Consider the following 72,089-nt stretch of genomic DNA (forward strand, 5'->3'; position numbering starts at 1 on the left):
TGGCAGCAAAATCGACTTCTCAGTATGTTTGGGTACATGTCCCTGGTGGTCTTTTTCCTCTTCCTCCTGTTTCTCCTCTTCCTCCTTCTTTTCACAAATTCCAGAGTTGCAGGATGAGTGAAAACTTCTGTAAGCAGTTTGAGTACAGTCTGTTGATGTCTCGAGAGGACGGTGAACTTTAATTCTTATTCATTGCTTGTCCATTTATCTATTCTCTCCTATAATCCCCCTTCTTCTTTTGTCATCTCTCTACAACTGTGTCTCCTTTGTGGTACTGTATCTTTGTATTGGATGTCCTTGTCTGAATTGTGAGTCCTTCTAACAGAAGACAATTGAACGATGACCTTCACAGATCACTATCAGCCATAAGATGCCATGACACACTGTCAGAAACTATGTGAGGTGAGTAACTGTCAAGGAAAAAGAAGAGTATCTTTTTTTAAATTGTGTTTTGAAAATATGTGTATCTGCCTATAAGATCTCTTTATTTGGTATTTATTGTTACTAAAGCCTAATACTGTTCTATCTCAAAATCATCTATAAGATCATAATGATTTATGTATACTAAGGAAAGATAAAGTATTTAGAAAAATGATGCTAATTTTTGTAAGTTTGGATTTTGTGGAGATTGTTGGATATGAAATACCTTCTCTCTAATCACCATTTGTATATTATCCACTTATAACCATTATTTACACATGTCGAGCTCATGGCATATGTCAGTTTGTTTAGTTCCCATGAATGGCTTAGATCTATCATTTTTTAAAATAACACTTAAAAAGCAGCATGCATGTATTTTTGCCCTGTCAGAGGTCAATTATGCTAGAATCAAAAGAGGGAAAAGAAGAAAGAGTAACAGAATGAGCCAGTAAGCATAAAATAGCAATTTAAATATTGCATGCTATTTTTCATTTTGCTCCCTGAGTATGTTTCCTCATGAACATGATATGGTATTAATAAAAGTAAATCTGCTATTTCTTCCGCCAGTTTCAGTACCCAATTTCCACTCTCAATGCTGATTTGGGTAGTGTTCAACGATAAAATGTATGGTCTTCCTGGTTCTTGGCCCTCCTGGCTTTGACTAACAAGTTTATTTAGTATTCAACTGGGAAACAGTGATAAATCAGTGGCTGTGTTATAATAATATAGTTAAGAAATGGTATTGCAGTGCCCAACATGATGCTTTGCTAACAGATTTCTAAAAACAATTTTACCTCATGAGATATTTCTATCTATAGATGTTATCTATAGATAGAAAATTCTAGCAAAACACAACTCCATTTCTCCCCGGATATACCTGAATTGCTTTTTAGGAATTTTCATTTTGTTTCATTTAGACTGCAAGCCACATGGAATTGAGACTATGTTTTCTGTACTTTTGTTAATTCTACAGCACATAACATATTCATGAACGTGGTTTGTGACCCAATAAATATGTGTGAATTAACTTTTGAATGAGTGAATAAGAGTTATTGATGGATTCAAATACTTATCTTGCAAATTGTTGTGAGGATATATCATATTTTATTTTATTTTTATTTTATTTTTTATTTCAGCTTATTATGGGGATACAAAAGTTCAGGTTACATACGTTGTCCATGTACCGCCTATCCCCCCAAGTCAGAGCTCCAGGCGTGTCCGTTCCCCAGATGATGCGCAATGCACTCATCATGTAGGTATATACCCATCCCCTTCCCCCACCCCCCACCTCAGTCTGATATCCGACTGGTATCATTCCCAAATGTGCATTTAGGTGATGATCAGGGAAACCAATTTTCTGGTGAGTACATATTTTATTTTTTAAATACAAAGAAATCAGGAATAGTAATGAAAAATTCAAAGTGAATTTAATGGATATCGCCATAGCCTATATTTCAATTACTTTTAGAAGTGCTACAATTAACTTCTTATTAATAAATGGGGAATATATGAAATATGTATTTTCTGAAGCTAAAATAGTGCAAGTACATATTAAGGGTGGATATTTATAACATATAAATCACAATATTTCCCTGACATCATAACCTGGATTGTAAAAACAGCAACTTCATTGTCTGAGTGAAATAAGAAGTGACCATTCCTCAGTGTCTCTCAACTTCTACCCTCATCTCCTCACTCAGCACCTTGACTTTCATTTTGGCAATGACCTTCTTGTATAGAGAACAACGATAAAATACCCGCTAGGAGTCCAAAACTACTAAACACATTTCTATATTGCTGCTACTCCGCAGGATGAAGGATGGAGTTCTGGAAACTGAGGACCCTAAAGCCCCTGTGCAAAATCTTGTCTGAGGTAGTGAGAGGGTACCGGAACCGGAAGTATCACTTCTTCAGTTGTGCACCAGCTGTCACCACGCAACCTCTTCAGCAGTGACACTATCGCCATCGCTGCTACCACAGTGTTCTTTGAATAATGATGCTTCTCTTACGCTACTATAAGGATTTAACAATGTACTTGGAATAAATGAATAAATATTATTATTCATGTTTATATGCATGCATGTCTGTACATAATATGAGCTGTGTGATCTGTCTACAATACTTAGAAAATAACTTTACAATTTTATAGATAGAAATATCTCACTTACTATATTTTCTAATATTATTTTAAAGCCAAATTTGATCATTGATAACCTATCTACTGGACTAAAGCTAATATAATAAATATTGTTTCAATGACCTAGGGCACAGTACAAACATACCATATCCTTGTATAAAGTAAACCTCATCTTACTGCACAATATTACATTATTAATATTGCACACAGTGTGAGACGATCTTAAAATAAATATACCATCTGCACTCATCCTTCTCTTCTTTGCTCCCTTCTCACTGATAAATTGCTTTTCCTCTTCTCCTCAACTCACTCCTCCATATGGGTTTGTATTCCACCTGTCTCTTCAGAAACTTTACTTGGCATAAAAAGGTAACCACAGGCCTATAATCCATTCCATCTTTCTCCTGTGGATGCTAGAGAGAAAGAATGACCACAGTGAAAGTTCCCTTGTGAACAAGACTTTCTTTTCCACAAGTGAATGATAGTTATTCTCAGAGGAAAACAAAGAGCTTGTAATTTTGAAATACTTTTAACAGGATATATCTGGTGTCTCTACATTGCTTTTTATAAATGGACATATCTAGTATTTTTTCCTGAAAATTCACCTCGTTACATGGTGGTTTCTTAGTATATGAAAATATATACCTTTAACTGAGAAAAAAGAAAAAAAAACTTCTATGCTTTCCCTAAGTTATTTTCCTGCGTTTTCTCTATTTTCTTCTTTTGGAGCTGCTAGTAAGTAATGTTGGACCTTCTTCATTCCTTTCACACTGCTTAACTCATATTTTATTTAGCTCATATTTAATTACCTTTTAGAATATTGCTTCTGCACCATTATCCTCTATTATTATTCTGGGAATCAAAGCATGTATGTTAGAAATGTTTATATTGTCCCACATTTAGTTTCTCTGTTGTTTTCTCTTTCTTTTTACTCATATTTTTCTTTTTGTTTAGTTTGAATGATTTATATTGACCAACCTGGAAATTTAATGATTCTTTCCTCTGCTTTATCCAGTTAGCTCACAAAACTGTTGAAGAAAATTATCCTCATCTTTCCTCAGAAGGTTGCTACTACATTGGATTCATTTTAACTTTCTTCCTTTGTAATTTTGGCCCTTTAACATGCTAAAAATATTATTTTGCAGATTTTCCAGATTTTTCTTGTTGATTTGCTTGGGAGAGATAATTTTGCAACTTTTGCAACCTAGTCATAAGTGGGGTTCTTAATGTTCTTTACTCATACTAAGCTCTTTCCAATATCCATGACTTTGGCAGTTGCTGATTGCTTTTTCAGGTGGGAGACGCCCGAGTAGCTCTTCTGAGTAGTTACAAAGTTAACACTCTCAGAACAAAGATCAAGTCCTCTGAGCAAGCATCCACTTTTCCCATTCCTCCCCATACAAGCATTCTGCTTTATCTTAATAGTACAGCGGCCGGGCGCGGTGGCTCACGCCTGTAATCCTAGCACTCTGGGAGGCCGAGGTGGGCGGATCGTTTGAGCTCAGGAGTTCGAGACCAGCCTGAGCAAGAGCGAGACCCCATCTCTACTAAAAATAGAAAGAAATTATATGGACAGCTAAAAATATATATAGAAAAAAATTAGCCGGGCATGGTGGTGCATGCCTGTAGTCCCAGCTACTCGGGAGGCTGAGACAGGAGGATTGCTTGAGCCCAGGAGTTTGAGGTTGCTGTGAGCTAGGCTGACGCCACGGCACTCACTCTAGCCTGGGCAACAGAGTGAGACTCTGTCTCAAAAAAAAAAAAAAAAAAAAAAAAAAAAAAAAAAAAAAATAGTACAGCTTACTATTTCTAGAAAACATCTTATTCTTTTACTTGGTTACAATTTGTTGAACTACAGGCGATTATTAGCTCCACGAGGACAGAAACTTTGTATATAATTTTTTTTTTTTTACCAGTTTATCCTTAGTGATTAAAACACACGGCCAGTAGTGGGTATTCGACATGCATTTATTACTGATGAACAGCTTACCTGCAGTATGTGAGGGATATGGGTGAAAGGCATATTTTAAAGTATCAATGTCCACAAAACTAGACAAAAATATTTCAGTAAAACTGCAGACCAATATCCCTCATGAAAATAGTTACAAAAATCCTGAACAAAATGTGACCATCATAAATTCACCAAAATTTAAAAAGATTAAATTAAACCCATCATGACTCAGTGGATTTTATAATGGGAAAACTAGGCTAGGTCAGCAATCAAATAAATCAATTAATATCATTCACAATATTCACAAAATAAAAGGAAAAAAATAACATGGCCATCTTAATAGAAAAAAAAAATACATGGCAAAATTCAACCTTCATTTAGGATAAATCTCTCAGAAAACTAGTACTAGGAAAGAAATTTCTTAATATGATAAAAGGCATCTTCAAAAACTCTATAAATAACATTATGCTTAATGTTGGAAGGTTAAATGCAGAATTTTTGTAGAAATTTATACTTTGATTCTAAAATTTATACTGAAGGCAACAGAATCTAATTTTTCTGAATCTAATTTTGAAAAAAAATAACAAAGGTTAAGGACTCATACCACCTACTTTCAATACTTATTATATAACTACAATAAAAGAGTTGTAGTATTGAAAAAATGTAGACAAAAGGTTAATGGAACATATTAGAGTGTCAAGAAATAGATGCACACATATACAGTCATTTAATTTTAATAGAAGCACAAAGACAATTCAGTATAGAAAAAAAATAGTGGTGGAAAATTGGTGATGGAACAAATGATATTGAAACAATCAGATATCTATATACAGAGAAAAAAAGAATCTTGACCTATACCTCACACCATAATAAACAATTAACTTAAAATGGATCATGAACCCAAATGTAAAATGAAAAAATATAAAACTTTTAAGGAAAAAAGTAGACAAAAATATCTATGACTTTGGTTTAGGAAAAGATATTTTAGCCTTTTGGGAGGTGATCGAACTGTACTATATATTCCATATCCAAATAACTATTTATATGTCTTATGTAATTAAAAACTACACTCTTTTGAAAAATTTGAATTTTATAATATAGACATTATACCTCAATTTAAAAAATACTGTTATCCAGCTGTACTCATAAGATTTTTTTTCGAAACTATAAACCATCCAAGTTTCCATAAACAGGCAAATGAATAAGCAAATTATGATATATTCATGAAAGGGAAAACAATAAAAGTGAATGAACTACATATATGGAGTGTACAAAATCTGGCCCTATTGTCAACTTACTCAAATCCATAAAAACAGACATGTTTATATAATATAAAGATTTATTACTTCCCTTGGCTGAGGGTCTGATGAATTTATAAGTTCCTTGCAGAAATATCATCACAGGGTTTCTACTGAAGGAAGTGTTAGGATGTACCATCATCCGGAATTATCAATTGGCCCCAGGAAATAAGTCAGATATAGTTACACTTAGCTTTTGTTACAATATGTATTCAAATTTTATGTTAAGAAGTTGGAAATTCCTCTTCATCATTATTCCAAGGCTCAAACTCAGATCTGGCTGATGAGAGAGCTAATTAGGTTGTAGAAAGAATCCAAACAAAAGAAAAAAATAACAACCTTCAAGAATTATTGCAAGTAGTTTTTTCCTGTCTCTCTTTTGCAGTCATTAATAGTGACATCGCTAACATCAAGTACATAAGTTGTAGTGTGTTTAACATGTGGCATACGCATTAGATGGCCCCTCTGCCATGTTTACAATGGTATTTACTTCTTGCCATAAGTTGCTGCACAATCGCATACGATAGATTGATAACCGTCTTTTCTTTCTCCACGTTATGAATATATAAAGGACCTTTTATTGGCCCACGAAGAGACAGGCACAGATCTGATGAGACAAAGTTAAAACACATAAAAATAAAATAGAAATTAAAATTTAACCAGCACATTAACACTTCTCAATAAATATTAACCACTATTTTTTGGTAGCTTCTGTTTATTCCAGGCCTTTTAGATAATGCAGAAGCCGCTGGATTTCTAACTGGGCACAACAGGCAGCTCTGCTGCTGGTCCTGCTTCCCAGCATCCACAGCTTTGCCATATGGTCTGAAGTACACCAGGACGTTGTTGAAGGGCACCTTCCAGCTATCCTGCCTGTGGTGGGCTCACCATGGCCCTCGGTCGGCAGATGACTAAGAGGCCTGCTGTTCTCACATCTTCATATGCCCCCGGTATCACAGATTTTTAATGCAAGAAGCATTGCTGCAAACCTAGAGAACTGGCTGCTTTCCAGATCTTTGAACTTACTCCTCTGGCTATATCATTTATGGAAATTGATTCTCTTATCCATGTCTGGGAGGCGCTAGGATCTCCGTGGAATGTAGACGTAGGAATAGCATAGGAGAGGTAATGGAAGAGGAGTTGTATGTGTGTGGGGAAGTATAGGAAAAGGTACAATTTTATGCAAATGTTAAGCAATCCCTTCATTTCATTCAATAACTCATAACTAGTCAATATCAGACCAAGGTTTATTGATTATCAATATAGCGCTCTTTCCAATAAAGCACAATCTTGTTATCTAAAGGCATTTCTGTTGACTGTCATCGTTACTTTTAAGTCAAACCCTCTCCAAATATGAGTTTTCAAAATGATTATTTTTTAAGATAATTTGACTTGAAATATTCACATGAGTACTTAAAAGCATACCTTTTCATTTCCTGTACACACACGTACAGACTTGTCCTGGAATAAGGGAGAACATTAGACAAGGTGAGTTTTAGGAAAACACAGAAAGTCAAAGGTCACCTAGAGTTTCCAAAAATGTCTTTCTACCTCCCAAATTGTTAGCATTTATTTAACAAAAAATAGTTTAGGCACTATATTTGATGCTGAAAATATAGAGATAAGAAAAGCATACAGTTTTACTCTCAATAGCTTATTGTCTTAGGAGAAGAAAGATAAATGAATAATAACAATGATATTTAATCAATTCTAAGACTGAGATAAACTCAGAATGCATGTCAATGAGCACTAATCTAGACGAGAGGGCTCCAGTAAACACTCTGAAGAAAATGTTTTATTTCTTCTCTTTTATCTCCATTATTGAATAAATTATAAAGTTCTATTAAAACTCCTCAATCAGTTCCTTCTTTCCATCTCCGCTTCCAACATCCTAGTCGAACTCATCCTCACTTCCACCTGACGTATGTGATAGTCTCCTGATCAGCCTCCCCGTGTTCAGTCTGGCATCTCTGCAGTCTGTCTGGTCTCTAAGCAACACCTCAAATTTGTTTTAAACATTTTCATCTGGCCATAGCACATTTTTGCTTAAAAACATAGAAATATTTCCCTGATCTTAAAGAACAACTTAATTTTATTTTTTATCATGGCCTACAAGCTCCTGCATAATTATGTCCTGGTTTGTATCTCTCATCTAAGCTTACGGTATTCTTTCTCCCTACTAATTTTCTTTCCAACTACTTTTGAATTTCTGTCTATTTCTCTAATGCTCAAAATTCCAGTTTGATCATTGACATGTATAGGCTCTTCTTTTATAAAGCTTTTCTTAAATTGTTCCTACTTTGATTTTGCTCCTCAGTTCTCAAGTCTCATATTAAATATCATTTATTCCTAGATGCCTTTTCAACCATTCTGAAAGGGTTAAGATATTTTTCTATACACTTTCATGATATTTTATAATTTTCCACCATTAAAATAATGCTTGTCATATTTACCTATTTATTTTATATTTATTGATTATAATATAAATGTCTTCATTAGAATATTAGTAATATGAAGGCTATCTCTATCTATCCCTATCTTTTTCTTCATTCTGTCGACAATACATTTATGGTGCTTCATATACTCACAACAAATGCTTGTTGAATAAATAAATGTCTTGACTTCTACAGAATGGACTAATCTGGTAACGAGAGGAAGAAAACTTTCAGGAAACATAAAGAGCTTAGATCAAGATCTCTGAAGACTATGCATACAAAGATATGCAAATAGATTCCAGGAGGCTCACCTGAAAGCACAAGTGATAAAAATGTGAATCTGAAGTGTTAGTAAAGGGCTTACTAAAGAAGGATTTTTTATTCCATGCTAAGAAATTTAAATTTTATTCCAAAGTCAATGAAGACTGAAGGACAGATTTTACATCTTGGTAAATTATGTGGTGTTTTAGGTACTAAATACATCAGAAAGTAGCAGATTTGAGCCTTTCATTAGTTTTTGAAATCAAAAGACAATGGATAAAAAAAGAGAAATCTAAGATCATCTGTGTCGTGTCCTTCTGAACTGGCATTTCTTCTGTTAAGGATTTAAGCATTACAAATGAATTGCAATCATAAAACAAATAAATACAAAAATCAAAATATAAGTGTGCCCATGCCCCGGATAGTGTGCATTGTACACATTAGAACTTTGACTCAAATGGTAGAAATCAATTTATGTAACCAAAAGTTTTGTATCCCCATAATATTCTGAAATAAATATATATATATGTACATATAAAAATAAAAAAAATATTTTTTGACTCTGAATACTCATTGTCCTGAGGAAATAGAAGCCAGGGAGTAGTTATAGACTAAATCTATTCAATAAGAGGAGGAACTTGCTTCCACTGAACTTTAAGTGAGGAAGCATAGTTATAGGCATCTATAGCATTTTGAGGTGCAAATGATGTCAAATATCTCAATATGTTAATTTCCAAGAAAAATAGAACATTGATAGAAGCTCTGAGAGATGTATGGGGTTTAGCTGAAAGGATAAGAATGAAAGTTAGAAACTGTTGTAGGGAAAGGGAACTTGTTACGAAAATATGAATTTTTTTTGTAATATGGTGATCTCATTGCAGTTCAAAGTGTATCTCTGTGTGTTTTTTAATAGCAATAATCAACCTTTGTGTGCAAAAGCAAAGTCATATAGTAGTGTTGAGCTCAGGTTTATTATTTTTTTTTCCTGCAGAGAAATAATGATGAAGAAAGTATTGCTTAAATGATGAATAAATGGATGGGAGGATAAGGAAGGAGGGAAATAAAGAATGTAATTTTTCAAAGAAAAAATTAAGAAAAATCAATTTTAATTTGGTCTGAAATTAAGGATTATAGGGAATTAATGGGCTACAGAAGAGATAATATAGGAATCTATGATCAAGAGTTGCATACTAATGGATATAATTTCTAAATTTAAGCAATTTCTAGATATGATAACGTATAAGGCAGTAGATTATAGTTAATATATCTAGGAAATATGTGTCAGAAATTGAATTAAATCATGTTATATTTTATAGAATTATCCAGCTATTTCTGCTGCATTTATAAAATGTTATAAATATACAAATTTACATTACATTAGATGGTGCTTGAAAGTTTATAATAAAAGCTTTTAGTAGTAATTATCTCAACATAATAAAATGCATATTTAATGGAAAAGTTAGAATTGAATTTCTATTTCCAACAAAGTTGGTAATAAGCATAACAGTTAAACAAGTATTTGTCAACATTTATCATACTCTGTGGAAGTTTCAGTATATTGCTGGCAACATAAAAACAGGAAGATGAAGACATATCGGTTAAAGAAACATCAGTAATATTTCAAAAGTCAGTAGTTTTAAAACAAAGATGATGAAACATCCAGCTGCAAAAATTGTGTTTCTATATGACAATGTTATGCATGCCTTTTTATTCTGATCAAATGACTCTTCTTCTAAATTAATTTTGTTCATTTTCAATTCCAAGTTTTCTGGTACATATAGGAAAAGTGGACTATGAGGTATTAATATTTGAGATATATTAACAGAAGAACAACATCAAAATAGTTACATAATGCCACAGGGCATTATCACTAACTTTATATAGTAATCCACTTAATTTAAATGATGATTCAAAATTTTTATCAAATTCATGAATTAAAATAAATTTAATAAATATTCATTCTGTCAAAGATAAGACATTTGAAATTGTGGAAGTTGTTAAAATTCAGTTTCATAGATCAATATTCAAGATAAAATAATTTGTTTATAAATTACTATAAATAAAAATTTGAGTGATGCATGGAATCACAGTTAAAATAATATTCTTTTTAAATTAAGCATCCATAGAGCAGGAATGTAGATGGAGTTTATGTCATTAAAATATAATTCACAATTGGAATCCATACTTGTCATATTTTCAAACACAAAATAAGAGAAGTGTCTATTCATTTATTTATAGATCATACACACCCCGCACATAAACCTGATGTTGAATACAAAAAAAAAAAAAAAAACTACTTCAGCATGGCAATATACAATTTCCCTTTTCATAGTTTATCAATTAAAACTGTTTTTGTCTTTGAGGAATTACTTGAGTAGAAATAACAATCATTTTTGAAGCCTTCAGAAAATGGAATTATTTAAGTCTTATGAAAAAAGAAGGACATAGAAATCTATTCTATCAAATAAGGAGGTTCTAAACAAATTAGGTAATAAGAAGGATCAAATGATATACAATATTTAATTTTTAAATTTTATAAGAGTTTTTTGAACTGCATTAGCTTGCAGAAACACTTTTTTTTCATGAGTTTCTTGTTTTAAATTTGATAAATTTATACTCTGGACCACACTGAAAAATATATTCCTCAGAAAAATATTAGTGCTTTGGTATTAGAAATAGATAAAATTAAGAAACTGGTCATGCTTGTAGCCCTGGCTTGGGGAGACAAAGTCGTTATATATAACCAAAATGTTTGTACCCCCATAATATTCTGAAATAAGAAAAAAAAAAGAAACTGGTCAAAGTATACAAATATATATATATAAATACTTTTTCTTCTTATATGTTGAGAAATAAATATAAATAAGATTTTTATTTAATGTAGGTGTTATTTTTACTTTAAAAATACTTTGAAATTTATTTTAGTATAGAATTATTTTTAGGTCTTCCAGTGTAATTTGCCATTCAGGAAGTGAATATTCAAAGATTATATATTTGTATTTTTACTGTCCTTTGTTCTAGTCAGAAGTATCCATATTGGGATAATAAATCATATTATTACATAAGTATTAGTGATCCTAATAATATTGGATCAAAAAATAAGATTTTGACATGATGGAACATTCTGGAACAAGACAGATGGAGTCTGATACCAGTTTAGAGCACAAGGAAAGAGCATATGCTCCCTTAGTTGACATGTGAACAGAGACTTGCTGTTCTACTATTACAGACTAATTGCTCTATCAGCGAGTCCAATGTAAATCAGGTCTCTATCACCTATTCTGTGAGGGCTCACACCCTCCATAAAGGAAAGAAATTATATCTTACTGATGTTTTCCAAATTTTTCCAGTCATTTTTACATGTCATATTTTAGTAGGATCAATACATTTCTGATTAAACTAAGGAATAAATACATAAATTAGAGAATCAACTCAGCTTGATACTTGACAGGAGTTCATTTAAGCTGAGAAGATTGGGAGAATTGTGAAAAAATTAACAGAAAGAAGTAATAACAAGTTAAAGGCTTGAGGGTAGGGGAAATTTTAAATTAGGCTATTAATAGTATCTTGAGTATGGGTCTTAAGGTCCTAAAATGAAAGGCCGTGGGAAACACATGAAAAGTTTTATGTAGATAACAGAAGAACAGGAAATAAAAATTTGAATGAAATTTAGATCAAGAAAACTTACGCCATAAAAGTAAGTGAGATATGCTGAGGGAGAATGAAAAATGTGTAAAAGAAGGGCAACTGAAATCAGCTTAGGCCAGTACGTGATATACATAATAAATTGCATACGTTGATTCACATATATGTAGATAGTGTCTCCCCTTGGGTTTAAGAACTTGCAAATCAGTCCTAGTTCACATCACTGTTACACTTGTTAATCATTTAATTTTTATTTTATTTTTTCTTTTACAGTGGCATGCATTATTTAGCTAAGTTAAACTGAAGTTCAGCAAAGAAAAATTTCCCAATATTTACACTTCGTTAATCTATATAAACATTTTCCATAACAATTATGATTTTGCAAAATGTGGGAAACAGACAAGGCTATAATTAATTACCATGTAGTTGGAAAAGAATTAAATGACCAGTATTTGGTAACTGATTACAGATTCTTAATTTGGATATTTTTAAGAAAGCAGAAATTTCTTCATGCTAATAAAAAGCTTTTTAGTACTCTTTCTCAGAAAATACATGTTTGGATGATTTCAGAGATTATGAATTGAAAGAAAAGTCATCCCCTATGGATATGTGGAGGATAATTAAATTGCTACAAACCAATTTTAGAAATAAGGAAAAAATACATTAGCATATGATTTTCAAGGTAAATATTATGTGTATTAATAGAAGAATTCTATTATGTAATATAAAATTATTGTGGACAGTTCAGCATTGAAGGCACTATAAACTAACTTACATTTTATTTGATCCATATTTTGTTTTCATTTTTCCTTATCAATGTGTGGTGTTTGGTACTTATTTCCATGACTTATTTTTAGAGCTCATTATTTTCAGTTTCAATGATATTACCTAAAGGCAAATGATAAAAAGTTATGAGTTTTCTACACCAAGTTGTCATTGAATGTCTGAAAAATGTACCATAAATATATTATAAGTATTATATTACTGATTTATATGAAATCAACAAATAATTTTAAATACCTGTCATGCACAATAAACCTAATTGTTGATTTTTAGAGAGAGATGGATATAAAAGTTGTTTTTATGGGGTTTAAAATTTAAGAAGACGATGAGTGAAGAAAATAAAGTAAACTTAAACAATAGAAATTCAATAGAATTTTCAAGCAATAAGAAAGTTCTTTTTTTAAAAAAATGATTTTTTAAGTGTTTATGAGTGTAGGTTTGAGAGAGATTGTTTCAGTCACTGTTGATGTAAAAGTACTTATAGGATTTACATATTTATTAATATTCAGTTCTAATTTGTAGTGAAGATAGAAGATACACAGTTAAAGAAAATCACAAAAATCTGTTGTATATTTTATCTAATATTTACAATAATAAAAGCAAATTAGGAAAGAGAAAAGTAGAATATATATTTACCTAGGGCATTGTTCATAAGAAACTAAATTTTGAATAAAGCCCAAATTTCTCAGATATCCAAACTCATGTTCTTTCTCCTAAATTATGAGTTCTGTTTAGAACTTTCTTTTTTTCTCCGTTTTTTGGTGACAGTATATACAAGATTACAATATATCCTTATTAATTATAGTCACCCTGCTGTACAATTGATCTCCTAAAACTTATTCATTCTATCTAACTGCAGTTATGTCTTCTCTGACCAAAAATTCCCCATCCACTCTCCTCTATAACCACCCCAGTCCCTGATAATCACCATTGTAATATACTTCTATGAGATCAACTTTTTAGATTCCACATATGAGCAAGATCATGCAGGATTTTTCTGTGCTGGGTTTATTTCACTTAACATAATATTCTCTAGGTTCATCCGTGTTGTCAAAAATGAGAGAATTTTATTTTTTATGGCTGAGTAGTCTTCCATTATGCATGTATACCACATCTTCTTTAACTATTCATCTGTTGATGGACACATAGAGTGATTCCATACCTTGGCTATTGTGAACAGTGCTACAATAAACATGAAAGTACAGATATCATTCTGATATATTGTTTTCATTTCTTTTGGATATATTCCCAGTAGTGAAATTGCTGAATCATATAGTAATTCTATTCTATTTGAAATTTTATTGTGAATCCTCCATATCTATTTTCCATAATAGACGTGCATTCCCACTAGCAGTATGTAAGGGTTCCCTTTTCCTCACATCCTTGCCCATGCTTGTTAGTTTTTAAGACCTGAAGTTATGAAAGAATTAGAAGAAAACATTGAAAAAATGCTTCATGACATTGGTATGAGCAAAGATTTTTTGGATAAGACTTCAAAATCACAGTCAGCAAAAGAAAAATTGGAAAAATGGGATTATATCAAACTAAAAAGCTTCTGCATAGCAAAGGAAATAATCAAAAGAGTGAAGAGATGATATACAGAATGGGAAAAAATATTTGTAATTTATATATCTTACAATGAGTTAATATCCAAAATATATAAGAAACTCAAACACTCAATAGTATAAAACCAAATGAAATAACCTGATTTTTAAAATTTGGGCAAAAGTCCTGAATAGACGTTTCTCTGAAGAAGACATACAAATGGCTATCAAGGTATATGAAAAAATGCTCAATATCACTAAACATCAGGGAAATGCAAATTGAAACCACAATGAGTTACCACCTCACCCCAGTGAGAATGGCTACTATGAATAAAAACAAAAGAGATTTCTTTCTTAATGAAAATGAACATTTTACTCTGACTCTTATTTATTAAGAAAGGAACTAGAAGGGTTTGAAAATTAAGGAATCTGAAAATATGTTTATAAAATTATGTAGAGTTGTATAAATATAGTTTTTGAAAATGTTGATAAAGTTAGGGTTTTATAAATACATTCTTTTTAAAATTTTATTTTATTTGTAACTGACAAATAATAACTGTGTATGTTTATGAGATACAATGTGACATTCTGATGCCTGTATTCATTGTGGAATGATTAAATCAAGCTAATTAACGTATCTATCACCTCACATACTTATCATTTCCTTGAGGTGAGAACATTAAATATCTGCTTTTTAAGCAATTTTGAAATATACCTTATTATTAACTATAGTCACCACACTGTATGATAGATCACTAAAATTTATTTCTCCTATCTAGGTGAAACTTTGTACCCTTTGACTAACATCTCCCCTTTACTCTCACCTTCCACCCTTCTGTCCGTTGGTAAGCAACATTCTATTTACTACTACTGCTTATTTTTTTAAATTCCACATATGTTAGATAATGTAGTACTTGTCTTTCTGTGCTTGACTTTTTCACTTAGCATAACGTCCTCTAAATTCATTTATGTTGTCAAAAAGGACAGAATTTTCTCTTTTTTTAAGGCTAAATAGTGCTCCATCATGCATATATACCACATTTTCTTTATTCATTTATCCACAGTTGGGCACTTAAGGTGTTTCCATATTTTTTCTATTGTGAATAATGCTGGAATAAGCATGGGAATATTTTCAACATACTGATCTCAATTTGGATATAATATACCCAGGAATGGGATTGCCAGATCAAATGGTGATTCTCTTTTTAGTTCTGAGGAATCTCCATACTGTTTTCCAAAATGGCTACACTAATTTACATTCCCAGTAACATCGTGAAAGGGTTCCCTTTTCTCCGTATCCTTGCCAGCAATTGTTATCTTTCATGTGTTTGACACTGACCACTTTAACACGTGTGAGGCAATAAACTCATTGTGGTTTTAATATGTATTTCCCTGATGACTAAATATGTTGAACATTTTTTTCATAGATCTGCTGGTCATTTGTATGTCTTCTTTTGAAAAATTCTATTAATATCCTTTGCCCATTTTTAATAGTGTTATTTTTTTCTTCTTATTGAGTAGTTTTAGTTTCTTATATATTTTCATTATTAGTCTATTATATGATATATGATTTTCAAATATTTTCTCCCAATTTGTAGATTGTCTCTTTTTCTGTTAATTTTTTCCTTTGCTGTACAGAAGTTTTTTAGGCTGATACAATCCCATTTGTCTATGTTTGTTTTGGTGCTTGTGCTTTGGGGATCATATCCAAGAAATTAATTGCCCAGACCACTTTTATGGAAATTTTCCCCTATGTTTTCTTTTAGTAGATTAATATTTCAGGTTTTACATCTAAGTCTTTAATCCATTTTCAGTTAATTCTTGTGTAAGGGGTGAGACAAGGTCAAATTTCATTATTCTGCATGTGGATAGCCAGTTTTCCCAACACCATTTGTTGAAAAAACTAATCTTTCTCTCTTGTGTGTTCTTGGCACCTTTGTTGAAATTCAGTTGACAGTAAATATCTGAGTTTATTTCTGGACCTATTTCATTGTTCAATATGACTATTTTTATGCCAGTACAATCATGTTTTGATTACTATAGCCTTTCAATATATTTTGAAACAAGTAGTGAGTGAGATGCTTCCAGCTTTGTTCTTTTGCTAAAGATTGCTGTGATTATGGAGGTCATTTGTGGGTGGTTCCATATAAACTTATGGATTGTTTTTCCTGTTTCTGTGAATAATGACATTGTAATAGAGATTATGCTCAATCTTTAGATTGCTTTGGGTACTATGGACATTTTGACAATATTACTTCTTCCAATTCATGAACAGAGTATATACATTTATTTATTTGTGTCCTACACAATTTTCTTGTCTTTCACCCCCTTGGTTAAATTTATTCTTAAGTATTTTTATGCTATTTTAAATGGGATTGTTTTCTTAATTTCTTTTTCAAACATTTTATTTTTCATTTATAAAACTGCTACTGAATTTTGAATATTAATTTTGTATCTTGCAACTTTACTGAAATTATTTTTCAGTTTTTATTATTTTGGTGGAGTCTTCAGAGTTTCCTGTTTATAAGATCATGGCATCAGCAAGCAGAGACAATTTCATTTATTTCTTTCCCTCTGTGGGTGCATTTTCTCTATTTTTCTTGCCTATTGCTCCGGCTATGATTTCTAGTACTATGTTGAATTGAAGAGGCGAGAATGGAAATCCTTATCTGACTTCCAATCTTAAGGAAAATGCCTTCAATTATGAAGGTAACTATGATGTTAGCTGTGGACTTGTAATATATGGCCTATATTGTGTTGAGAAACATACCTAATTTGTTTTTATCATGAAAGGATGTTGAATTTTTTCAAATGATTTTTCTCCATCCATTGAAATGATTGTACATTTTTGTCCTACATTCTATTAGTGTGGTGAACCACATTGATTGATTTGCATGTGTTGAACCATACTTGTATCCCAGGGATACATCTCACTTGATCGTGGTGAATTATCCATCTAATGTACTGGTAAATTCAGTTTACTAGTATTGTGCTGAGGATTTTTACATCTATGCCTTTTCAGACCACAATGGTATGGAAATTAAAAATCAGTAACAGGGGAAATTATGTAAAATTCACAAATATGTGGAAATTACAAAATATGCTCTTGAATGATTGAATCAAAGAAGAAATTAAAAAGGAAATAAAGAAAATATATTGAGACAAACTGAAATAGAAACACAACATACCAAAGCTTATAGAAAACAGCAAAAGCCGTTCTAAAAAGGAAGTTTATAGCATTAAATGTTTGCATAAAAAAAGAAGAAAGATCTCATATGAACAACCTAACAATACACTTTAGGGAACTAGGAGAAGAAAAACAAACTGAACCAAAAATTACCAGAAGGAAAGAAATAACAAAGATCAGAGTAGCAATATATAAAATAGAGTTTAGAAAAACAATATTAAAGAAAAGATCAACAAAACAAAGTGCCATTTTTTGTAAAGCTAAACAAAGTTGACAAACCCCTTAGCTATACTAAGAAAAAAAAGAGACGACTCAAATATTAATACATAAAATCATGAATGAGAGCATCATTACAACTGGTAACACAGATGTACAAAGGAACATAAGTACATGTCACACAATTTGATAACCTAGAAAAATGCATAAATTCCTAGAAATATATAACCTACCAAAACTGAATCATGAAGAAATAAAAATATAACAGACAAATAATGAGTAGGGAAATTTAATCAGTACCAAAATGTCTCCCATCAAAGAAAAGCCCACGACCAGTTGGATTCATGGCTGAATGCTACAAAACATGTAAAGAAAAACTAGTATCAATCTTTTTCAAACTCTTCCAAAAAATAGAAGAGGAGGAAATACTTCTACATTCATTTTACAAAGCCAGTATTCCTTGATACCAAAGCCAGACAAAACATACTATAAGAAAAGGAAACTGAAGGTCAATATCCCTATAAATAAATCTTTTTAATTATTTTTTCATGACTACTATAATTGATGTTACTATTTGTGTTCCTTATATGATCTATTGCAATATTCACTGTTTCATAACGAAACTTTTTCAGCATGCAGGTAATGTTTTTGACAATTTGTCTTAAATTTTTCAATTTTAACTCATTGGCAGGAAGAAAAACCATTTTTTTGTTTAATCATTTTGTTAGATCTTCCTGTCTAAGGAACTAGTGCAGACCAAGTTCAAGCAGTAAGATTTAATTCAAAATGTCTGCAACTGTTCTAATCCAAACTCTCTCTTACCCAATTCAATCCAAAAGTAATATATTCAACTTGATGATTACCACATGCTGAAGTTACTTTCTGCCTACCCCCGGGCTAGGTTCTGGGTGAATAAAGAATAAGCAAAACTATTAATAACTTAGTTTCACTATTCCTAGAAAGAGATTAATGAAATAGAGAATTTGAAAACTACATGAAGAAAGTATTATGACAGGGTTTCTATGCAATATTATTAAGAAATTGGGTGGCAGTTACAAAAACTTGATCAAAATTATTTGGGTCTGGTAGGAGACAAGAGAATGAAAAGTACTAGAATATCATAACATTGCACATTTTTAAATATGGTCTTAATTGGAATACATGGACTTAATTTGGGCTAAGATGTTTACATTATTTGCTACTTTATTTTTTTAATTTTTTTTATTTCAGCATATTACGGGGGTACAAATGTTTAGGTTATGTATATTGCCCTTGCTGCACCCGAGTCAGAGCTTCAAGTGTGTCCATCCCCCAGATGACGCACACCACACCCATTAGGTGTATATATACCCATCCCTTCCTCCCCCCTCCCATCTGCTTGACACCTGAGAATATTACTACCATATGTGCACTTTAGTGTTGATCAGTTAATACCAATTTGATGGTAAGCACAGGTGGTGCTTGTTTTTCTATTCTTGTGATACTTTACTTAGTAGAATGGGTTCCAGCTCTATCCAGGATCATACCAGAGGTGGTAGATCACCATTATTTTTTGTGGCTGAATAGAACTCCCTGGTATACATATACCATATTTTATTAATCCACTCATGTATTGATGGGCACTTGGGCTGTTTCCACATCTTTGCAATTGTGAATTGGGCTACTATAAATATTCTAGTGCAGATGTCTTTTTTATAGAATGTCTTTGGTTCCTGTGGGTAGATGCCCAGTAATGGCATTGCTGGATCAAATGGGAGTTCTACCTGTAGCTCTTTGAGGTATCTCCACATTGCTTTCCACAGAGGTTGTACTAGTTTGCAGTCCCACCAGCAGTGTATGAGTGTTTCTATCTCTTCACATCCATGGCAACATTTATTGTTTTTGGACTTTTTGATAAAGGCCATTCTCACTGGAGTTAAGTGGTATCTCATTGTGGTTTTGATTTGCATTTCCCTGATGATCAGACACGTTGAGCATTTTTCATATGTTTGTTTGGCTATTACTCTATCTTCTTTTGAAAAGTTTCTATTCATGTCCTTTGCCCATTTTTTGATAGGGTTGTTTAATTTTTTCTTGCTCATTTTCCTGAGTACTTTGTATTGAAGATATATCAGAAATATATATGTTATATTTTTCTTTTCTAATATACATCAAATTTGCCAAATTTGCCAAAGAAATGTATTCCATGTTTGATAAATGTATTTTTGTATTTTTAAATCATTTTAGTGACTACAGTAATGAATGTACATTTTTATTAGAAGTATCTTATTGTTCTATTCAGTATAGAATGTAAAACCAGATAAGCAGACTTCATTTCCCACAAAAATGTGTTGATTCTATTAAAGTTCACAGGGTATGGTTATTTTTAATATTTTAATTAAAGGAACATGTCTTAGGGTTCTGTTAGCTAAAAGTTGGAGAGTGGCAATCTAATGATGCTTTGTATTATGGCCATTTTCATATAATTTTATGTATAACATAAAGCAGTGTGAAATCATATCAGCAGAGTATTTTAATTTTAAAAGTATGCAATTTTCAAGAATAAAGTACATATCAGCAATTCCCAACACCACCATTAAAATACTCTGAAACTATAGTGTTATATTTATATGCCCAGATTACCAAGAAAATTTTCTATTTGGTAACTCCATTTATTATTTTCACCAATTGCATAGTATTTCAATAGATATATGATGTTCAATGTAGTAGAATCATATTTTTAATATCTGGGTTTTTTTCTCCCTGAACACTTTTTGGAAATAAGTATAATGATAATGGCTATTTTAATAGTGTCCACATTTGATCTAAAATACAGGTGAAAAGCATCAAATATACCAACCAAAGAAAACAAAAACACTGCACTTGCAATAATCCCTCAGCTGGCAATTAAAGTGGAATATTGACTTAAACGTTTTCTCTACATACATTCTCAGGTGGGAGTCCTTTGCCCAATGTTGTGCTAATAGCATTACGCTCTTCATGAATGCTAATGGGATGCACTCACTGCCAGATGCAAAGCCAGACAATCTCCCAAATAGGCCTCTGGTTTAAATCTGTTATTCAGAATCAGACAAAATAGAGTCAAGTAATATGACTGAAAAATAGTAAGTCTCTTGTTTTCCATATCCATTTGTCTTTGTAGTGTTCCTAAGGTTTGCTATTTAAAAGCTTGGTAGCCTAAATAAACCAATTCCAGAGTCCTCAGTAGTGAATTATAATTTCACAAAGAGACCCATAGCATCCAGCTACTACATTATATCCCCAAAAGTAAGAATTCCCTTCTTTCATCAATAAATTTCTACCTGTATAACTGCTTCTGACATAGAGATGGCACTTCTTCCTATGGGGCTATGCCTACAAAAAATAGACCCTAAAATATTACAACATCATACATACATACGTTAAAATTTCAATAATGTTATATTGAACTATTATTATAAACCATTCAGCTTAGAACTGTGTTGCTAGCAATGGTACTAATAAACAAGGTAGATATCAATGTTATCTTATTTCCAAATTCCTAATTTCTGAAAATAGGATCATATTTTCTGTCCCTAGTCTGATATAATTATTAAATGCAAGCAGTTAATGCATTTTAGCCTTTAGCTGTATCAAGAAAGCCCATGAGATTGTTACTACTATTTAAATTATTTTCTTTACCTGACTATAACCTAAGTGTCAAGTTAAAACTCCTAGGTTTTGAAATCTAGTGAACTCATAATTGGTTCACTTGTTCACATTTCTCATGGTTTTATAGCATGAATATTACTCCTCTTAGGCTTTTTATTTCATGTCCAAGATTTCTTATTTTATCCTGATTTCTTTAAGATTATTTCCTAATAGTGTTTTTAACCATGTAGTTATCTTTTATTGAGTCATGTCCACTTTTGTTGTTATACTTTAAAAATTTAAAATTTAAAATTTTTTAAATTAAAGAAGTTGGCTAATATGATGGAGCGAAAGTTCAAGTTATGAAAAGACGAAAAAAAAGAAAAATATACTTTCCTACTCTGTGAATGTATAAGTTTAGGAAAAATTGGCAATCCCTAACAAAGTTCAAGGTGGCCAGAATTTATGCTTAACAATTTACCCTAAAAAAAATTATTGTACAAGTGCAGAAACAGAGCCAATAGTGAACAATGGCCACTAGCGTTTATAGCAGCACTGTGTGTAAATATTATAACACTAAAACATCCTTAAAATTCAGTTTGCTAGCAAAAGAAAAATAAATATGGCTAATTCATACTAGAGAATATTACACTGTAATGGATTGATGAGCTAGAGCTACAAGGCTTAGTAATTCTCAAAAACATCCTGTTAAAGGAGAAAAGATGAATGCTTCACAAAGATCAAGCAATGTCATTATTTAACTTTTGTAAATATGCAAAACAAATCCCCTGTGTTGTTTATGTAGGCACATGTGAGCAGTTACTTATAAATACAAAATTTGGGATACAAAATATTTGAATATTCACACTAACTTGAGGCTAAGATGTAAGCTATGGGACTTGACTGTTAGCTATGCTTCCACAATTTAAAAAAAACTAAGCTAAGAAATCAAATTATTCATATCTTACAAAGCTGGGTGGTCAAAACATTAACTGTGTTTTGTATTATTTTGTGTAGTTGTGTGTTTCTTAATAATTTTATCAAAAATTAATACAAAACAAAATTAGCTTTTAGAACAAATTTGATAAGTAAGTGATTCAGAGTGTCACAGCAAAAATAATGATATACAAAATGAAAACTCCAAATAATCAGTTAAGAGGTTTTCTCCCTAAATACTTCCACTGTCATCCCACCAGTGTAGTTCACTGTTCATTTACAGATCAGTTACTGTTTGACAGAACCCAAGGATGTAACAAAAATCATTTTGTATCTCTGTTCGAGAGTCCATTATTTAGCAGCTAGGGATTTGAAAACTTTAATCAAAATATAAAGTGGCATCAGAATTTAAAGAATAATCATAAAATAAACCATTTTTGAAACTAGGAAAATATAAAAATTATATTACTTTTAAAAATCTAATTTACATGTAGTTTTTTACCCCTTTGGAAAGCAACTATAAACCTCACAAGAACCCTAATAGTTATTTTAGTATATTTAAACTAGCTCTCTTGAAGTCACCTCACCTTCCAGGGATGGGGCATGAAATACATACTTTGTAACTGTATATGCGTATATACTCCCATGGATACATATATATTTGTGCATAGACATATATGTACATATATATACATAGCTGCACATGTGCATGTGTATACTAATTTTACTCTGGAACAATATTTTTAGTAAGTAATTAAATTTCAAACCTAAAACTTTTGAAAAACTTATGTATTATTTTTTATTTAAAAAAAGCCTTCTTTACTTTTTTGTCCTGCCAATCCTTTGTGCTTAACCTAAGATATTTTGTATATACTACAACTGCTTTTGTTAAATATATCATTTTGTTGTGCTATTGGAACTGCATTTTTTATTTAGTGTTGTTGAATTATTTTGAAGAATACAAAGGTAAAATTCTCTTGGTCCACTTTAAATGTATCTGCTTTATTATCTGTCAACTCAATCTCAATAACTGCATTAAACAATAAAATGGCTGTGTTAAGGCACTATATTTTGAGGTAGATTGTTGCACAGCAATAAGTAACCAGAACAGTGTGATGATATTCCCTTTCTTTTGGTTTGGAGGTTTGGATGTCTCCAAGCTCTGGCTCTACACTGGCTCTTAGAGTTCCAGTAAGTGGTCACTTGATTGATAACAAACTATTTTGCACATTTTGAAAAGAATCAGTTAGGCTGAGATTTTACCAGAGCAGTTAGGCTCTGATAAAATAGATTCCCTTAAAGAGAGGTTATGCTAAGAAGAGCAGCAAACAAGAGACCCCCACCATTTTCTCCCCCTCCCCCACCATGCTGGAAGCCTAAGAGGATTTTTCTCTGATTTTCACTGGGAGGAACTGGTAGGACTCCTGGGGTAAAACTCTAGAATGTATGGGGCACTCCTTAAGACTGGGGCTCCTTAGCACTTTTAACACTCACATTAGTCCATATTGAGACTCCAGCAATTCATCAGTTACAGTTTAAATTGTTCCTACCAATACTAGATCTACTTAATGAACTTCTGCTCTTGAGTTGCTGCTCTTAGTAACTCTTAATTCTCTGTGACTGTCTGTCTCTCCAGTTTTCAGGGCAGGAAGAAGCTTTCCCTGATTCTCAATTATTTGATGAATATAGCAAGAGTTATTGATTTTTGGTTTGTTCATCTTTTTACTTGTTGTAAGAACAGGAGTGACAACTTCCAAGCTTTTTACATGTCAGAACAGAAACCAGAAGTCTATTGTATTTTGCAAAATACTACATCATCTAAAGCAGAATGCACAATCTTTTGACACTCACATAGAAACTTCACTAAAATAACCACATTCTGAGCCATAAAATATAACTAAACAAATTTAAAATACTAGAAATCATACAAAGTTAATTTTCAGATCATAATGGAAATAAAATAGAAATTAATAACATAATCATAGCTAGATCCCCCCCAAAATACATAGAAATTTAATAATGCATTTTAAAATAATTTCTGGCAAAAAATTTTCAAGAAACATTAGAAAAATATTTTGAACCATATGAAAATAAAAACATAATTGATCAACATTTGTGAGATGCAATTAAAACATTGCTTAAAGAAAAATTTATAGCATTACATGAATATATTAAAAATGATGAAATATATAAAATAATTAAATGTACACGTTAGGAAACCAGAGGAAAAAGAGAAAATTAACCCTAAACCAAGTAAGATAAAAGTAATAAAAATTAGAGCACAGATCAGTGGAATTGAAAAAAGGAAAACAATAGAGAAAATCAACTAAACAAAAAAAAAACTTTTTCCCTGAAAGAAAGATCAGTAAAATTGATAAACACCCAGTGAGACTAACCTAAGAAAAAAAGAGAGAAGACACAGCCAAAAGCAGAAATAAAAAAGATATCATGACTACAGATCACATGAACATTAATAGCATAAAAAGAAAAAAGCTACAAAGAAACCTATGTTCACAAATTTGATAACTTAGGTGAAGTGGAATAGTTGTTTGAATGTTACAAAATACTAAAAGTCACTTGGTGAGAAACACATAACCTATTACATTTTGAATAAAATCCCAAATATTCATAGTCAAGAAGGCTTCATTTGTCTTGGTGTTCCCTTGCTCACACATCCACTGTCGGTGTTCTCAAATAATCTCAAGAAAGCTTTCAAACTTTACTTGTCCTCCCTCTGACTGAAATGATTTCACCAAAATATTCTCTGCAGAAATAATATCTTATTCCCTGTTTTATCTAAGATAGCATGATACCCATTTCATTACTTTATTCTTTTGCTCTGCTTAATTTCTCTCAATGCAGTTATTGTGCCGCTGTATTTTCATTTCTGTATCTGCTGTCGGCTGTCTGTAAGGGAGGTACAGTTTCTCTGTATGCTGCTACTGTGGGCTGTCTCAGGACGAGTTTTCATTCAGGCTCCCGGAAGACTCAGACATGAAGGTTTATTTGTCCCTCCCCAGTAGATTATTGTTCAACTATTCTACCAAGTGACTTTCCAAAATAGCTATCTTCTCTGCAACTGACCACATTACAGGTATTAAAGGTGTTGCATGTTTTATTGCCCTCAGTGGTAACTGAGCCATTTAATTTATACATGCCTCTTAACTTCTGTAAACATTTTTGCCTTATCTCAAGAAGCCTCTGAAATATTTCTTCTAAAACAAAGCCTTTTTAATGCCTGGAAGTTCAGATTAGAGCAAAACAAGATCATTTCAAGAAGTAGTAGTTTTGAAAAAAATAATTTAGCAAATGCGATGAAAGAAATCTGAAAGAGTACTTAAATTAAAAAAAAAATTGCTAATTGCTCAGCATATTAAAAAGGAGAATGATTTGGAATGAGATGGAAAAATATTAAGTGGAGGCTCAGAAACTTTAAAAACTGGCCATTGCTAGCATTAATGGTCATTGGGAGAATTTTGGTACTACCAGCATAAGAAAGAGGGATATTGGAGGGCAAAAATGACATTTTTTGATTGAAACACTGTTCTCTGTAAAATAAGAATTGTCCACGATAGCAAATGAGGGTATATCGATTTTGGAGGTATATGGGGTAATTTCCTGACTTCCCCTAAAATATATTCAACCCTGAAAATATTTTGTGATAAAGTCATACACCACATAATTTTGTTTCAGTCAATGGCAGACCACCATATGACTGTGGTCCTATAAGAGTATAATGGAGCTGAGAAATTCCTATCACCTAGTGATGTCATAGCCATCGTGATGTCATAGTGCAATGAATTATTCGTATTCGTGGTGATGCTGGTGTAAACAAGCTTACTGCTCTAACAGTCATGTAAAATTATAGCATGTACAATATGTACAGTGCAATATACTTGATGCTGATAACAAATGATCTTGTTATTTACTTATTTATGTATATATTATACATTTTATCTTTATTTTAGAATATACTTTTACTTATGAAAAAAAGTTAACTGTAAAACAGCCTCAGGTAATTATTTAAAGAAGTATTCCAGAAGAAGTCATCATAGGAAATGATGGCTTCACGTGTGTTACTGACTCTGAAGACTTTTCAGTGGGGCAACATGTAGAGACGAAAGGCAATGATATTGAGGATCCTGATCCTGTGTAGTTTTATGATACATATGTGTGCATAGCTGTCTTAATTTCTAACAAAAGGTTTAAAAAATAAAAATATACGTAAATAAAAATTAAAAAATATAAAAGTAACAGAATAAAGATCTAAAGAAAGAAAATATTTTTGCAGCTGTACAATATGTTTGTATTTAAGCTGTTGTTACGAGTCAAAAAGTTTTTAAAAGGTAAAAATATTATGAAGTAAAAAAGTTACAGGAAGCTAAAGTTAATTCATTAGTGAGCTAAGAAATTTTTTTATAAAGTCAGTATAGCCTACGTGGACAATGTTCATAAAGCCCATAGTATTGTACAATAATGTCCTAGGCATTCACAGTCACTCACCACGCACTCACAGGCTCACCCAGAGCAACTTCCAGTCCTGCAAGCTCCATTATGATAAGTGCCGTATATCATTTCTTATATTTTATACTATATTTTTACTGTACCTTTTCTATGTTTAGATACACAAATACTTCTCATTGTTTCACAATTGCCTATAGTATTCAGTGCAGTAACATGCTATGTAGGTTTGTAGCCTGGGAATGATGGGCCTAGGGGAGTAGTAGGCTATCCCATCTAGATTTATGTAAGTACATGCTATGATGTTCACACAATGACAAAATTGCCTAATGATGCATTTCTCAGAATGTATCCCTGACATATAACTATAGTTAAACTTCCTTGAGGAATTTGATAGACTAGCTGAGAATATATACTGGAAGTGCATGAAACATTCTAAAGACACCTTAACAGATCATGCAAAGACGGTGAATTAAAATATCACAAATGAGTGCATAATGACAGAGGGTAAGTATAGCCAAGAAATTATCAGAGTGTGATTTAATGAACAAAAGCTTCTTAAGAGGACAGGTTTTGATTGGCAAATAGGATAGGTTCAAGCCAACACAAGTTGACAAAGGTATTGGATATTGGTGATAAAATATTGGGAGCTAACAAAATGAAGACTTGGAAATCTTTACTTTTGTAAGTATTTCTTTCTGAAAAATATGTCTGCCGGGGTTAATATTTTTGGCGTGTGTCTAGCGGTAGAATTCTTAAGCATTGGCAGTCAAGTGAACAGACGGGGCACAACTTTAATCAGGTTATGCAGAAGAAATGTTTTAAAGATGCATTGAAGCACAAATTCAAATGACACAGCACAACTGTGTGCTATAGGAGAGCAGCAGCTGCAGTCAGGCCTCCTGGCAGTTACTTAGGGCTGCTGTCAAGCAGTTCTATCAGACAAATTTGATTTGTTGCAGTTAAATGATGGTGTCAAAAAGAAAGCAAAGGTGGCTCTTGAGCTAACAAGGCTAAAGACAAAGTTCATTCAGAAGCAAAGCTGATTATTTTTACCTTCTTCCTAGTCACTCTCTTTTATACAACCTTTTGAGAATTTTAGCCTTTGTCATATCTCTTCTCTTTTTAGATTTTTTCCATAAATAAAAAATTAGTTATTTTCTTAGCAGGCATTAACCATTGCTGACTCACTTTTTCAATTGGTCTACTTTGAACATGGTTTTTGAAATAGCCCATCTCGTGTTTGAATTCACCTGCAGTCTGATTAGTCCAAACAGCAGTTCGCAAAGCACTTTTATAAGAGTGTGAATTATTCTCTCTAGTAGTGAAATAAAACATTTCAGGTTTTATATTTTATGTGACCTGTAACAATTATTGATGTTTTTCTAAGTAAATATTTGAAAATACAGCATTTTAAGGACTCTGTAAGTGACATGGCAAACTTTAAAAAGTTGGCAATATCTGCATATTTATGTAGCATACTTTATATAAACTATATCTCTTACAATAAAGCAGATGTTTTCTGCTTACAGTATCCTAGCGGTCCACCTTCTTATAGAAACCAGAAGTTTATTTCTTATCTTGGCCAGTGCTTTGTCCATGCGAACTCTGGGAATATAACTGTTTGCTTTATGTAGCTCTGCCTCCAAAAGGGTCTTCATCAATTGTCAACAAAGCAGCCAGAGTAGTATTGTCAAAATTTAAGTGAGAAGATTTTATTGCTCTACTTAGAACTTAAAAATGGCTTCCTATCTCATTCACTTTACAAGGCTCAACCTGGTCTTGCCCCCAATACCTCTCTGAATTCAACTCACTCCCTTCACGCAAATATACAGATAGTTCCCAACTTACAGTGGTTCAACTTATGATTTTTTGACTTTATGATGGTGAGAAAGCTACACATTCAATAGAAATTGTACTTCAAATTTTCACTTTTGATCCTTTCCTGGGTTAGCACTGTGCAGTGTAATACCCTCTCGTGATGCTGGGCGGGCAGTGAGCCACCGCTGTTGGTCTGGCACACATTTTTTCTGCATTACGTCTGCTAAACCGTCAAGGGTCAGTGTCCCAGTGCCTCCTACCAGCTCTCCTCAAGCCCCATCACAGGAGAGAGACATTGACGGCATTGTTGCTATAGCGTAGTCATCATTTAGCCAAGAATTTTCGTTCAGTGCTTCAAATATCCTTCAGGCCCAGTGTGCATTCAGCTGCGCATGCTAATGGTGAGCCACCCATACAGCCATCCTGCTTTTCACCTTCATACAGTATTCAATAAATTACATGAGATATTCAACACTTTATGATAAAATAGGCTTTTTTTTTTTAGATGATTTTGCCCAACTGTAGGCGAATGTAAGTGTTCTGAGCATGTTAAGGGAGATTAAGCTAAGCTATGATGTTGGCTATGTTAGGTGTATTCAACTTGTCATGCATTTATCAGGATATAAGCTCATCGTAAGCGAAGGAGCATCGGTACTGATTTCCTCAGCGTTCCTGCAGCACACTGGACACACTCCTGCCTGAGATGTTTGAGGTTTTCTTCTATCTGGCATGACTTTCTTTCAAACATTTTCTAGGGCGGGCTTCCTCATATTCTTCAAATTTATGCTCAGTTAGCACCTTCACAGTTCAGTCTTCCCTGACCATGGTATTTAAAATTGTAACCCTCATCTCCATCCCACACATCGTCATGCTTTCTTTATCTTATTTTCCTCCAATAAATTTAACAACTTCCATCATATGCTGTAATAAACTTATTTACATGTTTTCTCTCCCCAGTAGAATGGTATGCTGACTCAATATACATTAACAGCATTAACCATGAATTTTCACTCTGGCTACATGAATGTCTAGAACATACTGAGATTTTGGTAGCATACTTAGCCATACCCATGGCTAAGCATGAATCTTAGGAGAGAAAGAAGGCTGGCAAAGTGTCTAGTCGAACCCCCTATTTGACATCTGAGGAAACTGAGGCCTGATATGCCATAGGACTTGTCCTGGATAACTACAAACAAATTCAGCAGAGATAATGCCAAAATTTGGGCCTCCTGATTCCAGAACTGAGGATCAGCAAAGCACCTTAATATCAAGGGTAAGAACCTAGCTCTGATGAGAAAACACCACATTTCAGCCCTCCCTCCACCACCTAGTAACCCTCACTGCAGGGCCAGGTGCTTAACCTTCCCGAGTCTCAGTCATCTTCTCTTCAAAACTGGAAAATAGTAATATTCATTTCATAGATTTGGGGTGAAGATTAATTAAGCAAATTCAGATAAAAAATTTAGGACCTATCACACTGTAAAAATTTCAATAAATACTAATTGTTGCTATTTTTTAGATAATCACTTAATTTATCAAATTGCTAAAAGACTTGTGTTGCTATGAGGTATATATAGGTAGATATAGACCATATTGTATGTAGTAGTATGTGCCTACAAATTAATAATGCCCATTTTCAACACATGCACTAATATCATTCTTGCAAAGGTCGGTACAAACTATATATGTACTGGTTTAGTGACATTAGCAAATGAAACATTTACTGCCAAAGAAACTGTAATTGATTTAATTATGCCCATGGTGGTATCTCCTCTAAGGAAGTGCTGTCAAGAGACTCACACTCAGAGTTAATAACAATTAATTATGTAAGTTATATCTAAAAGGTAACGATAATACAGTCATATGTTTTATCTTCTCTAAAAATAAGAAAAGTAAAGCTTTCAACACCACAATTTTATTCTGAAGACAATGATACATATGCTATTTTCTTAGGTTACTTGGCTAAATAGGACATGATTTCAAAACATATTTTTTTACTAGTAGGGCATATGTAAAAAGTTTTTAGACTTTTTTTGGGGGGTTATTATTAATTTAATATAGTGAATTTATCAAAGTAATACATCACTTGTAAATAAAGTTTCCAAAATTGATTCCAGGGTGGCAGTTCATGAGTATTTTAGAAGTTGGTATTTCATTGTATTACTTGACTAATGAGGATGCTCCTTTGTAGCTAAACGTGGATCTGAAAGATCAGCTATTTTATGAGTCATATGCATTTTGCCACAAACTTGGAGCCCAATTCTGCAGTGCCTTTAACAGAGGGGCAAAGATTGGTGCAGTAGCTCCAAGTATTACCTTCTCGAGTCTAACTAGTTGTTGTTGTACCTAACAAGAAAATGTCTTGAATCAACAACAGGTAAAATTCTGTAAAAAGCTTACTTTAAAGGCTTAGAACTATTCTAAAGATTTTTCTATTAAAAACAGTTGAAGCACAACTGATATACTTTCTTTTATACGTAGTATTTCAAATAATATCATTCCATTTCTTTCAACAACTATAAAAGATCCAATGACTCATAAAAACCTAGATTATAGTGTCACTGATTCCTGCTATTTACAAAGTGTAGCTTAGATACCCAGCGAGAATGATTCTTCTCATCTCCATGACACACAGATTTACAATATTTTATGTTCAATACCAGAAAACACATATTCTTAAGCTACAAAATATATGTACTTTTATGTACATGTATTTATTTACTATACACCACAGGATATTATTTATAAACCCATGTTCTTCCTGTTTCTTTTATATTTGGGGCCTATGTTAAAAATTGAAACAAACTTATTTATGAGAGCCCACTGAAATGACAGGTCTGAAGGTTGCATAAAATGGACATACATAAATTTGTCAGTCTCTATAAATTACCTGCTTTGATCTATAAAGTTTAGATACAAAAGGAAATCTGGTAAAAGGAAAAATGTCTTGGCCTTTTAGTCAGCCAAGTATGGGATCAAATTCTTCCCCATGGAGTATTTGTGACTTTGGGTAAGTTTCTCAACCTGACCGTATACCTCATCCATCAGCCACATTGCAGGCTGCCGTCTAGGAAGGGCGATAACTTCAGGCAAGGGGGCCCCCGTCAGACAGGAGCAATCTCTGAGGCAGGAGTCAGCCCCCCCCCCCCTTCAGCAGGCAGCACTCACAGCAGCGGGAGGTGGAGGAACCATCTTTTCTGAAGGGGGGTCCAGGCAGAGCACAACATCACGGTCATTGCCAGTTGTTCTGCTGACTCATCTACTTTCAAAACCAAGTGTTTCAACCCCAAATAATAAGCTCCTCCTTTCTAAATCTTACAGGTTGTGTTTGTCTAAAAACATCCCCTTTTCTTGTGCTTATTTTACACAGCTTTCTAATCATTAACTCCTTACATAAATAATATGGTAAAATAGAGAGACAGTAGTCCAGTAGCTAAGAGTATGGGATTTGGAATTATTAGCTATGAGAAACTGGTGAAGATTTATCTCTCTATGCCTTGGTTTCCTAACCCACACGATGGTGATAATCATAGTACTTACTTCAAAGGTGGTGAGGGTTAGATGAGTTTAATAATATATGGAAAGCCCTCACCAGCACCTGGCATAAAATAATCACGATGTAAATATCAGTTTTTATTACTAAGTCCTCTACTTTAGAATCCTCTTCAACATGACTCAGTGTTTATTACTATACTTAGCATATTTTATTATAATCAAAGAAAATGAGTTCAAAACCCATCAATATCATTGAATACTTAATATAACATTCAAATTCCTCTCAGAATAATTGCTCCATTAAATAAAGCAGGTCAAAATAGCATACCCTTTCTGCCTGGTGAGTTTATTTGGAAGCCACCTAAGTTGATATATATGAAAACATTCCATCCTCTGGGCAAGTGCGCTAAGTCTTCCTGATGTGCCATGCTTGTTCATGTCGCCGACCTTGCACACACACTGCTGTGCTCAGAGTTCCTGCCTGTCTCCCTCCCTTCTTTTGACTTTCACTTGCCCGTCAAGCGTCGTCTATTATTTTTCCCATTGACGTTTTTATACGACCTCAGTTAATGCCACATGCCCATCTTCACACTCCCATGGTACCCTGTAGCTAGCAATAGTATCATATTTATCCTAGTTTTTTGCAATTACCTGGGTTTTTATTTTATTTATTTATTTATTTTGTTTTGTTTGTTTGGTTCCCAGATGATTCTACAAGATTGTTCTCTTTAAGGAAGGCCTAATTTGTTTTCTTGGTATTCCCAAACTTAGCTCTGCATTTGGATCACGCAGTAAAGGGTGGACTGCAATGGATGGAAAGAGCTTTATGGAGAGAATGAAATTTTCAAGAACAGTTGGATCTCAGGAAATGACCGAAGATAGCTAGCAAAATAATCATTTCTTCTTTACAAGTAAAAACTTATCTCACTTTCTGCCAAAATTATCAAAACCAATTTTTCCAAGATTGAATTTCTCAATACTACCTCAAAATTATAGCTATTGTTTTGCTCAATACCTTAGCACAGATCTAGGCAAACTACCCTCTGTATCTCTAATGGCCCTCTTTCAAAGTATGTTCACAATTCAGGTGATTTTTGAATATTTCTTTTTTAATTTTTTTTTAGTTTTTACTTTTTTATTTCAAAATATTATGGGAGTACAAATGATTTTGTTACATAAATTGCTTTTGTACCATGCCCATCCCCCAGATAGTGTACATTGTACCTGCGAACATGACAGAAAAACATACTTAAAATTAGGAACAAGAGTACCTGCAGTGACTTAGAGTGTAATCTAAATTATATCACCCTAGCTGGAAGTGCACACACACGCATACACACACAACACTACCACTGGTGACAATGTCAATGGTGGTTAGAGATCAGATTTTTATGAGTAGCTCTAAGGGCTGTTGAAAATTTCTAGCAGATCAGATATTTGTTACACTGTATTTGCATTTACAGTTAGAACTGTGTAATTTGGTCAACCTCACTTTTCTGACAACTGTGACAGAGTGAAAATAAGAAATGGAAGCATCATAGGAGTTCCCACACTTAACAAATCATAATCATACTTAGAAACGGCTATATTATCGGAACACTATTTGGAATGAAAAAATATATTTTTCTAGAAATAAGTACTGTTTGTATTAGAGCAGCTATATTGCATTCTATTGATTCTTTTAGTCCTAACTCTATGCTGATCTTTTTTGGGGATCTGGTCACCACTATATCTTTTCACTAGCAATTCTCTTGACCTTGCACCTGCTGTAAAAAGAAGGTCGAAACAGGAGAACAGGAATTACGAAAAATAATGGACCACATTATGTTTAGTAATGTACTCCTTCCCATTTGCGTGCTTTTTGTTGACTTTGCATAATTAAAAATAGTGCTTTCAGGTCAAGTGAAGTTCCACATGCAAGATTTGGTAAGTTTCATTCCTTAATTCCTTTCATTTAAACCTTCATTAAGCCAGCAAATTTAGCTATTCTCTTCTAGAGATCAGTGGTCCATGCTTTAATAAATAAGAGCGGTAATACCACTAAGTGACCCATGCATATTTTGCAGGAGTGTAGGGATAATGATGTTGCCTGTTACTTTAACAGTGATATGAAGTTCACTCTCAATTATCTAGGAATGATTACCCATTTCCCTCATTATTTCTAACCTTTAATTCTTCTCCCTTTTCCCCTGTTCTAACATTTTGGTACTTTGTATTGTGACAGGAAAAAATGGAAAGGAAAAACAATGAAATACAGAATATAAATGAATATTCTGTTGCCATTATTACCTTTTTAAAAATGAAACTGTATTTAAAAAATTACACCAATTTTGAATCACTTGCCTTGTCTTTGTAGATTTTTTTCTTGCATTGCACTGGAAAAAAAAATGGCTAGGTAATTTAACAGCAAAAAGATTCCAAAAGAGACAATTAAATATCTTAGTAGGAGAAACAATAATTTTAGCAAATCAATTATTTATATGAAACAAAATATTTCTAATCATACAAAGTAGACATATATCAATGTAAGTCACTCCCTACAGGGCCTCCATGTAAAACCATATATTAGATTAATTTTAGTTACTGCATAAAGTTAAAATTATGAAATCGATATATTCTACAATTCTGACATGTTCCTGTTTTGTATTTGAATGCAATGCCAATGATTTTGAATTTATGATGCCTTCTTTAAATTTTCCAATACAATTTAGGTATCATTAACTATTCAGTAACTATTTTTTATCCATACATAGCATAAATGCTGTTCCTTTCTCTTCTTACAACAAAGTATCTTGCATACTGATGTGAAGCTAAACTATCTAAAAATACTCTTTTAAAAGTCATATTTTATTCTCACAGATCAGTAAAGTCTGGTGCCAACCTGTCAAGCCAGGTTTCCCATTCTTCTCTAATACTTAAACTCCACACTAGTTAGATCAGCTTCCTCACTTTCTCACAAGAACGCAATGATATTTTAAAATCCATTTGCTGATCATCATTGGTAATATGCTTGCTTCAGTTCTGTGTATTTTCATAGAAAATGGATGTAATAGAAACTCAGATTTGCATGGTTCCATATAATAAAATAGTCATTGCAATAATAAAATTATGATATTAATAACAAAAAGCCAACACATACATAGTGATTGCAGTGTACTATGTTTTTGTACTTTCCATGTATTATCTCATGTAGGTCCTCACAACACTACTTATAAAGTAGATGTTATTAGCGTTATAGAGATTTACTGCCAAAGAAACTGAAGGCTGGTGGTGGAGAGAGTTGCCTAAGGTGTCAAAATTGTTAAGTGAAGAATGTGGAGATCTTAACCCAAACAGTCAGGCCACTGCCTAATCTTCGAATGAGAAACCCATGCTCTCTTGGACACTTACTTGCCAGTGACTGTGTAAGTAACATAACCTCTCCCATCCTCTATTTCTTTTTTTATAAAATAAATTTATATTTGTGTTCAGTTTTCATGTTATCCATTTCTCCAAGGAGCCCTAGAGAAAAGTATATAAAAACTAAGATCTCTGGCCTAGATGTACTCTTTGTATTAGAGTTCCTCTGTTTCTAAGTGTTCCTAGCAGATACTGCTAAAAAACAACACATACATATACATCTATATCTCCTTCTATATCTATCAATTATATTTAAATCCCACAAGATTATATTGATTCACTCAATGTAAATCACACAGCATAGAGTTTATTTTAGTTCTTTTTTTCTGAATTTGTAACTCTCTTCTCTGATGTTTGTGAACCTGGATTTAAATGTCAGCCTATTAATACCTTGTAAAGATCTATGGTTGAATTTTATTCAAATTAGCAATGAGATTACTGTCCATTTTACCTGGTATTTTTAACCTCACATTGTGGGAAAAGTAATTATTTAAACTGATTTTGAATATTCTTGTTGAATTTTAGAGTTGTGTTGGCTTTTGGCCAACATGACTGCATGATAATTTCACTAATATTATATTTAAATTAAAGTTGAAAATGGAAGAATGAGAAGGATATCTACAAAGTAAGGATTTTATGGCATGTTAAATATTTGAACTTAATTTTGGACTTTTCTTTGGAAAGTGGAAGGAGATTTTCAGATTTTCATCCAATTGTATCTTCCAGTATGTCTTTAAAAGACAGTTTTTCTAGCTCTTATGCTTAATTGGGGTTGGATAAATGTCTAATTGGCCTATAATACCTGGAGCCTACATATGGCATTTTAGAATCATAGTAGGGTGTACATATGTTTGAAATATGGTAAGCCAGTATCAACATGGTCCATCAAATTCACAAGAACTATTCACATTTCTGCATCTCCCTATTAACTGGGTGAACCAAGGTTTTTCCAAGCTAAGGCATGACATTCCCAAGGGCGTTATATGTAGACCTTATTGAATATAAACAACTTCTTAGATGCAGAACAACCTTGCTAATGAAATTTATACAACAGCTCCAGGATCTAGGTATGGGCACCTGAGGATATAGCTGGTTTACAGCTAGAATTGCAAAGTTGTTTCTATCTCTGGAGAAATCTGTTTTGTTTTGTTTTTTTTCACTCTTGCCCCCTAAAGAGAGTAGAATTTAAGATTTGCTGTTTAACCTCAGAAGTTCTCCTGGTGACCCAGCCCCACCTAGGAGTAGCTTCTTTACTGATGGTTTGCAACTCGCTGAAATGCTTTGACAAACCTGGCTTGACCACTTAAAGAACTACTGAGAGCTTTTCCCCGTTGTCCTCCAAAGCCAGGATTCCTCGCACAAACTTGGCAGTTCAGCCAGAGGCTTAGCACAATTCAGGTGCATAAAGATTGCCTCTCAGATCTTTGATGCTTGTTTAAATTCTATTTCTCTTGCTGTTCTGTATATTTTACCTTTAAATAAAATTCTCACATAAACATACTCTGTGGAGTCTGCTAGATCTTTCAAATATCTGAACAAGGAGAAAAATATAGCACCACACTGACCACTCCACAATGAACTGGGATACCATCAGGCAAAGGCAATATGGGTAGGTGTGGGACGTTCAGTAAGCAACTCCAACATGGTTGAAAGCAACTCTGAAAGATAAGAACCAACATTTAATAAATAATTCACAACTGACCGAAAGCAAAGCTATAGTGGTATTAGTCTTTCCAAGGGTCAGGGATCTATTCCAATAAAAGTCAAATCTGTGATCCTCATTCTGTGTTCTAACTGTGGGATGTGATGAAGCTCCCATGATGCTTGATTTTTCCTCTGTATTCGGTAGAAGGAAAACTAATCCCAACAGGGAATGTTTGCTTCAGGATTGGTCCTGTTCAATGGAATCAAACTTTATACCTGAACTTTCTCTTCTTGATTGCTTGTCACAAATATGCTTATTTACCAAGTCCAGGCATCTTGTTAGAAGGGAGATACTTGATCCAGAGCTCAAATTCCAGCTCTAACTCTAGCTAAATGAACTTTTGTTACATATAACCATTATGTAAAAAATGAGAATAATGACACCATTTCCCTTAAGGAACTTTGTAGATTAAGGTAACGATACATAAAAAGCACAAAGCTAGTGCTGGCTTATAATAAGTGCGCAATAAATGCTGCTTATTTGATATTTCTAGTCTCATGCTTAGACAGTCTAAATCCTCAGTCCATAAGTTATGTTTAACAGACTAAATTTAATATATTTAACACTATCATATTCCAATTAGACCTAAAATGCCTGCTTTCATTAAAAATACTTGTGACCAGGACCATTTCTGTATATGGTCACAGGAAACATTTTTATGATCACCCAGTTCTCTTTTCTGAACTGTAAAATAGGATATTTTCTTTGTGTTCATACTCTTTTCTATATTTGAGCTAAAATTATTATAATTCAAATTTCAATGGGGTCCTCTTGCCTAAGTGCACACTTTAATAATGGCTGGGGTTTTATATTTTATCACCACCACATCTCTTAGATTTCTTGGGAAAAGGAATAAAGATAAAACTATTTTTAGAATTAATAACAAATATTAGAGGTTAAAATTTGGAAATGTTCACTAAGAGTTTCCTGTTCATGTTTGAAATTAGGCATTAATACTTTACATATATTCAGTTGATATAACAAAATAAATAAAACTATAGCATCTTGTTTAGAGTTATAAAACGTACATGCACAGTGAAAAATTTCAATGTACCTTATCTGTGATATTTCTTTTCAAATCTTTATATGAAAAAAAAAGAGGACAGTCTACGTGATTATCAGCTTCAGAGCCATTTAAAATATTTGAAAAGAAGTGCATTGTTTGAGAATAGCATATGAATAAATGATGGGATTTATGCATACAGTGTTAAATTTAAGAGAAATCTCACCTTCACAAAAAATATAGTTTTATTGCTAAAATATTGCCCTAGGTTGATAACATTCGGCTTCATCTCCTGTAAGTTCTATACTATGGCAAACTTCAAGAGAAGTTAGGAAGGCAGGATTCTGGCACGGCTGCCAAGATTCCCACCCCATGGTGTATCAGCCTTTCAATCCTCTTCCTTTGAGGTGGGCTGACTTGTGATTTTGATGAGATATCACTCTTGTGATTATGTTATCTTTCATGGCAAAGTAAGTCTGTGGGTGTAATTAATTCTTGTTCCAAACCGGTTGGTTTGGACTTAATCAAAGGGGAGATTATTCTAAGTGGGCCTAACCTATTAAAATATAGGTGAGCTCTTAAAAGATGTAAGAGGCAGCAGCAGACCCCCTCTTGCTGACCGTAAGGAAGAAAACTACTATGTTGTAAATGTAGTAAATTGCCACCCTTGGCAATGACCCAAGAGTGAGTCCTAGAATCTGAGAGCATTCCCAGGGCAACAGCTAGGAAATGAATCTGGCCAAGAACCTGAGGAAACTTGTAATTGGATTCTTCCCACACTGAGCAACCTGTGGAGGGTGCATGAAGCTGGCCGACACCTTAATTTTATAGTGTTGAGATCCCAAGCAGAGAGCCCAGCTGATCTGTGCCAGACTTTTGACCCATAGAGACTATAATGAATTTGTATTGTTTCGAACCCCAAAGATTGTGGTAATTTGCTTTGAAACAATAGAATATTAATGCAATAAGTCATATTGATATTGATGTTGGCCAGTCAGTATTTACTGTGTACTGTGGCAGTACTAGTGATATCTACTAGTGGATGCCTACCATGTACTATCTCCTTCACTCATGACTTAAAATTATTTTCCATGTAAATATAACATATTCAAACTACTTTTGAAGAGTGTTATTACCAAATCCTGGCAAATAAAATATGAGGGGCAAAGAAATGTACAATTTTGTCATCTTGTCTTTAGACGGAAGGTATGTGCTCTCTTTTAACTCTCTTATTCCTCATATATCTCTTAATGATAGTCCATTCTTGGCCAAGACTGCTGATTCAATTAAGGATTGATATAGGAGGTACTTCATTTCCTTAGATATCTTACAAGTTGCTGGACAGTAAAAAATAAGAACAAATCAAATAGCTCAAGTTCACATGCAATACAGTTCTACAGAATGTGCATGTACTGAGTGACAGAATACTGATAGTAAATCATCAGAAAGGTGTCACTATGTCCATAATGGATTCACACAGACACACCCAAATAAATTACATGTATTTTAGAAATATTTTTATTAAAAAGGTTTAAATAATGAGCTGTTCAATTAACTTTTACTAGTTTGCCAGATTAATTAATAGAACTTTTTTGACTAATTATGATTTTATAGCAGTCTATTTATTTCTACTCCATGTGCTGAAAAAGGCATTAATTAGACTTAGGTCACACAACCAGTCAACTCATTTTCGTTTAGAGTTACTTATTAGGTAGTTACTACATGGAGAATTATATCAAAATGAATAAGGAGTGTTTCCCATCCAAATAAACTCTATATTTCAGTATTAGAGACATGTAAGGAGATAAATTTAATACAAAGTGGTAAGAGCTATTAAAAAGAAGAATAGAAGAAGGACACTCGTCCCAGTCTAAGAGGTCAAGTTACCATTCTGGAAGGGATATGTCTGATAATTGACAAGACAGAAAGTGAATGGGGAAGGTAAGACATTCCAGTGAGAGAAAATTGAATCAGCAAAAAGGAAACCTGTTAGAATATTTGGGAAAGCACAAACAGTTTCGTCCATTTAGACTATAACATAAGTGTAAATGGATTCACTTCCACTACAGCTTTCAGCTTATCATTATCTACCTTGGTCTCAGGTGGCCCAAGTGGCTACTTTTCAAGATTAAAATCACCAGAAGGAAACTTCTCAAACCATCGACATACTGAGGGCCAAATCCTTCCTAAAGAGTTAGTTGATATTTCGAGCCGCCTGCACTGCATTAGTTCCACAACAGAACTCATATCCATGGTGTCACAAAAATTGCTCTAAAAAAACAAAAAACAAAAAAAAAAAACCCCAAAACCAAAAACAAACAAACAAAAAGCTGTGAAAGATAATCACAGGCCAAACTATGCATTTGAAAGAATGAGGACGTACATTCACAATAAAAACAAAACAAGAGTTGTTAAAGGGAAATGTCAAGAGATATCAACTGCCAAACTTAAGGAAATTGGACATTTCATACTTAATAAGCTAATCTTAAGTCTAATACCAGTGTGTAGCCTCAATTTGCTACTAAAGGCAATTATAGCAACCACAGGTCCTGTGATAAAGATAAAAATAAATAGATACACAATATTGGATGAGAAAAAATTCTGAAAAATGTAGTTATGCTACTAAAATTCATAATCATGTCCATAAAAATAAAGTTAGTAAAATGTAAAAGACACGTAAAATTACTAAATTATGTGTCAGCTAGACCTTGCAAATCTATGTATGCTAAGATGTTTGCTATGTACTGCGGAATAGTGTAAGAATGGGTAATATTAATATTTAAGTGGGAAAAGAGCAAAGTCCATCCAATTTAAACCAACCGAAACTAGTAATTTTGGGGGAAGTGCACATATTACAGGTTCTTGATTCCAAAAGTGTTGGATTTCAATACTTCCCATTATAATTTACTACCTATCAGACCATGGAAAACTCAGGTAGGTGCTCCTAACTTTTATTTATTTTTATAAGAAAAAAAGGAATAAAAGGTATTGCATATTTAAACTGTCAATCTAATACATGGCCAAAAAATTAAAAGCAATTAATATTAGTTTTATCCAACTATCAAAATAATATCTAAAGTTTTTTTATTAAATATTTTTTTAGTAAAGTTAATATCTTTCATAGGATAGTTGTTTGTACATTCAAATATTGATACTTCGTAAATAAGCTTCTCCTTATTACTTGAGTCCTTCTCTTTCTATAGGCTAGAAATAGTTTACATAAATCACTTTTACCAGAAGTATTACTTTCGTGTTAAATATTATGTCTCAAAGATGACGTGCTGACTTTCATTTATCTCCACCTCAAAATGTTCCTGTGGTGTACAAAGCGTCCATAAGAGCAGTTCCTTTCCACAGCTGTGAGTGTTCAAGCAGGCGTACTTTGTGATTTGACCTGGATCACACAAAGAGCAAGAGTGACAAATCCAGGATGAAGGCCAGAGCAGCTTTGAACTTAATCCACTACTCTGTATAGTGAAATGTGCAACTTTTGAAGAACTCTGGCTAATTCTGTGGGAGCTTTTGTTATACTGGTTTAGGTAATTGATCCTGCATGAAAGACAAAAATACTGATGGCTCAGCACTCTACAAATCTGTGAGCTTTGAATTCTCCTGGATAATTGCATGAGCAAAGGCAAAAAGACACAGCTTCCTCCTTACTCTAGTCATCCCTTCAAATGTTAAAAAAAAGGAAGTAAAACAGTATCAGAGTTTTTATTTAAAAAACCCTAAAAATATTAGTAATAGCATTTTTCAAGTTTACTTTTAAAAATGAACATATAAATTCAGATAAACAGATTATTAAATCATTGCATTTTTAAAAATTTGCAAACTAATTACTTTAAATAATTAAATATATATGCCTTTTAGAAAAACCATCAAAGGACATGCACACACACACACACATAGTCATACCTGGAAATTATTCTGTATGTCTTTGCTGCTGTTTGCATTTAATTCTATCTAAGGAACATGTGTATGCCCCGAAATTATACTAAGATCATAGTATTTAGAATTAAAATTTTGGTAGGTACAGTTACTTATTTAATTTGGTACATATAATGTTTGTAAAAGAGAATCATATTTAAGGATTTAGAATTTTCATAAGTAAAGATATTAATAGAAATCTGAAATTTTTGATATAGATTAGAAGGTAGATTAATTAATTACAGAATTGTAACTGAAATGCATAAAACTCAAAAATAGTTCATAGATTTTTAGAAAATAAATGCAAATGATACAGAGATTCAACAGAATTAGGCATGTAAAAAGGAATCATTAATACATTATACATATCACATCAAATATATAGCACAGTTTGAGAGTCATAGCACAGCAATTATTTTTACAAAAATGGAGAAACCAAAGGGAAAGAGTGGGAATTTCATTAGTCTCAATCTAATTTTTAGAATGCAGAATACCTGATGATCTCTTTCAACACTTTGATTTCCAACGGTATTATTCATAATAATCAACATGACTCCATTTCTAAATAAACATAGTGCTTACCAGTGTGAGTGTGCAATGTTTTGAAATATTGATAGTTTTCCAGTAGTTGCATTTAGCAGATCATTTGCACAAACCATTTTGACAAAACAGGTTAAAATAATCTGAGATCTTTATTTAGCACTGAACCATCCAGTTTTTTTTTTTTTTTTACAAAGATAAACATATACAACTAGTTATTTTGGGATCACAGGTCCATAGAATATTTTTAAAATTTATTTCTGTAAATTATCTTCATGTGCTGCAAGCTACACTAATTTAATATATATTTAGTCACTTTAAAAGAATCTCTGAAACAGTGACAGGAACTCAGATCGGTTTATACCGATTCAGTGCAACCTTTATAAATTATATTGAATTATTTAACATGATTTAAAAATCTAAAGCAGTATAGTTTGCCTGCATATATTTTAAGTGAGATTTTCTTAGATTAATAATTGCTTTGTTGTGATGGGCTACATTTTCTCTTTAGGAAGGAATCATCTAAGAGAATTCAAGTTGGTCACATGAATTTCAAATATCCAAGAGAAAACAAAATAAACACAGAACAAACAAAGAAGCTCCTGATAAAGGAGCACCATTCTCTTTCCCTTTGTCCCAGGCAAAAGACCTCTCTCTCATCCCTCAGAGATATCAAGAATTTTCTACTTCAAGGGGGCTTTTTGTACGCTGTTATGCCTGGTTAGCTACTACTCCCTAATCACCTTAATTTAATTACCTCTTCCAAAATGAGGACTAACCTGGTGTCACATGTATTTGTTACATCCTATACTTCAACTTCAAAGCACCCCTATTCTCTGTAGTTATGTTATTAGTTGGGAATATTTGATATTTCTGTAGGCATTATCTGTAAAATTCATGAAGGCAATGATCTTGTCCGTTTGTTCTTCATTGGAAGCCCCAGAATAGACCATAGGTCTGCTGGCCTCATGCATAGTAGGTTATTAAATGAATATTTGTTACCTAAATAAATAAAAGAAATGTAGAAATTTTTCCTCATAGAATCAAAGTAAGTTTATTTTTATTATAATGCTAATAATTCCATTTGTATTCAAACCTTCTGTGTTTTACTAAAAATCCACAGTTTGTCTCTATGCCCATGTATGAACATCATGGGAAGTAGGATTTAACTGGGTAAAATTCATTCGGTGAAAAAATGGGGATGTGAGGATGGTAGGAGAGAAAATCAGAGATGACTTAAAACTCTGTGAAGAAGAAAGTCAAGATTAGCACTGAGATTTATACTCAGAGACATTGTTTCCTTCGACGGTAACAGAAAGACCCAGGATTAGAAATAGACTCATGAATGCTTAATAAAATGAGTTTCAGTTTAGGTTGTTTGGAGATGTTTATATCAGGTTTGGAAGGCATTCAGTTTGAAATGCCTAACATCCAGCTGCAGTTGTGTCTAACTATAATTCACAGACAGAGAGAGAGAGATAGAGAGAAAGGGAGACCGAGAGATTATGCCAATTCTTTCTGTAGGTATTGAGTCAAAAGCACAAACAATAATCACTCACTCCTGTTGTGTTGGAAATACTTTCCCATGGTTACACAATCTGAAAACCGCAGAGTGGCTGTGCAGTTCCTTGGCAAAATCCCTGGGAGACTCGGCATATTCAGAATAACGGAAAGTAATTCTAGTCTGTCAGAATTACATGAAATTGAAAATCCTAGTGGGGTTGGCACAAATTCTTGTGATTTGTCACCTGAACCTAGATCAAAAAATACATAAAGTCAAAATTTTAAAAATGAAACCGAACAGTTTAGCAATGGATCAAGAACCACTACTGAATAGGTGTCTCGTAAATATCAAAATTATAAAAATGGAGCAAATGAATAAAATAGAAGCAGTGAGCGTGAAAGCTTTAATAAAACTCTAGTTTGGTTTGGCATGTCATAAATGTCAAAAGGGGCATCAGCCAAAGACATTTTATTACTAAGGCCCTAGCTCAAATAAAATCTGCTAACTATTGGCCTTTAAACAAGAGAAAAAAGTAATCATAAATACAGCCACAGCTATGCAAGAGTCATAGATTATAACAAAATAACACAAAAGGTTTCTTTACCTACTGTTTCGCAGATGGAAACGTGTGGACAAAAGAGTTCTTTGTTACTTCTCTGTGCTCTAGAGAAAGACACTGTCTGACATGTTTTATAGCTTGTGGTGTATGTAGTTCAATACCTGTAGTGCATAAAGAATATGTAACTTGGAATGGTGTAAACAGCCATCCCTCTTTTTATACATTATTAGAGTGGGGCAAAAGTAATTGCGCTTTTAACATAGTTGAAATTTCCCATTTGATATTGGAATACATTCTTAAATAAATGTGGTTATGTTATACCTCTTTTTAATGCACACTTCCCACTTTATTTTTTTGCCAGTGACTTATTACTTGCTGTTTATTTTATATTTATTTTAGACTATGGAAATGATGTTAGACAAAAAGCAAATTGGAGCGGTTTTCTTATTCTAATTCAAAATGGGTTGTAAAGCAGTGGAGACACATTTGGCCCAGGGACTGCTAAGGAATGTACAGGGGACCAGTGGTTCTAGAAGTTTTGCAAAGGAGATGAGAGCCTAGAAGATGAGGAGCGCAGTGGCCGGCCATCGGAAGTTGACAACAGCCAATTGAGAGTAATCATCGAAGCTGATCCTCTTACAAATACACGGGAAATTGCTGAAAAACTCAATGCCGACCATTCTATGGTCGGCCATTTGGCATTTGAAGCAAATTGGAGAAGTGAGAAAGCTCAATAAGTGGGTGCCTCATGAGCTGACTGAAAATCAAAAAAATCATCGTTTTGCAGTGTTGTCTTCTCTTGTACACAACGACAATGAACCATTTCTCCATCGGATTGTGATGTGCGATGAAAAGTGGATTTTCTGTGACAGCCAGCGACCACCAGCTGTGTAGTTGGACTGAGAAGAAGCTCCAAAGCACTTCTCAAAGCCAAACTTGTACCCAAAACAGGTCATGGTCACTGTTTGGTGGTCTGCTGCCGGTCTGATCCACTACAGCTTTCTGAATCCCAGTGAAACCATCACATCTGAGAAGTCTGCTCAGCAGATCAGTGAGATGCACCGAAACTGCAACGCCTGCAGCCAACAGAGAGGGCCCGATTCTTCTCCTCAAAAACGCCCGAGTGCGCATCGCACAATCAGTGGTTTGAAAGTTGAAACAAGTTTCATTAATAGTTGTTAAGCCTTCAAAAGCTGATGTCGTACAGTGTGATTTTACTCCTGGGTTCAGCAATACAAAGATAGGGAAATGAGTCCTGATACATTTACATATATAAATGACATAATTTTTTCCTGTACTTCCTATCTTAATGCTCGTGGGCAAAATGAAGTGATAAAATGGAAGATGAGTATGTACCAAAACCAAAATCATCCCCTTCAGAATTCTGTCAAGACTTAAAAATACTGTGCTAAATTTACAGAAGGTTTTTAAGAGGTAAATGGAGACAGGGTGAAGGAAAGTGCCCTTTGGCCTTTCACAATTTGCATTTATTTCTTAGCTATTCTGATATCAACAGAATACATTTGTTACTGTTTAGCCTGTGGATGTACCCAGCTAAATTAGAGAGATATATTTTTCTCCTATTTTTTGCATTATTTTTGCTGAAAGGTTTTATGTCAACTGCGGCTGATTCATCTCTACCTGATCATTACTAGGAATGATAATATTATTCCAGGCAAAAATAATTAGTTTAAATTTTACCATGATTAAAATCGTACAAAATACCCACACTTTCCTGTACATATTGACTACAAATATGCAGTATTTGCAAAAAGAAAATAGACTCAAAACCAAAACTTATCTTTATTTATCCAAAAACACATTTAAAAAGTTGACAGTCGCCTAAGAAATTATGCACCGATATTAGTTCATCCTCCTTTCCCCAGTGTTAACAGTGCATGCACTTTCTCCTCCCTTATATTATGTGCTAAGATTTATTTCACTGATAATGTCTGCACTACATATAAAAATATAGCTATCCTGTCTGAAATTCTACCATAGAAAGTTAAGCAATTATTGCTTACTTTGAAAAGTACTATGTAGGATCCAGAATTTACTTTTGAGAAGTATGGGGCTAAAGTGTGCAATCTTGAAACAACAAAAGAAGACACGAATTGATTTTTGACAAATAAATATCCGTTAGTCAATGTAATCTTAATAATAGGATTCCAATATGTTAGAAGATAAGTTTATGCTTAGTTCAAAATACTGATCTTAGATTCCTTCAAAACTTGTGACCATAACACCCAGTTTTGGCCAATAAAATGTAATTGAACCCATAAAGAAATATTTCTTGAACAACTTTCCCAAAATCATACTCTATTGCTCATTTTTTATTACCACATAAAATAAAATCTATTTATTAAAGCTAATTGAGTATACTAAGGCATTTTAATATCATATGGCACTATGAATTAGTTGCACTAAACTGGCAAACAATGTGGGATTTTATCACAAGGAAAACAAAACCATTATTTACTTTAACTGATGTAGCGGTTACATAAAATGAAACTCAGGTCAAACTAACAGTTCTAGTCGTTTTATCAAAAAGACACCTGCACTCGAATATTTATTGCAGCACAATTCACAATTGCAAAGATCTGGAATCAACCCAAGTGCCCATCAATTCATGAATGGATTAACAAAATGTGGTATATGTATACCATGGAGAACAACTTACCCATAAAAAAGGATGAATTAATGTCTTTTGAAACAATTTGGAAGGAATTAGAGACCATTATTCTAAGCTCCTAAGCAAAGTATTTCAAGAATGGAAATGTACTCTCTAATAAATTGTAATTAACCAATGGTCACACAAGTGCACAGAGGGCAGTAAAAGTCATTGGAAATCAAGCAGCGGGGAGGCGGGTGGGGAAGAGGGGCAAAAACCCACCTAAACGGGTACAGTGAACACTGTTCAGGTGATGGGCACTGTTATAGCCTTGACTCAAGCCATGTAACAAAAACATTTGTACCCCCTTCATGTTTTGAAATCAAGCAAAACTAACAGATCTAAATTATTTCATTTGAAACTCAGCAATCCTTCAAGGAAGATTACATAGCTGCTACTTTAATTTGAATTTCCCTAACTTCTAGGAGAGTTCAATATATAATCAACATTGGCTATCCCCAGTTGCATTTCTATGTATTTGTTATTTCTGTCCTTTACTCAGTTTTTCATATTGAGTTACATGCCTTTTAGATTAATTTACAAGTCTTCTTTAAATGTTAGACATAGTAAATTTTTATATTTCATCTGTAGGGCATTTCTCCCTTAATAGACCCTTTTGTACTAATTTGATAATGCTACATTTTGCCATTATAGAAGCAAAATAATATAAGCTCCTTCTTTTAGGAAAGAAATCATGAAATCAGATATACATGAATCTTTAAGATTGAAAATTAGCTTTGATATAATAAGATAGCAAAACAAATCGCTTATACCCAAAAGAACTTTTAAACATTATTCTTTGGATGTCAGCAAGATGGCAGAATAGGAAGTCCCAGACCCCGCTTGTCCCGAGGAGGTATTGATTCAACAGCAATACCTGGACCAATGCCCTTTGTGAGAGTCCGGAAACCATGTTAGGCTCCTAACCGTAAGCAATTGTGAAACCAGCCACATGGAAACCAGTGGTAGTATTTGTAGCACTCTCTCACAGTGGTCTCTCCTCCCAACACCGTGCCACATGATTGGGAAGCCATCCCCAGCTCCTGGATTTTCCCAGGTGAGAGAAAGGGAAGACTGGGTCATCTGTCAATTGCTCTGACTTTCCAGGAGGGCTGGCGAAACGACTACCTTCTGTCTCAGAGAAGGGACAGGACCCGGCACACTCTAAATGCTTCAGGGAACTGAGACACAAAAGAGTTGTGCGTCCCCCCTCTGCTTCAGGGAGCATGCGGTACAGCCTACAAACACCACGGGAGCAAAAGGTTCTGAGCTCCCAATAAAAGAAACAGAAGAGGATCCCTGCAGACAGTGAAAGAACACCAGAGACATATGCACAAAACATGTAGAAACCATTATCAAGTGTTTTACCACAAGCTAACAAAAGAGTACAAGACATGAAAAAGTAACATGAATAGGAGTGAGGCAAACTGACAAGAGTTCACGGAATGTCACAGAACTTGAGTAAGAATCACAATATTTTACAAAAAAAATAAGAAATTAAAATAATAAGAGTAAAACAAGAATGAATAAATATATCTGAATTCCTCTGTTGAAGAGAGTCCACTGACCAAAAAGCTTCAATAACTATAGGGGTTCCAATGGATTGAAACCAATCTAATATGCTTAATTCTATTTCATAATGATTAAAATATATATATATGTATATTTGGATAATAAAGAACCCATCATTGTCTTAAAAGCTGGTGAATATAGAAAACCAGTCAAGAATTTAGTCTATATTTGCTATATCATTTTGTATCCATACAGTGTAGGAAGAGTTGTACTTATGTAATAACTAACTCCAACTAATAAATGAAAAAAATACTTCAATTACAATACCACTATTTTCAAAACCTTGATGAATCAATATATTTAGGCCTTTGGCTTCATGGGTTTGCTAATATTACAAAACTGAGGACAATCAGAAATATGTTCGTGATGAAAAACAACATGCTCAAGTCTTGACAGAGGAACTCAACCTGAAGCTGCTTCATGCTCTAGATCTCTCGGCTGATTTGCAGAAGGCTCAGAGGACAGAAGTACAAACTAAACTGTACTATGCATTTGCACGTAGCAAAATCTGGCCTATGGGAAACTCTCCAGGACCAATGGGTTATGCAACAGATAAATTTTAAGAAAATTATTGGGATGGAGAAGGGAGATGTAGAATAAAGAGACGATAGACAAATAATTTTTTTTTCTTAAAATGGATAAGGCTAAACCACCATACATTTGAATAACAAAATAATTTTTTAAATAAAAGGGGGTATTAAATGTTTCTACTCAATTTAGGATGGTGATCACCTATGAGGGGAAGGAGTTCATTGTGGGATAGCCAGCGATGCTCTATTTCTTTTTTGAAGGTAATTACAAGGTTGTTCACTGTGTAATAATTCATTAAGCTATATATTTTTAACTGATTTTCTGTATATATGTTTATTGCATACTAAAAAGTTTAAAAAATTAAAAAGTAAAGTCTCAATCTTTAAGGAAGATAGAACAGCTAACTAAACAAAATAGGACAAAACCAAAACAGAAATGCAAAGAGTATAGAGTTATTTGAAGAGATTCTATTTTTTTAAATTTAATTTAATTTTGTTTTCTTTTTTCTAATTTCAGAATATTATAGGGTGCAAGTGCTTTGGTTACATACATTGCCTTTGCACTGCCCGAGTCAGAGCTACATGTGTGCCCAACCCCCAGACATCACGCACCTTACCCATTAGTGTGAATTTATCCATCCCTTCTTCTCCCTTCCACCTGCCTGACACCCGATGAATGTTACTTCCGTATGTGCACATAAGTGTTGATCAATTAGTACTAATTTAATGCTAAGTACATGTGGTGCATATTTTCCCATTCTTGTGATATTTTGAAGAATGGCCTCCAGTTCTATCCAGGATAGTACAAGGGGAATTAGTTCATCATTTTTTAAGGCTGAGTAGTACTCCATGGTATACATATATCACATTTTATTAATCCACTCCTGTATTGATGGGCATTTGGGTTGTTTCCACATCTTTGCAATTATGAATTGTGCTACTGTGAACATCTGAGATTCTAATAAATTTGGCTCAGAACTAGAACTATGTAGATGAAATTAAATAGATAATGAAAGCAACTCAGTCTAATAGATTCATATGCACACATGGTTCAAATACACACACACACACAAACACTTTTAAAATGTCTTGGGAATATTATATAAAGCAGTCACCTGCTTGGGCCCTGACAAAATATTAATACATTTTATAAATATAGATGCTATATGACACAATTCCTAAATATTGTTCAATAAAATATGAAATAAATAGTAAAATCAAAGAAATTATTCCATATTAAAATAAAAAAACACATATTAAATAATCCATGGATTAAAGAACACATGGACAAAAAATGAAATTGCAAATTATCAAGAAAATAAATGAAATGAGAACACTTCAAAATCTATAGATCTCAGCAAAAGCTATAATTTAAAAAAGGTTCTAAAATATCTTTGCCATTCAAATAGAAACACACATCTTAAAAAGGACTTAATATTCATTTTAAGGAATTAGTAAAGGAGTCACTACAGAATCCAAGATAGTGAAATGTAAGAAATAATTCTGTTAAATTTTGAAATTAAAGCAAGAGAAAATACATATAAAATAATATTTTAATAGGAATTGCATTGAATCTGTAGGTCACTTTGGGTAGTATAGACATTTTAAAAATGTTGATTCTGCCGGCCCATGAGCATGATACATATTTCCACCTGTTTATGGCCTCTGCTATTTCCTTTCTCAGTGTTTCATAGCTCTCCCTGTGGAGGTCTTTTGCTGCCTTAGTTAAATATATCCCTAGCTATTTTATTTTCTTTGTTGCTATTGTGAAGGGTATTGAGTCTTTGATTTGCAACATATGTAACCTAAACATTTGTACCCCCATAATATGCTGAAATAAAAATTTAAGAAGAGCCATTGCAAATATGCATAGAGAAATCTACAATATATTGCATAATCAGTTTCACTGAATTTCACATGTTGAGACCATTTAAATGATTGTATCTTCTACAACTCTGTTATTAAATCATCCTGTTTAAATTTCCAGCATGTAAAGGTTAACTGAACCTTTTTTCCATAGCATTTCTGGAGAATAATTATTCCATGAATAGCTGATAAGCTTTCTTATGTTAGAAAAACCTATGTTTTTTTTCATCTTAACTTGTACACCAGAAAGCTCAAAATAAGTCTTTTAACTTAGTTTCTTTTTCACTCCTTCAGATGTCTTATTCAATAAATTATTATTTTTTTCTTTTTTTTTTTTAATTTCAGCTCATTATGGGGGTACAAAAGTTCAGGTTATCCATATTGCCCATACCTACATGATGAGTGCGATGTGCACTGTCTAGGGAATGGACACGCTTGAAGCTCAGACTCGGGGGGGATGGGGAGGCATGGGCAATAAATTATTTTTTAAGTTCATGTCTCAAATCTTTCTCAGAAATGAATAGATAAGTTATGTATAAATAACTAGGCAAATATCCCAAAATGTTATGAAACAGCGGGATTACTAGAAGGGCCTGTATTATGACATTTCACTTCTGGTAATGGCATAACCCATTAGGTCAGACAGAGATAACTGTGATTAGGAAAGAGTCTAAATACTTACTAAGGAAACATATCTCTAGTTCTTTTTCAACTTCCAGCTGCCATTGGTAACCAAGCAATGAGAAATTTCAGAATTTAAAAACACTAAAACTTGATACAATGATTTAAACCAGTGCTTCTAGAAGCAAACTCTTCAGGCCCTTTCCCATAATTTTGACATGATTCCTCTTTAGAAAATAAAATTGCAATGAACGATTTATCTTAACTATCTTTGTTAGTATCTAAGAAAATATCTAGTTACTCCTCTCTAACTTCACAACAAATACAACAATTGATTATTTTGTCTCAAATTTTTTCTATTTACATAAATTGACTCTTTAGTCAACACAATTGTCAAGATATATTAAAATTTATAGAAATAAACCCAGAATGTTCCTGCAAAGAAGTCTGCCCATCTAGGCTTAATCTCACTCTGACATTTACAAAGTATAAATATCTTTCAATTAACTTGGTTATAGAAACTCTGAAAGATTTTAAAATTGAATTTATATATAATCTCAAAGAAAAGAATGATTGTGGAAATTATACTTTTTATCCAAAATTAAAGTCAGAAATGTACTACCCCAAATCATCTGATCCCAGGAAAAATATCTGAACTCAAAGTGCCTGAAAAGACATACAGGGTGAGTTCATATGAGTTTTTCTAACTTCATTTGTGTCAAATAATACTGAATAAACCTATTTATTCTGACATATCTAGCCAAGTGAGTTCCACCAAATCAATATGCTGGTGATAATCCCTGAGTTTCCAAAGATCTCTCAGAACATCTGGTAGAGTTGAGAGCGTGTATACACCAATTTCAATTTATGTATATCCTGGATTAATATCTAAATCTGGAAATTGGTAAATGCCTAATCCTCACATTTAATTGTGTAAACTTTTAATGATAGGGGTTTTGTACAACAATTAACAATATTTACCCTCAAAATACAAAGGAAGGGGAAAAAAAAGAAAAAAAAACATTTCCCAAGTTCTAAAACCAGTCTCCTTTCTTTTCAGACTCTATTTCCACAAAATAAGGAATGAATTCAAACATATGTCTCCTCTTCCTAGAGAAAATCCTTTAAAAGATCTCATCCTTAGGAACCCTTCCTGGGAACTGAAAGCCCACTTTTGAGATGCTTAATTATTTTAACACCATCTGTTCTACAATTAAGGACATCGGGCAAAATGTCTTTATGAATGATAGCTCTAGCCTTAAGTGTGGAGAAAGGGGAAAAGAGAGAGGAGGCAAAGACAGCTGGATTCAATTTATTGATAGTTTACTCTTCTACCCCGAGTTGGTTCTCCTCTTCTTGACATTTGTGCATTCAGATCCCTGCGCTGGCATCCTGTAGAAAGAGGATTTTTATGTACATATGTAGATGATTATGGAAAATGTGCAGGAAAAAAAATCAGAAGTAAAGGAAGGGTCTACTTCATTCTATTCCTGCTCTTCCTTTATACACATTTGTTGTCAGGTAGTCAACCCATGACTGAAAGGATTACGCACAGAGCCATATCGTAAGTGCAAATGGACAAAGTTCTAATTAAATAATTCATTAATTTATTTGGTCAAATAGCTGCTCAATAAATACATACAATGTGCCTCCTCTGTATAGGAGCCTGAGATAAAATGGTGAGATAAAAAGGCATTTTTCTTTCTTTTGTAAAATTTAATGGTGAAGGAAATCATAATAAAGCAGTCAGTCATATGCATATTGTGGGTTTGCAATTCCAGTCTGTGATCATCACTGTAAAGAGAAATTAGGGCATGAAAGAGCATATTAACGTGGCTGAATTAGACCAAGGGACAGAGGAGAAGGGAGGCTTACCCCGAGAACTGAAGTTTCAGCTGACTTTGAAAGAGTGAAAATTTATTTATCTTGTTTCAAAGATATATAAGACATGAACACGCCTAGGTTTAATGCCAGGTTTTCTTTGTGGAAAGTGGAGAGATTGACATTCTTCTATTCCATTGCAATGTAGGAAAGCTATGGCACTGGTGCCGTGGATACATGCAGAATTAATTCCCTTGGGCAGGCTGCACAAGTTCATTAAGAGGATTTGTCTTTCCTTCTTTCCTTCTTTTATTTTATGACTTGTTCTCCCTAGAGTCTAGTTTTTAAGACTTTCACCTAATCTCACAGCATCAACCATATCCCTATATGACTGATCTTAAATCTATCATTTCAGCCCAACTCAATCTTTGTGATTTCAGCTTTAAATTTACAGCTGCCTTATGAATATTTTCACTTGAATATCCTAATCTTTCTTCAAACATAATACATCTGATAAAATCTTCTCATTTCCCTCTCTGCCCTCATCCCAGATGGTTATCTTATAGCTCTGAGACTGGAAAGTTTAGGATAAGTTTGATCCCTCTCCTATTTCATATTCATGCATTCACATTTATTCTGTGTGTGTGTATGTGTGTCCATAGATAGCTTTGTCATTTCCTTGACTTTCTTGATGATTTTCCACCCACGTGTACCACCCCAATCAATATAACACAATTTTGTTATGTTTTTTGGTTGACCTTTACATGAATAGAATCCTAACAAGTATATTTATTTAATGTTTATCCACTGTGTTGTGTGAAGTGCTAATTCTTTCATTTTATTTTCACTATGGAATTATATGAATATAATACTACTATTTTATCCATTCTAAAATTGTTGAGCCTTTACGTTATTTCCAGTTTAGGACTATCACAAACAATATTGCAAAGACTATTCCGGTAAATATCTCAGTGTTTATGTGATAAAAATATTCTTATCTGTGCAGTCAAATGGAAGCCATAAGCCCTATGTGGCTACATAGCACTTGAAATGTGGTTAGTGTAACTGAGTTGAGTAGTTGAATTTTTAATTTGATTTTATTTAAATTTTAATTTAAATTGTCACATGCAGCTACTGGCTACTCTATTAGTCAGTGCAACTGTATGAAATATACATAGCAGTGAAATTGTTGGGTCATATAATATGCTAATCATTACATTTTCTGGATAATGGCACATAATTTTCCAAAATATTTGCAAACATTTCCTATTATTTAGCATGTTTGCTAGCATTTGTCATTGTCGGGCTTTTACATTTTCCCAACCTGATGAGTATAAAATGGTATTTCATTGAAGTTTAATTTGTGTTTTGCTGATTACTGACAAATTAAATCTTTTCATATTGATATTGAGTTTCTTAAATGTGTGTGTGTGGGAGAGAGAGAGAGAGAATAAGCACGTGAGTTGTCTATGTATTTTGCTCATGTTTCCCTTTGGCGGTCCAGCTTTTTCTTTATAAAGATGGTGTTCATTATCTATTCTAGGTATTGGGGGTTTTTTTGGTATATAATAAACATTTTTTAATGTGTGTGTTACAAATATAATTTTCTCCCTCTCTTTGGATTTGGATTCTTTTTCCACTCTTTATATGTGTATTTAATGACTATATTATTTTTAATGTAAGCACATTTATGAATTTTTTATACTTACTGATTCTTAATCACTTTAATAAAAAAGGCTTGTTTTCAGTTTGGCAGACTTTAAGAATTCTATTGTTGGGATTTTACATTTTATATATATATATAAATATAACTTTATATATAACTATTTATATATATATAAGCATATATCATACACACACACACTCTCTCTCTCTTTTTTAAGGGATATACTATTTTTTTCCACATAGTGAAAGGAACCTAACAAGTTTTACTTATAACCTATCTTTAGATTTACCTAAATTTTCCCCTGGTTTCCCTGGCCTCCCTTCTTTTCTTTTTCTTTTTCCTTCCTTCATCTGTCACTCTCTTCTTCCCTCCTTTACTTCTTTCCTTCCCTCTTATAGGTGCATTTGACAATGTCATTACCTAACCTCTAACAATTTTTCAACCTCTATTTTTATTGCATTCCCCTTTAAGTAAACAAGTTTATAATTTTTGTCCCCAGATCACCAAAAGCTGTTAATATAAAGAATGTCTCAGAAATCCAGTCAATATGACCCCACCCTCATTTCTCATTTGAGTTTTCTTCTGTTAATTGGATATCCTCATTTATTCCTGTGTCTCCCATTCTCTAATTGACCCAGCAGTCTCGTTCTCTGCCAGGTGTGCTCTGTCAGGCTAACCAAAACACTTGAATGAAATTCAAAGTCTATAAAGCTACATTACTAGGCTCCTCTAAATACAGGCTGGTCTCCATTGCTCTGGGATTTACCAGATCCAAGAAATCCAGAATTTAGTAGTTTTGACCACTCTCGTATCTTAATATATCAGTAAGTCTTGTACTGTTCCTCTTTGCTGTTCCTATTTTCCAAAGTAATGTCACTCATAATAGTTCTACCATTTGTTATCTGAGAGGGGGGTTCCTCTAATCCATAACATATACTCAATCTGAAAAAATCATCTTCTTAAAAATCCTTTAAATTTAATCATTCTTTAACCCACTCTCTCTCTCTTTTTTAAGGGACACAATCCATTATTGTGTCATAATATTTGGATTATTGCTTAGCAAATATTTGCTTAGCAAATATTTACTCATCTTATTGTCCCACTTAAAGTGTAATATCTATTGCTACCACATTAATAATGGGTTGAAGAGTTGACTTCCTTTGGCTAATATGGTTTAATGTATATTTTCAAAGCAGTCTTTAAGTAGGACCATGATCTGGTTTTACATTGTGAGAGGCATATGCCAAAGATTGACATATCCCCTTCAGCCTAGAACCCAAAATGAAACCAATTGCAGCCTAGTGCAAAGGCAATTGATCCACAACTTGAAGCAGTGTCACCCAGTCAAACCAACCCTCGGTCAACCAAACCACAGTGGACCTGCAGACCTGTGAGCATGAGAATGATTGATGAATGACTGTGTGGTAAACCACTGAGATTTAAAATGGTTTGTTATGCAACATTACTGTGGCAATAGCAGACTAATACCTGCTTTCTTGTAGAATAGTTATACCAATTAGCTTTCAGTTCTCTATTATCTGTATTCTTTTATCAGATTAATTTGATCTGTTCTTTCTCTTTGAGTACTACCTTCTCTTCTTCCTTAGACCTTCTTCAGTCTCTGTGTTTATCCATAATACAAACCTGTTAAGATGAAGATGTTTTCTGCTTTATACTTTAAGAGAAAAAAACAGGCTTTGTTAGCATAGTAGGTCAGAAACTGCCTAATGAATTCTTCTGTAATATCAAATATGAAGTCAAAGAGTTGTAGGCCAGAAAAAAAATGTCTATTGCTAAAACAAATCTAATGTTTTAACCTATTTTGGTAGGAAACTTCTCTATTGGGAATACCCTTCCATCACTGCAAATTTGACTTAGTTTAAGACTCACTTGTTATATATAGTTGCCCAGTTCTATATTATTTTAATCTGAATCCCCATTTACCATAACTGTATAATTTTGTATTCACTGTTGTCTAACTGAAAATCCCAGTTTTTCCTTCACAGATCTGTTCAAATCTGACATAAGAAGCAAATGTAACTACCCTATCATGTAAATAGTATTTCTCTAGTTGCTTGCTCAGTTATTGACTTCCTATAGTAACTGTAAGAAACTGCCTCTTAATAACTTTTTGAATATGGTTTCCCTTTAGGGAAACATTTTTGTTTACTCTCTAAGATTTTCCTTTTTTCCTCTGTTAGAGTTCTCTGAGCCCTAGTAATCCTCACTGATTTTGTTATGAATAAAATATCGTCCTCTTTTCTAGCTCCACATTTCAAAGTTGTTAGTTCCAGCTATGTCGTTCTGGGTACATTTCTCTTTCCTTTCACATAAGACTAGTTTGGCCTCTAAAATCTCAAAGAAGCTCCCTGTTTTCCTCCATTCTCTGATGTTTCTCTGATGTTTCTCTGGTTTTCTCACTGTCATTTCTAAAGCTAAGATTATCTATTGTGCTACACTTACCTGCTCATGAGAGTCTGCAAATCATATTCTATAGTAGAGCCTCTGCCATCAGAACATCTTAGAAGTAGTAGCTGTGTAATCTTTGGCATTTTATTTAATTTTCTATGCCTCAGTGTTCCACCTGTCAAATGGAGCTAATAATAGTACTTACCTCAGATGTTTTTTCTGGGAATTAAATGTGATAGTTTGCATGTATTAGAGTAGTTTTAGCACATTTGAAACACTCAAGATGTTGTTTACAATATTATTATTGTGACTCACTTGTGAGGAGTAAATGAGATATGTCATGTCAAGTAGTTATCTTAGAACCCAGCTCATAATAAGCTCTCTACAAATATTAATGCCTGTTATCAATATAACTAAAAATACCCTGCCAGCCATCCAAAGTCTGTGATCATTTCAAGATACTTCTGATTCTCAAAGCTGAGATTCTTCAATGAAAAAATACTGACTTGAAATAAAAAATTAATAGACATACACACATTCAATTTTACATTCATCCTCTCTGGTATGTTCCCGAATAGGTTACAGTTTGTAATATAAACCACACATTGTGGTCTTTGAATTAATAAAATATAAAAAGGAAAAAAAAAAGACAAATCCCAATAAGACTCAAACTACTGCTTTATTGTTACACAGTCAAGTTTGCAATAACCCCAACAACCTACACTATTTCTTAATGAAATGCATAAAAGACTAAAGCACGATAAAGGCTCCTACTGCACCCCTCAATGTAGACAATAAGAAGCAGCGTGAGTTTCATTTGTATGGTGGACTCAATTAATTAGCTACTCTCCAGCTACTGGGGGTACTGATTGCTTGATTAGCATATAGTTTCTGGCAGAAGATTTAGTGTTATATGACCCATGGCCTTACAAGTTTGCATGACTCTACCTTCTGATAAAAACATGTCCAAAAGAACAGTCTAGATTTTGCTTATTCAAATTAGTACTGATTATATTATGTGGAAGATTGAGCAGGTGGAAATAGTACAGTTATGTCCTTTTCAAAGGGCTTCCCCCATGGGGAAGGAAGTAGATTATATTCCTTCTATAACACAGGAAGAAAATAATCATTCCTGTCAACATTCACCAGATACATTGCCATCTCCTTTATTTATGTAGCATATCTTATTGTTTCCTTTTTGTACAGTCTTAGCAATTATTAAACTATCTGGCATCCAGCAGAAAAACGATAAATTGGTTTAAATTTATTGATTGAATATGTTATTGAGGAATAAATAAATATGTTGATGTTAAAATGATCACAATTTGCTGAAACTGCATGGTTTAATTGGGCCTTATCTTTTTAGCTTCCTTGATTCAAATAAATAAGTTTGCTTGTTAAAGAGGCAAAACTTATCACTTTTCCTCTTGGCACTAAAATCTACAGTCATGAACAAAGGCCATTACATGGTCCACTGACATTCATTTAACTTTTAATCTGCTTATAGGTCAGATAAGTGGCTTGTAATATTCTTTAAGAATACTGTGAGTTCATATGATTGACACTAAAAAGAGAGAGCAAGATATTAGATAGTTCATATATGCATAATATATACAACATGTTTTTTCTTACATAACTCTCTTGATTAGGCTATACCAAATCACATTAATAAGAAATTTTAAATCAAAATATAGGCTGTTTAAAACACTGGGAAGAGCTTTGTATCTATAAAAATCCATGCAGGTATGTGCACATGAACACATACTTATAGTGGACTCCTCATGTTTCATGAAAAGCAATTTCTTTGGAATCAGTGTTTTTGCCTGTAATGAACCTCCATTCTATTCTTTCACTAGAGAAGATGTGAGCTATATGATCCATGTAACTGGGTGAATAAAGTGACCATGCTCAGATCAACCAGCTCTTTTCTCATTTTCTCATTTAAGAAGGTCCACCTGTGCAAAGCAGGTACCCAGGTCTGCTCCCCACCATTTATTAATGGGTTGGCAAGTCCAGTTGGCACACATCTGAGTCATGCCATTCAATCTAACATTTACTACCAATTAACATGATAATCTGATCTCCTCTCTCATCTTTTCTGCATTTCTCTATCTTCACTCAAAAATCACATGGGGAAAGTGGATGCTTTTTGAAACCCCCTAGTTTCTTGGATTAGTATGTGTTTGTGTGTTTGCATGCACATGTGTGTTCTGTGTACGTTTGTGTGGTATGAATATATATGAGTATATACACACACACACTTTTACTGAAATGATTTTGTCACTTCTTAAACACTAGGATATATTTTACACAAAACTAAAATACCTCTTTGATATTATAATTTATTCTGGGAGGTCAAAACTTGAAATTCGTGTGTGTGTGTGTGTGTGTGTGTGTGTGTGTGTGTTTAGATTCTAGGGTGTTTTATGCTGCATTCTGTTTTGATGAAAATTGTCAAAGCTAGTTGATTTCATAGTTTCTCAGAAATACCTTACATCTCAATTTTCTACCCTGGAAAAACAAAAGCAAAACCCTAACTCTTAGTGGAATGCTGATGGTTGCTCTGGTGGGCTGCCCATTCCAGCCCTTCTTCCTGAGCTTTCCTTCAGATCAGTGCTATTCTCTGGCCCCAGATGAGCTTTCACGTTCTTTGAGGGTCTGTTCTGCCTGGGCATATTCTGCTTTACTTGTTCTTTCTAGGAACCTCTTTTGCTGTTGATATATTATTAATATTAATACTCCACTATAAAATGCCTTACTCTGGTAGATTAAACACACCAAGATTGTCTGTCAGAGGGACATAAAATTTAGAAGAATAGTGTTTCTGTGAGAACAAAAATTGAGCAAAATAGTTTTACTGTAAATTCTATGTCTAACTAACACAAAGTTATATCTTTAGCTAAAAACATTTTTACGTTTGTTATTTAAAATATTAAATTCTTCAATTCTGTTAAGGATGATATATGCCAAAGAAAGTGATTGCCATGTAGATAATATTTTAATGTTTAAGGAGAAATTTCAAATCCTTCAAGACATGTAGGCTCTTTTGATACTTCTGATGATGTTTTACTTCAAGAACTTGGGGAATTTCTAGTTCATTTAACAAATATGTGAACATTTTATGTATCTTGTAATTTTTAAAATTTCAGTTCCACCTTGATTCCACATATCATAATGTTTATTGCAGCTCACATGTTTAATAACTGGGTGACCTAAAAAAAATTATTTAACCTCTCTACACGTTCTCAAAATAGAAATAATAAAAGAAAAAAATATATAAATAATAATATAGATGTTAGCCTTGAGTGAGAAGAAAATACATACTTGACTATTACCTATAAAAAGGCTTATCCTAAGCATCAGGAACTGTGAAAAAATAATTTTATCCCAGCTTTCAAAGAGCTTGAGTTTATTGCAGGGGAAAAACATGAACCACGACAGGGAAATCAGACACTAACATACTGTAAGTGATACTATAGTGTTATAATGAATTAGTGTTATATGTTATAGTGTTATATGAATTAAAGTGTATTTATATTATGGACGGGTGGGTGAAATCTAGGTCATGGTTTGAATTGTCTGGAAAGTAGAATTTGACAGTTCGGCATGGTGATCAGATTTCAGTGATTAGCCGTGGGATCACACCTATAGAAAGGAGAAGAAAAAGGTAGGATTTGTCAGGTAGAGAAACTGAATAGCAATGTAGGCCCAATGGCAGCCTGAGACAACTCCTGGGGGACCTCTGGGGATAGAACGACCCTACATGGTGTGCCTAGTAGGGGAAAGAAGGCCAGTACTCCCGTGTTAAGTAGATATGGCCCCACAGGAAGGCAGCATCCCATTGGCCAAGGTGGCTCTCTTCACTGAGGAAATTCCTGAAATGATTAGCAGTTGAGGGCTGTCCATCACGACATCTCCAGTGGCTGGAGAAAAGTCCCTCTTAATAGGCATCTGAGTACATCTGAGCATGTTGTGCAATGTTCACCTCAGGGTAGATATACGATGCTAGTACTCCATGAAAATACTGTAGAGTAGAATTTCCCTTAACACAAATTAAGAGCATATTCTTGATTCCCACAGTGGGTTTTTGAATCAAGGTATCAGCTTAAAGACCAAAAATAAACCAGCAGTTTTTATCATATTATTTATAATGTAATTAAAATGTTTCAATATAAAGAGAACATGTATGTATAAGTATATAAATAAATATTTAGATAAAATATAGATGTAGATGATGCATATAAACATAAAGCATCTCCATATTTATCATATTTAGCATTAAAAGATCTAATTAGAAAATTTACTCCAGAAATAAATACTAGAACTGCCTTGATATCCATTCAATATGAAAGAACTTGTAAATTAGTATAATGAATGATAGAAATGATTTTTTATTGCTAATGATTGGTAGTAAAAATATGAAGATAAGGGAGAAATACTTGCAGAAACCTTGGTTCTGATAAGAAAGGGCAAAGAATTTAGTAAGTCCTAGGATCTAACAGTCCTGTTCAGAATGGAGCCCTAGGCTGAGGACCCTGTCCCTTCTTTGTTCAAAATAACAAATGATTTTGTCATAGGATCTTTTTCAAAGGATAACTGGATCTTGCAAAGAGACTTTCCACACCAGAAACTTACTGGATTACCTAAAAGGCAGAAATGAGAGACTTCACCAGATTTGCAGGAAAGTTTGCGTGGCTTCGTGTGCACACGTGGATGGAGCAGTGCACACGTGCTTGCTCATCAGAGAATGTGGCAGGATATGAACTGAGACTTGTTTTTATCCTAACATACCTCATGATAGCAAATTTTTGAAGAGAATGTATTCAGCTCCACTTATCTCTAACTCTTGGAAGCTACCAATAGTTAATTCAAAAAGCATCATAAATATAAAAATCAAATTAATTTAGGCTGTTAGGTTGTAAGAAGTTACTTAAGCAACTCAAAGTTTTAACATAACTGAGTTAATATTTGAATAGTAAAATGAAGAGGTTTTTTTTTTTTAATGTAATATTTGGTGTCACCAAATCATAAACCTGCAGAAATCACAAAGCTGTGTATTGTTTCCTTCCAGTAAGAAAGTTTATATAAGAGAGGATTACAGCAAAGTTAAGCCACATATAAAGCTCTGGTTGGTAAAAAACAAGTAAAATAATCTGAATTTAAACTGTAGCTAACGACTGATGCCACTTTTGATAAAACACAAGGAAAAAATACTCACACTTTTGTGCTGAACAGAAGTACCTATGGAGAGGCAAACACCCAAACGTTAATGGAGGTTACATTTCCGGGATGAGATAGCAACTGGTTTTTATTCTTTGTCTTCATGACTTTTACTTATAGATTTTCTCAGTTAAGCAAATTGACTTCTATATTTTAAAAGGTGAACGATTTATATGATCTAAAGAGAAATCAGAATATGACTTCTATAAAAAATTATTGGATATGAATGAAGTTTGATTTACTAATTAATCCGTTATTATTTCTTATTCTCTGCCATTGACTTCATTAACATTATGGTTCTTATGGTCATTATCTCATGTTCTCCAATTGTTTGGTAGAGTCAAATTACAGTAATAATGACATATCAGTCAAAAACGGACCGCATGTTCAGCAGTGGTCTCAGAAGATTATAATGGAGTTGAGAAACTCCTACTGCCTAGCGATGCCATAGCCATCTTAACGTGTTTGTAGTGATGCTTGTGTAGACAAATCTACACAACTGTGTAGAGCTGTAGAAAAGTATAGCAAATCTACAACTGTGCTGAGTTGTATAAAAGTATAGCAAATGAAATTATGTACAGTGCATAATATTTAACGATGATAATAAATGACTATGTTACTGGTTTATGTATTTACTATACTATATTTTTTATTGTTATTTTAGAGTATACTCCTACTTATTAAAAAATAAATCAGTTAACTGTAAGACAGCCTGAGGCAGGTCCTTTAGGAGGTATCCAGAAGAAGGCATTGTTACCACAGGAGATGACAGCTCCATGCATGTTATTGCCCCTTAAGACCTTTCAGGGGGACAAGATGTGTAGGTGGAAGACAGTAATGATATTGAGGACCCTGACTCTGTGAAGGACTAGGCTAATGTCTTAGTTTTTCACAAAAAAAAGTTTTTAAAAATTAAAAAATAGAAAAAAGCTTATAGAATAAGGATACAAAGAAAAATATACAGCTGTACAATATATTTGTGTTTTAAGCTGTTATTGAAAAAGTCAGAAAGTTAAAAAAATTAAAATTAGTAAGGTAAAACATAACAGAAAGCTAAGGTTAATTTATGAGTGAAGAAAGAAAAACATTTTAGAAATTTAGTATAGCATTAAATGTGAAGTGTTCACGATGTCTACAGTAGTATACAGAATGTCCTACGCCTTCGCACTCACTCACCATTCACTCATTGTCTCACCCAGACAACTTCCAGTGCTGCAAGCTCCATTCATGGCGAGTTTCCTGTATAGGCATCCTAGTTTTTGTCTTTTATTTTATCTTTTTAGTGTACCATTTGTACATTCAGATATGTTTAGATGTACACGTATTTCTCATTAATGTTACACTCGCCTACAGTATTCAGTACAATAACATGTTTGATGTTACAAATTATTAAAGCTAGAAATTAACAACATACAACTGTTGAATTAGTGTAGGGACAAGCTATAAAACATTAACCAAAGAAAAAAATTGATGGTATTATCCATTTCTGTAGCTTTTCTATATAGTATTTTTGGTTATAATGGACTTACTTGATTTCAGAAGTCATGTCTTACATTCCTCTTTTTTACGTATTCATCCCAAAAACCTAACATAAGGTTTTCCAATTAAGCATTAGGTAAATACTAAAGGACTGAGTGAATTAAAACACCAAATAGATGAATGAATAGTTCAAAACTATGTAGAGCAAATACTCACTCATTCATGTTTATAGCCTAGGAGCAATAGGCCATACCATATAGTCTAGGCGTACAGTAGACTGTACCATCTAAGTTTGTGTAAGTACATTCTATGATATTTGCACAAGGACAAAATCACCTAACACTACATTTCTCAGCACATATCCCCGTCATTGAGTGAAACATGACTGTTCATTCATCTCCCAAGCTTACATTCGCCTCAGTTGTCTCCACTTCTTCATATGGACCTCTTATCAAAGCTGACCAATCCCCCTTTTATTCCATTATCCTCCCCTATCACAAATCCACATAAAATTTTAAAATCTTTCAAGGCACATCAATCAGTCTGCTATTTGAAAAGCATTCCGAAAATTACAAATGAAAACATTTGGGGTGAATTTGAGGATATTTACTTCTGGGTTTTCACTATTACTATTACCTCTGAAAAAGGAAATTGGAAACTTACCCTATACTTTATTCAAATGAAAATGACAATATCATTTAAAACTAGATGCTATTTATTTATTTATTTATTTATTTTGGTGGTTGCTGTGTTTACCAAAGAGCAAACTGTATTATACTACTCACTCATGTTAAACATTGGCAAGAAACAGATTTTCTATTCAAAGTAATTATTGCCAATACTAAAATATAAATTTTCATCTGGAATCTCAAATACTAGATGTTATAATTTATTAAAGCTAGAAATTAACAATGTACAATTGTTGAATTCAGAACCAAATTGTAAAACACTAATAAAAAATATTGAGGGTAATGTCCATTTCTATAGCCTTTCTATATAGTGTTTTTGGCTGTGATTGACTTCATTTCAGAGACCATGTCTTATTCCCCTTTTTTTTTTTACCTATTCATCCCAGATGCCTAGCATAATGTCTTCCAGTAAAAGATTAGGTAAGTATTGAATGATGAAATGAATAAAAAAAACTAAAATGAAGTAATAGATGATCAAAACTAGGTAGAGAAATTCTCACATATTCAGAATTGTCTTTGATTTCTATAAATCTATCTTTGAGGAGCTAGGCTGATGTGAAATTATAAGATATTTTAAAAATTCAATTACAGTACAGAAAAAATAACAATTATACCTGTAGTCAAGATTACTTTTCATCTTTCTTCCTTCATCATGAACACAGATGTTATTGTGTTTAATTATAATATGTATCTGCTCACTGTTCCTTGTTCAGTGGTTTGAACACTTAATGTGTGGGTAGTTTTGACACATGTTGTATTTCTCAGGATGGCTCCACTCGGTTATGACCCTTAGAGTAATTATGGGAAACACCAAAACATTGTTTGTAAGAAATTTTACCTGAGACAAAATGACAAGTGAAAGTATTTTTAAATAGGAACAATAATTGGATGAGTAATCGTTAATAGGACATATACAATACATTTGAAATTGTGTTAATAAATTCACATTGATTTGGTGACCATTTTTTCTTATTTTTGAAAACTCTACTTGCTAACTAATTGATGGGAATTGACAGCTACACACAAATCATCAATACAAGCAAATTGTAAGGCAATAAGAAAATTAGAATTTTTTTAATTTATAAAAGCACACAATTATAGCTGAATATTTTTTTTTGTGTAAAGACCATTCGGAAAAAAATATTTGAATCAGTATCTCATGCAGACACATTTTATGAATTTAAACCAATTATGTAATACTTTTTAATAATTACAGAAAAACACAAATAGCTTAATCCTTCCATTTCTGGAAATTTTGGCATTTTTTTTCCTATATTTCAAAGTTATCTGAAATGCCTTAGATGATAAATAGAAATTATACTAACAATGTATAGTAATCTATCTTTTTTTTTTTTACTAAATGTCCTATATCTTTTTAAGTACTTAGGATGAAAACTGCTTTGTTCTTATTGTAACTGTGTGAATCACCTGAAAGTTTTAGGTCACACATGAATAAACCGGTAAATCCAGCATTTTTAGTTGAACTTCTATAAATGCATCCCTACTACTTCTTTAGCTATTTTTAAGTGTTATTCATTTCAAAACAAATCATTTAGAAAGTAAAATGGAGCACTGAAGAAAAAAGTCACCTCAAAATCATGGTCATATGTACTTTTATTCTCTGTTTCACTTTTTCAAAATGATCTTTACCTTTGGACTTTAAATGACTATGTACACTATTGAAGAATGCAACAAATTTTGGTCAATCATAATAGTTGACTATCTGTTCTATCTACAGTAATGTGTCTATAGTGGGTAGCAGTATATATTATATCCTTTTTATTACACATATTAATTTATAATAATTGATGTGTAATAATTCATGAATATGTGTCACAGTTCATGTCTGTAATCTTTTAAGTGAGTTGCATGAAATACCTATGTCTCAGATATTCTACATCATTCAGCCTAGTATCATCCATATATTCAAACTCATATCCATTGAATGAATGATTGAGTAAATACAATAATAGTTAATGGTTTCACCATGTTTTCTTGATTTTTTTTCATTTGTTTGTTTTTTAATGTGTTTATTATTTTGTTTTTGCAGATAGGGAGAAGCAATACTGCAAACTCTAAAAAGAGAAATTTTTTCTCCTTTTAGTCACAAATTTAATCCCTTAATCATCTTGAAGGGATTATTTATGCCTTGAAACACATGAAGTTATTACTTCTCCAGCATATTGTGTGAATTTATATTCTAAACTCTGTATCTATTCCATGTAAGACATGCCATTAAACACATAAAAGAATCTGTAATCCCTTCAACAGTATTGATGTGTAAGATCTTCCATGACAAAAGAAGAGACTACATTGAGAAATGCAAAAACTCTCAGGTGATAACGATTAGAAATTCTGACAGAAAATTTACATTGTTCTATTGTCCTAAACTACCCTGAAATTCAATGAATGGAAGAGTATATAGGACAGAAACATTCATAATAAGGAATTATGGTCAATCCATTATGAAGGCAATATTGAGAGTCTAATCAAGCAAAATTGGTTTGTGTGCAGAAATGTAAACTAGGCAAAAACTGAGTAAAAACTGAGGTAAATCTCAAGAATTAGATAGATAGAGTAGCCTCCATTATCCACCCTGTTAGTCGTTGTTACTAAAGGCAATTTATTTAAACTTCTTGATATCCAACCTAATCATTTATACTCCTGTAATATGGTGAAATAAAAAAGAAACTTAATTTATTTCTCTATAAAATGAGATAAATGATAACAGTTGCCCCTTATGGTTTGCTGTTTGTAATTTGTTTTTATTTTCTTTACTGGATTACATAAAGTGATGCCTTATAGCATACTATTCATTATTACAACGTGTTCATTAAATGAAAACTTTACTATTATATAGTAGAGCTTGAAAGCCAATTTTAAATCAAGTACAAACATAAACCTTGTGAACATCAGTTGAAGATTTGTATCATCAGGCAGAAATGGTTGAATCTTTACAATGGTGGAGAAAACATGTGAAGTGAAATAAAAATTGATATGAGAATTAAAAATTCTACATTGTGGTCCTGTACTTGAGTTTAACTAACTTCATGACCTTGAGCTAGTTACTTAATATTTCTCAACCAAAAAATTACAAGATTGGCCTAAATGATTACTGTTGACATAAACCCTTGCCAAAATTCTAGGTTTTATAGACTTTGTTCTTAGAACATTTCTCCATGATATCATTTGACATAGGAGAAAAAGTGTTCTGCTCCCGTGAATCCAGGAGATGTGTACATAGCCATAAGCTTGTGAATAGGTTAGAATAGTCAAGATAGTAGGTCTGGGAATTTCCAGAGTATTAATACTTTCTTGAATTTCCTGGGCCGGTTCACATTGGTAAAGTTCATTCTGCTATTTGCTTTTATTTTGTTTTTGCTTCACTCAAGATCTAGACTTCCTTCTTCCTTGGCATGAAGAAGAGATGGAATTCAATAATATTTCCTGATAATGGCTGTCCACGTTGTTCCTTTCTTCAAAGAGGAAATTCCAGGAATTTCAGCAAGAATGCCAAGTTCTAGGAGACTTATGGAAAGGATGATGGATGTAAAGGTCTATATTTTTTCTATGAATATGACTACCTGATGATGAGAAACAGATAATTGACCACCCTTTTCTTTTGGAAATTTTTTTAAAAAACTAGAAAATTCTCCAGCAGCTATAAAAAGTTACACATATTGTTCTACTTCTGGAGAGGGGAATTGGGAAAACAAAATTAAACCAAAAACTATTTCATTAAAATGACAGTAGCATTCTTCAAATTTTAAGCTGCTGTGCTGGGTTTTAAAATAGTCATACTTTGATTCTAGTTTTGCTGCTTTGGATTAGTATTAGCAATGTTTTCTCAGAAGACTACTTTTTCTTCTCAAATATGGACCAAAACATTCTTGATTTGATTTATCTTTGTCTTATAATAAAATTCATGTGAATTTTAAATGTGTTGCCTTCTTAACAAACTACTATATTCAGATATTTTAATGAAAAAAAAATTAGGGTGTCTGTAACTTTTCAAAAGAGTCCTTAAATCTCTTTCCAGAAACACAAAGAATGAGGAACATAAGATACATGCTCTATAATCATTTAGAATGTAAATTACATAACAAATTTCTGCATATACATGTGTTTGTATTTTTTTTTCTTTTTCTTTTTCTTTTTTGTTTGTTTTTCAGCTCATTATGGGGGTACAGAAGATCAGGCTATATACATTGCCCATGCCTCCCCATCCCCCCGAGTCTGAGCTTCAATTGTGTCCATTCCCTAGACAGTGCACATCACACTCATCATGTAGGTGTGCACCCCTCCCCTCCTCCCACCCCATCCCCCCCAGTCAGAACTTCAAGCGTGTCCATTCCCCAGGCAGTGCGCATCGCACTCATCAAGTAGGTATACACCCATTGCTTCCACCCAGCCCCGACCTCTGTCCGATACCCAATTGGTGTTATTCCCAAATGTGCACTCAGGGAAACCAGTTTGCTGGTGAGTACATGTGGTGCTTATTTTTCCACTCTTGGGATACTTCACTTAATAGAATGGATTCCAACTCTCTCCAGGAGAACCAAAGAGATGCCATATCGCCATTATTTCTAATAGCTGAGTAATATTCCATGGTATACATATACCACATTTTGCTAATCCATTCATGAATTGATGGGCATTTGGGTTGTTTCCACATCTTTGTGATTATGAATTGTGCTGCTATAAACATTCAGGTGCAGGTGTCATTTTTATAGAATGACTTTTGTTCTTCTGGGTAGATGCCCAATAATGGGATTGCTGGATCCAATGGTAGGTCTACTTGAATCTGTTTAAGGTATCTCCACATTGCTTTCCACAGGGGCTGCACTAGTTTACAGTCCCACCAGCAGTGTATGAGTGTACTTATCTCTCCACACCCACGCCAACATGTATAGTTTTGGGACTTTTTGATAAAGGCCATTCTCACTGGAGTTAAGTGATATCTCATTGTGGTTTTGATTTGCATTTCCCTGATGATTAGAGATGTTGAACACTTTTTCATATGTTTGTTAGCCATTTTTATATCTTCTTTTGAAAAATTTCTATTCATGTCCTTTGCCCACTTTTTGATAGGGTTGTTCGATTATTTCTTACTGATTTTCCTGAGTTCTAAATGGATTCTTGTTATCAGTCCTTTATCTGATGTTTAGTATGCGAAAATTTTTTCCCATTCTATAGGTTGTCTGTTTACTCTTGTGACTTTTTCTTTGGCTGTGCAGAAGCTTTTTAATTTGATCAGGTCCCATTTATTTATTTTTGTTGTTGCTGTGATTGCCTTAGGGGTCTTCTTCATAAATTCTTTGCCTAGGCCAATTTCTGTAAGAGTCTTTCCTACGTTTTCTTCTAGAATTCTAATAGTTTCTGACCTAACTTTTAAGTCTGTTAACCACTGTGATTTGATTTTTGTGAGGGGTGAGAGCTGTGTGTCCTGTTTTAGTCTTTTACATGTGGCTATCCAGTTTTCCCAGCACCATTTATTAAATAAGGAATCTTTTCCCCAGAGTATGTTTTTGTCTGCTTTGTCAAAGATTAGATGGCTATATGAGGATGGTTTTATATCTGGATTTTCTGTTCTGTTCCACTGGTCTGTGTCCCTGCACTTGTGCCAGTACCAGGCTGTTTTAAGAACCACTGCCTTGTAGTATAGTTTGAAGTCTGGCAAATTAATATTTCCCATTTTGTTTTTGTTATTTAAGATTGCTTTTGCTAAACGGAGTCTTCTCTGGTTCCATACAAAGCGTAAAATTATTTTTTCTATGTCTGTGAAAAAAGATGTTGGTATTTAATAGGGCTTGCATTGAATCTGTAGAAAACTTTGGGCAGTATAGACATTTTGACAATGTTGATTCTACCGATCCATGAGCATGGTATGGTTTTCCACCTATTTACATGTTCTGCGATTTTCTTCCTCAGTGTTTCATAGTTCTCACTATAGAGATCCTTTACCTCCTTAGTTAAATATATTCATAGGTATTTTATTTTCTTTGTTGCTATCTTGAAGGGTATTGAGTCCTTAATTTGGTTCTCCGTTTGACTGTTATTGGCGTATATGAATGCCTCTGATTTGTGTGTATTGATTTTGTATCCTGAGACTTTACTGAATTCATTGATCAATTCCAGGAGTCTCTTGGTTGAAACCTTGGGGTTTTCTAGATATAACATCATATCATCAGCAAAGAGTGAGAGTTTGATCTCTTCTGTCTCTATTTGGACTCCCTTGATTCTGCTCTCTTGACTGATAGCTCTTGCAAGGACTTCCAATACTATGTTGAAAAGTAATGGGGACAGTGGGCAGCCTTGTCTGGTTCCAGTTCGAAGTGGGACTGCTTTCGGTTTTTCCCCATTCAGTATGATGTTGGCTGTGGGTTTGTCGTATATGACTTGTATAATTTTTAGATAGGCCCTGTCTATGCCTATTTTGTTAAGTGTTGTTATCATAAAAGGGTGTTGAATTTTGTCAAATGCTTTTTCTGCATCTATTGAGAGGATCATATGATCTTTATTTTTGCTTCTATTTATGTGATGAATTACATTTATAGATTTGCGTATGTTAATCCATCCCTGCATCTCTGGGATGAAGCCCACTTGGTCGTGATGGATTATTTTTTTGATAAGTACTTGGATTTGATTTGCTAGAATTTTATTGAGAATTTTTGCATCTATATTCATAAGAGAAATTGGTCTATAGTTC

The sequence above is a fragment of the Eulemur rufifrons genome, chromosome 19 (genome assembly GCF_041146395.1).
Source record: "Eulemur rufifrons isolate Redbay chromosome 19, OSU_ERuf_1, whole genome shotgun sequence".
In the NCBI taxonomy this organism is placed as follows: domain Eukaryota; kingdom Metazoa; phylum Chordata; class Mammalia; order Primates; family Lemuridae; genus Eulemur; species Eulemur rufifrons.